The following is a 72,089-nucleotide window of genomic DNA, read 5'->3' on the forward strand; positions in this document are numbered from 1 at the left end:
AGCCCCAGAAATGCCACTTCGGGTATACAAAACTCAAGTTCTTCGGCCATGTTGTAAGCGCTGATGGGGTGCGCCCGGATCCCGATAAGACTGCTGCCGTCGCACGATTTCCCGTTCCAGCTAATAAGAAGGCTGTTCAGCGCTTCCTCAGCCTGTGCGCATATTATCGGCGTTTCATTGCGGACTTTTCTCAGATCGCAGAACCTCTGACGCGCCTTACAAGGAAGGACACCTCCTTTGTGTGGAACTCTGAGCAGCAGATGGCCTTCTCTTTGCTTCGTGAGCGCCTTCAAACATCCCCTGTTCTGGCGCACTTCGATGAAGCGGCTGACACTGAGGTGCACACTGACGCCAGTAGTATCAGTCTTGGCGCGGTCCTTGTTCAGCATCAAGACGGGTTTGAGCGAGTAATAGCCTATGCTAGCCGCACTCTCTCTCGTGCCGAAATGAACTATTCCACATCAGAAAAGGAATGCCTGGCGGTCGTATGGGCTACTATGAAGTTTCGCCCCTATCTCTACGGCCGGCCATTTAAAGTCGTCACCAACCATCATTGTTTGTGCTGGCTGGCAAATCTGCGAGACCCATCTGGACGACTTGCACGCTGGAGTTTACGGCTTCAGGAGTTTGACATAACCATTGTTTACAAGTCCGGCCGCAAACACGAAGACGCCGACACGCTGTCACGAGCACCCGTTGACACTGGCGATACTACAGCCGATGACGGTAGCGGTTTTCTAGGAGCCCTCAGCGCATCTGAGCTCAGGGATCGACAAAGAGGTGATCCACACATCCTTCCACTCGTCGATTATCTGGAAGGGCGTGATACGACCCTGCCTCGACACCTATCTCGGCACCTTGGTTCCTTCTGCATACGGCAAGGCGTCTTGTATAAAAGAAACTCCCAGGGCCAAGACAGAACTTACCTTCTGGTAGTGCCATGCGAGCTCCGTGAGGATATTCTCCCTGCTTGCCATGATGAACCAACGTCTGGTCATTTGGGTTGCTCACGGACTCTTGCTCGAGTGCGCAACATGTATTACTGCCCAGGACTCTCCGCAGCTGTGAAACGCTATGTACGAAGCTGTCGCGAATGCCAGCGCCGTAAAACACCGCCCCAGTAGCCTGCCGGATTTCTCAAGCCCGTTAAAGTACCCCGCATTCCTTTCAACCAAATTGGAATGGATCTCCTTGGCCCTTTCCCTTTGCCGCAGGCCGGAAACAAATGGATAGTAGTCGCTACTGACTACCTGACTCGATACGCTGAGACAAAGGCAATCCCTCATGCCACAGCTTCCGAAGTAGCAGAGTTTTTCATGCACAACATAGTCTTGCGGCATGGCGCCCCTTCCTACGTCATTACCGACAGAGGGACAGCTTTCACTTCACAGCTGATCGACCGCATATTTGAGCTGAGTTGCACGACCCATCGCAAGACCACAACGGACCATCCACAAAGCAATGGCCTTACAGAAAGATTGAATAAGACGATTGCGGACACGTTGGCAGTGTACGTCGATGTGCAGCACAAGACCTGGGCCGAGGTGCTGCCGTACGTCACATTTGCGTATAATACAGCCTTACAAGAGACAACGCGCTTCACACCATTTCGACTTGTTTACGGACGCGAAGTTCAGAGCATGCTCGATTCCATGCTCCCGTGCCCAGATGATGACCAGCTATCCTCAGATGCCCAGAAATATGCCATTCGCGCTGAGGAAGCCCGCCAGCTCGCCCGTGTGCACATTGGGCAGCAGCAGACCACTGACGTGCACCGTTACAACCTGCGGCACCGCCAGGTTGACTACAAGCCTGGAGACCAAGTCAGGGTATGGACACCAGTTCGCCGTCCAGGCTTGTCAGAGAAACTCCTTTTCCGCTACTTCGGGCCGTACAAAGTGTTGCGCCGTGTGAGTGACCTCAGTTATGAAGTTATCCCAGACGGTGCCACACAATCAAAACGTCGAAAGCACAGCTCGGACATTGTGCACATTGTGCGACTGAAACCGTACTACCACCGATAGCGTGTGGCCACCCGCTGTGACCACTCTCTTGCTTTTCACACCATTTTTACCGGCCCTTCTCATTTTTTTTTCGGAAGGAGGGGGCAATGCCACCTAGCGTTGAGAGGTGGCGCGTGACTGAGGTGTGAAAGGAGGACGAAGTTGAAGAGGATGACAAAGTGTCGCTTGCACGTTTGCGTCTGTGCTGCTGTGTTGTTGTGTCTGGGCTACCCCCTGCTATCATTGGTATCCTTAGTCACCGTGTACGTGACAATATACTGTACTGAAGGGTGAGTATGTATTATGTAATCGAGGTTCACCGTACTGAAGAGACATAGAAGTAGTGCTCCTTGTCAGTAAGCATATAACTGGTAACGTATATAAAATTATACTAATGGTGAGAGTTTGGCAAGAATGTTAATTAAGCTCAGTATGCGGTATACGCTGAAGGTTGCACAGACATACGTGTCTACATGTAGCCGTGGTGAAAAGGCAGTCGAAAGCGCACACTGTACTAATCTGTGACATCAGTACGAAGGTAAGCAAAAAAGCAGGCTGGAGACTAGGCAGAAGGTAACTATCGCTTTGGCTCTAGGAATTGCAGGTGGAAGTTTAATAGCTTCCACGTGCGCAATAATTTCACAATAATTCCACAGATGGCAATATTTAGGGAATCGTTAATACCTTCTTCACCAAACGCAAGAAAAATAACTGCATATAAAAGACACCTAACAGGGATACTAGAAAATAAATTCGTATCCTAAGTTTTCTAACTCAGACGCTGCGCAAGGATGTGGAGATTATCGTAAAGAGGCGATGCAATTATCAATAGATGGTAAGGTATTGAATTGCACACATTTGAAGAGGGAACGAAACAGATTAATAAGGAGGACATTCATCAAGAAAAATACTGTGAGAAGAAGCGTAGAGTTCAGGATATCGTTACAAAGTAGACATTAAGCTTTAACCGAACTAGACGACCTTTGCCTAGAAGTGACGAAGCACCTTATGAGATGTCATTACTGAGTGTGCAGTAGATGTAGGTGGTAGGATGGAAAGGATAACAGCCGAGACAGACAAAAGGGTTGATAAGAAATGCCATTGTATTAAAGCCTAATAGACGGGATAGAACTGTCAGAGAAATCGAAGGTAATCAATAGGTGTAAAGTGTACGATAAAGGAAGTATAACATTAAGATAATTCAGCATGCTCTAAAGTATAGAGGTAGCCTTAAAGCGTTGAAGAGGACATAGGCTTAGACAGAAATCAGATGCATGCGCTCAGGGACAAGGCTGGAAATTTCGTCGCAAACATGTACAAGATAGGTAAATCACCCAAAGACCTTTATACTGGCCTGTAAAGTAACCAAAGTGATCGGGACAATAATTAGTTTGGTCAGCAGTGAAGAGCAATCAGACGTTTTACGAGTAACGAAGAATGAGGTTAGGAAAGCTTTAGAAGCTATGAAAAGAATAAAGCAGCTAGGGGTGATCTTATAACTGCAGGATAGTTGACCGATGGGGGGATATTGTGCCAGAAATACTGGTCAATCTATACTCAATGCCTGGTGACATCGACGGTACCGAAAGCATGGAAGAACGCGAACATTATCTCAGTTCGTAAGGAAGCAGAGGCCAAGGTCTTGCAAAATTACAGACCAATCAGCTTAATATTCGTTACGTACAAGTTGTTTACTAAGCAAATCGGCAAATGAAATAGAGTGACCATTGACTTAAATCAGCGAAATGATCAAGCAGGATTCCGATAAGGGTGCTCTACTATCGATCATATCAATATAACATCCAGGTGATAGACAAACGGTCGCAATATAACCAACCCCTATTCACAGCGTTCGTTGATTGTAAAAATGCACTTGGTTCAGTCGAAAAATGGGCAATCAGGCAGGAAATGCGAAATCAGAGGGTATATGATCAGTATTAGAAAGAATTGTAATATATGTATAGTGGATGTGCCGCCACCATAGTGATACATAAAGAAAAAAATTGCAAAAATAAAGATTTAAAAGATTTTATGCAAGGAGATAGAATCTTACCATTACTCTTCACAGCTTGCTTAGAGGAAGTATTCAGAGACTTGGAATGGAAATAGTGAGTGTTAAAGCCGCATTCACTCTACCACTCGCGGATGTCGGCCGATTCCTGCCGCAGGGGGAGACCCGAACAAGTCGCTAGTGAGCCGTTTGAGTAAATCGCTCACTAACCGGACTCCTCCGCCGCGAGTCTAAGTAGCAAAACTCCTCAGACTATCTGCGGCGCTTCCATCTCCTTCCTATGGCGGAACAATTTGAGTGCATCCTCCCACGTTCAAAACTTGCTGCGCAAACAGTTGTTGGGCACATATGTCAAGAATCACTGTAAGAATCAAGCACAATCGCTGGCGTTTGTACTGCTGTTCTTAACAGGCTCCACGCTCGCGCATGAGGCGATTTCTTGACCTGCTACTTCACGAGACCGCGAACAAGGGCGCGCCCACCACCTCCGCTTATGTCTTTGTCGAACTTGAGTGCTTTTTACCTTCCGAAACAGTGCTGCAAATGGTAATTGTCATAGGATGGTCTTCTTCCCTGAAGTGATTGCCCACAATCACATCTGAGAAAGCCGGGTCTTATCTACCCACAGCACGTTAGCTGGAAAAAGGAGCCGAAAAGGTTTAAAGTCGGCTCTTAGCTTAAATCTCGTTCGAAAAGAGGGTTGTCGTGAAGCGAGTCGCAGACCTGTGTCAACACTCAATGTAGATTGGCGCTTGTTTCAAGTCGACAGAGCTCTGTCGCATTACCTATTCGCCAGTGGGACGGCGCCTGAACAGTTGATGCAGAATACCTCAATAATCTGCGATTCTCATCTGACATTGACTCAGTAAGGAAAACAGAGGATGGATTGCATTGAATGATTTAGAACCTGAATGATTTAGGAAGAGGAGAACTGTAGGCTAAACAATATTGTGCTGAAAGCCTAGATATGTTCAAAAGCCTCGGTAAGGAACAGCAGTTTGCAATAGGTAGCGAACCGCTGAAAATGGTTGGAAAATATCTTTACTTAGCACAGGTAGTAACCGTAGATCTGGTACATGAAAGGAAATTAGCTAGGAGAGTAAGCTTTTGATGAAGCGTATTTTACAAGTAATCGCAGATTGGGACAAGAAGCTTACCGGTATCGCTCAAGAGGAAAGTATATAACAGTTGCACCTTACCTGTACTCACCTATGAGGCTCAAACGAGGAGGCTAACGTGAAGGGATGTACTTAAGATGAAGGCAATTGAGAGCAATGCAACGACAAATACAGGTGTAACTTATAGGATAGGAAGTGGGCAGAAGGGGTCAGGGGAACGACTCGAGTTAGTGATATTCTAGTTACAATCCACAAGAATACATGGGCATGGGCAGGGCGTATAGTACCAAGGCAGGTTGCCTATGGTCGCTAAACATAAGAGCTTGAACGAAGGGAAGAAGAACGTAGCAGGGATGGGAGAATGTTGGGTATGGCGGGTGAGGTTGAGACGGTCGCATGGATCATGTGGATGCAGTTCGCACTGGGCCGGGTTAGTTGGAGGAGTATGGGAGAGGCTGAAGTCAGTATATTCCGGCTGATGATGATGCCCTCGTTTCCGAAACAGTATAAATAATAGCGAAATTAAAATTCCAGGTCTCACAGAAGCGATGTCCTGTTGCAATGAACTGAAGTAAACAAAAACCCGTACAGAGTAGAAAACACTAAGGTTTCTTTGGTAGCAACGCTGTATTAACATGGGCTTCTCACTTTCAAAATTGTAAGACGAAGACCCTTCAGGCCTCATGTGTGGCGTGATTAGAAATTCTGAGCTTATACGGCCCCAGAGAAAGTCACTCGCACTGGCACTGTCTCTACCTGGCATCTAACCGCTATCTCCCTGATCTCCAGCCACGCGCAAACCACTACTCCAGGCCGGTCTAGTAGGAAACATCGTAATTCTTGTGTAGCGTAAATTATAGTGGCGATGAGAGTGATGGTGCAGTAGCGGTAAATATGATGATCGTAGCGTTGACAAAGATAATGCTGTTAGGGATAATTGCAATCATGATACTAGCGATGATAGTGATGACGCCATTTATAAAAACAGGCCTGTGAATGGCTTCACCATTTCCTGTTTTAAGCATGTATAAGCGCGGTCCTGTAATTTTGCGTCTTTATTTAATGTATGTGCGTGCGATGTGTTAAGTTTTTTCCGACACTGCGAATTAACGAATATAAGTGAATGTTGTATAATGTCTACAAACGTTTTCACAAATAACTGCACAATAGTTTACAATTCTGTAATAAAAGAACATTAGTAATACACCCCGAAATGTTAATAGCTGTTTCCAATCGTTTCCTACCCCCTAGTATTAAACGTTTAGAATGCTGTGCTAGGAGAAACCAAGCCGCTGCCTCCCAGTGCTCGCTATTACCGATTTTTAAAGCAGTCTTTCTTGGAACGTGCGTGCCATCTGCAGAAAGAGTGAAGATAAATTGTGATCAGAAAACGTCCATCGCGCTGCCACCTGAGGAAAAGATCTGCCAGCTCCACCGAAGAATCGAAACGCATTCCCTCCGATCAGCAGCCGAGGGCGCAAATTCCTTCTCCACTACGAGCTCGTAAGGAAGATATAGTAATATCCTTCTTTACCCAACAGCCTGCAGTCTCAATGGCAACACAGTGTGAACCATGCGCCGAGTCCTCCGTTTCGTGAGCCATAGCGGAGAGAGTTTGTACAAGTGGGCCTCGGCTCCGCTAGTGAGCTGCAGTTGCTTCGCTCGCCTCGCCCACATCACCTTCCGTTCGTCATGCTGCCGCGTCTCAGTAGTACCTGCGTGCGGGCTAGTTCGTTAGACGACTCTGAAGGCCTCTGGCGCTGCATAGTTACACACACACACACACACACACACACACACACACACACACACACACACACACACACACACACACACACACACACACACACACACACACACACACACACACACACACACACACACACACACACACACACACACACACACACACACACACACACACACACACACACACACACACACACACACACACACACACACACACACACACACACACACACACACACACACACACACACACACACACACACACACACACATCTGTTTGTGTGTAACTATGCAGCGCCATAGTTCTTCAGAGCTGCGTCTCTCCCGCGCCCTAGCTCCCCTCGTCAACGCCCCGTCCACGGAAAATACTCCTGGACAGCACCCTTTGGTTTTTGTGCTAGCGCGGCGCCGAGTCGGAGTCCTCCGGGCTGTGATCATTGCTCGCCAGCTCAACTTGCTTCAGGACCTCATGACCTCCCTGGACGCAGTAGCTATCGGACGCAAGATGTGTGGCAAGCGAACTCCTGTGGCCAAAAAATAAAAGGGTTCTTGCCGCAAAGAGCATTCCTCGGAAATGTTAGTAACAGCGACAGACTAATGGTACTTAACAGACTTTACTGGTAGTCATCTGTGTTTCCGAAGTGTGCTCTCCGGCCAGACAACCTTTCGTTGTACTCTTGTGGAGATGAACCACAGACACTAGTTGTCGGGTCTCCAAAAATATATTTGGCAGGACCCGCTGAGCCAGGCGGGAACGGGACAGCGAACTGCCGGTATTCAATCCTGCTACCACGAGGAACGAACTACGCGTGCTTGGCAGGAGTGCTGAGGCTGTCGTCTTCTTTTTCGCCGAGGCCACGATGGCATTCCACAGGCCCCCCCCCCCCCCTCTAGCGATGAAGCCATGAGCGAAGGGGAATGGCTAAAAGCGGACACTGGGAGTGTGGATTGTATGCAGCGAGAACTGGCACAATCGCTAGGGGTTGCAGTGGCATAGTTTGCGATGTCGTCTGAGTCACGGTAGGCGGGTTTAAGGCGATGAACGGAGATCGTGTCCTCCCAGCTCTTGATACTTAGTAGAAAGTACTGAGGAGCACGCCGGAGCACCTAGTACAGGCCATCGTATGGTGGCCGTAAGGGTGGACGTACAGCAGCATGGCAAATGAAGACGTGTGTGCACCGCTGCAGGTCGGGGGGGGGGGGGAGTGGATGCGACGGGAATACTGGCGCTGATGTGGTGGAATGAGATTGCCCATAGCGCTACGTAGTCGGCAGGTGTAATCTTGACGTCAGCAGGCGTGGGTGGTGAGGGCTCGAAGAATTCGCCAGGGACACGGAGAGTGATTCCAACGCTACTTCTGCTGACAGGTAGAAGAGTCACTGCGAAGTGCGGTCCGGAGACCAAGCAGGACGACAGGTAGGCGCTCAATCCATGGTGCAGTGAAAGCGGACGGCATAAGTGACGCTTTCAACTACCGGTGAAAACGTTCAATGATACCATTCGAAATAGGTTGCTAAGAGGTCGTCTTAATGTGGCTGACGCCGAGAAGCCGAAATAGGCTAGCAAATAATGCTGAGTCAAACTGATGACCACGAACAGTCATAATGGTGGAACATCTGAGACATCTGCTGAGGAGACATCATACCAACAAGGCTAATTTTGAGATAGCCGAAACGAGGCAATAATGATTTCAGTGTACCCTACTAACACCAACAACAAAGATCTAGATAGCCCTACTGTCTGTTGCACCATTACCCAAACCAAGCCACGCTGATTACCTGTGGTACGAACGTTCTACCTACTTAAGGTCAGTGTGCGCGTACAAAGAACGGGAATGGATAAAAACACCTTACCATTAGCGTTCGTCGAATCCGGTTTCAACAAAATAGAGTTGTCAGCATTTGAATATCCGTCGGCTGTGAAGATCAGTGTCTCTTGCCTATTTCGTACAAAGCAAATAATGACATCAACAATTGTTAGAATATTGATATTACCAGACAATATTATATTTCTACTATTCTATGCATTCTTTTCTTATGATAATATAAGGTTGCTATCAGCGCAAGGTAGGTGTATACGTATATTGTACAAACGCCAAGCTCCCGGTCGCAGGATAACATAAAATCAGCCAACCTTTTTTCATTCATTTAATCATTTATTCATTGTTCACCTCATGCCCCACTGATGCCCTAAAGCAATAAACATTGTTAAAAAATTATGGGGACACATAAGCTCCGCTCACGCCTGGACGCAACAATATTAGGACCTCTCGTTTGCAGCTCTCCATGAAGATCTTGTCAGCGGACGGGAACACTCTCATTTGCATAATCAGTCATCCCTTATTTTGTTTCTTTACCTTACCTCACACAAGCTCTTAATCTAATATCAGAAGCAGCCACAAAATGTGATGTACACAAGGAGGTTATATAGAACTTGTAGTATTATATAACCTCTTTAGATGTACCACACGCGCTGATACAAAGTGCAATTTCAACCAAGCCCAACGGACATGACTGCTTGGCGTAAAGTAGTGTTTGCCAGTCGAAATGCAATGGTTTCTGGGCCTTTCATTCTCATCTGAAAAGTGCGACACCGGTTAGCAGCTTCTTCCAAATTGATCATTTCATGGCCGCGTGACTTCACTCACAAATCACCGCAATCAGCGGCCAGCTATATCATCTGATAGCTATCACCTTCCAGAGGCTTTCACTTGATTCACCACTCAAAGCGCTAAAAAAATCAGGATGTGGCTGAACGTGGTTTGATCCATTGTCGCGTCAATATTCTGCCGGAAAAGTTTCCGCAGCCTTACAGTGGTCAGCCTATTACCGTGAAATATTATTGTCAAATATACACAAACGCGGTGGAGCACAACTACAGCAGAGTGTTAATTATACAAAGCTGTGTATGAACAGACACCAACCATCTAACCTCGGCATGAAAGTGAACATTGAATTTCTGACAGCAAGTATGATCCAAACAATATTTTCTGCGCGTATACACGCCTCAGACCATTCCACGCTGCAAGCAGGAATGATCGGCAAACATTCAAAGAACTGTGTCATGTGTACCTGTGATCATAAATATTTCTGAATTATGCGAGTTCGCTGGACTCACCGCGGGTTAACCGGCTGCAGTAATTTGACATCCCTGAGGTCTCTAAGCCTCTCCGCAAGCATAACGACGCAGACTATCACGAGACCCTAGTGCCACCTACCGAACAAGGAGGACGAAGATGACTTCTTGGACCCGGCAAGGGCTAGTAGCTTGCACAACAACAGAACTTAGACCCTGAATTGCAAAATATATTCCACTATTTTAAAAACAATACCGCTACCCTTCTGCTGTGTTCAGACGTCAGTTCTCGCCCTTCGCCTTGCACAATGACGTCCTAGTGAACTTCGCATTGGACAGGACAACATACCATCCTGTTATGTCTAAGAAACTCGGAAAGAACTTTTCGGAGGCATTCCACGATGAGCCCACAGCAGGGCATCTCAGGATGACACGCAGGCTGCACTGAATCGAAGTGATATATTATTGGCAACGCTTTCCTGCCAAAATTGCTCATTACGTTGAGATGTAACACGAGTGTCAAAGACACAACACGCCCCGCTTCAGACTAGCCGGTGTACTGAACAGCATACCACCCGACTATACGTTTTAAACAATTAGTCTGGATTGCCTCGGCCTCTTCGCAACATCGTCAGCGGGTATAAAGTGGAATATAGACGCCCCTGGCCGCTAGACACCCTGCACTGTAGGAAAATGCTTACCTAATGGTACCACAGCAGAAGTGGCCAAACGTTTGGTTCAACGCAAGTAATTATTACGGAGCGATCTTTCACCTCGTAGGTCATGAAAGCTATATTTAAGTTCAGCCAGAACAAGCCATTGGAATACGACTGCCTATCATTCGCAGACTATTTCATATCACGTCGGAACAGAACTATCCGCAGGCATATTTGCCAAATACAGCGTCATACAATTTTAGGGCAACACAACAGCGCGTGGCCACTCTCTTCGAGACCTTTATTTCTTCCGTGGGTGGCACATTGCTTAATTTGTAAACAGCTAGAAACGATAGACGATGTATTTCTTCACTGTTGGGAAGGGGTTTATTTTTGGGACGTACTTCAAAGAATCATAAAGAAACATTTACCTATTATACCTTACGGAATACGGTACTTACCTACGCAAAATGAGGAGGGTGTTCCATATGATTCAATCATGTTAATGGGCCTCCACAGTATATGGCGTTCACGCATCAGGATGTCACTGTGATCCTGATGCGCGTCCTGCACGAATTTTTTTTCGCGAGGCTCTCCATTGGTTTATCGAAATTGTGAAGTTTGTCAATGATAATTCTGAGTGGTTGCCAAAGGTAGAACCTTTGATGGATCTAACGGAATTTTAGAAAGACAAAGCCAGCCCCTGGCAGGCTTATTATATCAATGTCTTGTGTGTGTTTGTGTTGTCTTGCAAAAGTCAGGCAATAAAAAAAAAACTCTATTGCGCTTCACCCGATTGCGCACCGGAGCAAAATGACGGCCCATGTGAAGCCCAAACCCATTACATTGTCGCGTGGCTGTGCCGGGCGCATTTGTGCCTTGAAGAAAGCGACGACATTCTAGAGTGCTGACCCTAAGAGTCGACGGCTCTTCACAGAACGCAAGACATGGGACGCAATCCTGCCCTACGAAACCGTCTACTTCACCACTGCCTTCCGGAGACAAGCAGATCGGTCCAGGTCTATTTGCTTTCCACCACAACAACCATTGCATTCGGCGCACTGCTGTGGCATGTTCCGGATGATAACATCGACCTCTCCAATAACAATCAATCTGCAGAGGAAGCCTGGCGACTCGTATCGTCTTAAATTAAAGTGCAACATTTGCACTGTAGCCTGATTTTACAGCTTACGACAACGCGCTGTAGATTACACATCGGGAGACCGTATTAATTTGGACTTCCATTGCCATGGCTGACTGAGTGAAAAGCTGTTACGCGGTTACTTCGGCCCACACAATGTTCTTCATCGCATCGAGACACTTGACTACGAAGTCAATCCTGACGGTGCGACAACATCCTAGCGGCGCCAAGTGCACCCAAAAATCGTGCATGTGCACGTTAAGCCCTATTACAAGCGTTAAAGGCCCCTTAATGTTTAAATGTTTTATAGTTATGTTTACACAGACTACGTTTCTTTTGGAGCACCGAGACGATGCTTTTTAGAGGCGAAGGATAACCACGAGTAACCTTCATTTGTTGCTGGTGCAGGCGCTGTCATGTGTCCTTGTCACTCCGGTTGTAGTGCGTGGGGTCACCTGATGTTTTACTTTTGTGCTCAATGTCTCCGAAATGAGGACTTATCATTTACGGTGCAGCACAACATGTACCGATATTATATCGAATGATTGTAGTCCCTCGCTTCCGCTTCCACGATATTCCAGGTAGTTCTTTATTTATTATAATATTTTTTCATATACTGGTATCACGCAGACGAGACATTTCAGGACTGGGTACATATACACTTATCGCGATACAAGAACAAGCGTACAAAAAGAGAAAAATAAACGACTAACACGGTTACACGGCCCTACACCAATAATATGGTTGTAATGTGCGCAGAATGAACAGGACAAAATTCGTTCTCAAATGCAATTCAGTAATTCACTGGGGAATTCTGACAAGTTCATTTTATCTTTGGGAATGAAAAATAAAGGTAACACAATAGTACCTTTAGTACACAAGTACACAATAGGCAGAAAATGAAATAAAAGAATTGTGCGAAGGTTCAGTCTGCGGTGGATGTTAGCAAAATGCGTTCGGAAGTTTGGCGGCTGAAAAGCAGATGTGGACATGAGGCATGAGGCGTAATAGAAAAATTTAAGAAAGAAAGTGATAAATTTATGGACTGATATATTAGAAAAATAAAGAAATATAGGGGCATAATAACTGAGCATGGTGACACTGCCGCCACCTTGTACCACAGGCAGGGCTCTCATATTTCATCTAGCAATCCAATAAAATACACATGCGTTTAGTTCTTTGACGTCTGCACTGCCCAAACCTGTCTTTCGATTGAGTCTTTTTCAATTGCCAAAGGTGACTCCCTTCCAGTTAACGGGTCCATATTGCCGCGTGCCTCACGGAACCGAGAAAGAAGAGAACAAAACTAAGTGTAGTGTGTGGAGCGGATCCGTTCAGTGTTCCTTGTCTTGTACTCGTTACAATATTTCGTCTTTTTGGTGCTTGGCTGCAATAGCGTAAGGAACCGACTGCTGCGGCAAGGTCACTTAAAATGGAACCTACGAAGTCTGAAGTCTAAATAGTTCGTCAGCGCCTATATTACTTATATTTTCGGAAGTTCTGGAGCAAGCGAAAAGTATACCTAAAGTAAAGGAGGCTATTGAATAATGCTTTCGTAATTATTTTATTGATGTGCAAGTGCATATCAATCGCTGCTTTAGGTTAAATACATTTTCCACATACTGAAGGCGTTTTGAAGCTACGGAGCTGTAGAGAGCTCACAAAAATGTCTACCCTGCATATCATATTATCGCGCTCGCGTAATTTTCTTAGAGTCTTGCATTGCAGTTAGGCTTCATTTGGCTTCAAAACATTCTGCGCACTACAGAGAAGCCGACATGGGTTAACCGTTAACAAGACAAGTGCTTCCTGATTTCCGTTGTTTGACCTGATGTCCTCGTTCGTTATCTATTTTGCACCAGTAAGTATTTTAATCTCGAGGCACCTCTTGTACTGAATACTGAATACATATAGAAGTTCTCTCTTATGAGAGAAAAAGAAATGAAGGCAGCATGATACGCTTACCTCAGACATTTGTAGCTCGTTGCAATAACTTACCAAGAACTATTTCTCTTGTAGTCGATGAATATTACATACGGTTCCTGGGTACCAACAATCTCAGCTGTTACGCATGTGTATTTTAAATTGAGAAATGGCCCAGAGGATTTGTTCATAAGGACATATTTAGGAGTTAATATGTCATCGGATCTTGGCAGCGGCTGAAAGGAAAAACCATCTGTTCAGCACAGAGCAGCGCTTCTTTTTTTGCATGGGAGGACACTTCTGGCCATCTATGTACGATTGTGTAGAAGAAGGCAAGAAACAAGCCTGCACGTTCTGAATGGCTCTTAATTTCATCCGTGTCTTATGCTTGTAGTATTTTTCAGAAGCAGCTAAGGCCATTAATGATCGAAATGCAAAGTTTAATATGTCAGTTTGGTATTTGGCAGTAGCATGCATAAACTATTATTTAAATTACTGCGCCATTTTTTAGAAGCCTTATCTTTTGGGAGCGAGAGCATAGGGAATATCAGCAAATGTGTTTTGGTCTGTGCGTAAGCTATTCTGTAATTGGATATACATTCATCCTAAATTTGTGATAAGTGATTCTACAAAGTTCTGAGTATTTTGTCATCAAAATGAAACGAAGTTTATGGTCGCTTCTGGTCCACTCAACATGCATATTTCAGTTTTATTTTACAAGAATATTCTGCTGGATTTTGTAAAGGTACTATACTCTATGCGCGAAGCGCGCAGGAGGATTTGCTGGTTGTGCAAGTAATCTCTAGAGTATGGTAAAAAATAACGCAGGGCCTTTTGCAAGTTTCACTTCTTTCAAAAAACACGGAAACGGATGATCTGTTCCCGAGTGCATTTTCTCTGATTAGAAAGCAACAATGAAGAGTGTAAATTCAAAATACAACAACGGAAAAATGTTTTGTTCTTACTTTTTGAGATTTGTGCAGCCTAAAATATTGTTTAATAGTGATTTTTCCTATGCGTAGCTCGCATATTACTGTGTCGCCTTTCGCAAGAATAAAACCATGTGTACGGTGTTTCTGTGCAAACGATATTGTCACGTGGTAGTGACACGACCGATGACACAAATGAAGAGCCTTGGAATCCACTGAAGAATCTTTATTGGGCTCACTTGCGGCCGCAAAAGAACTAAGTGATTCGGCGGCGACAGAAACAGTCGAATTCTGCGGTCGTAGAACAAAGAATTCCCGTCGCACCCGTCAACGCTCAATTTAAAGGCTGCAAGAGAACATCGCGATAAAGGCGCAAACGGTAACTAGCCGCTCGTCAGGTCCATTGAGGAGAAGTACCTGGAATATTATAAATATACACGCAAATAGTCGGAATCTTCGAGAAACATTTCGGCACATTCCACGACAAAGAAGCTGATAAAGCTGTGACTCGTGAGGGCGCCTGCTAGAAAAACAACAAAAAGAGCTTTGGATCTTTCGCGGCATTACCCCCCCCCCCCTTAACACATCACCTCAAAGTTTAAAAATAAACAAAGCAACTTAAACATAAACATTACAAACTTTAAGCACCACGGATTCTTTAAAGCCCATAATATGGCTTGAGGCTTACAACATGTACTATTTCTGGGCGTGCGCGTCGCCGCTGTGAAAAGTCGTACCGTAGGGAATGACTCCACAGTCCAGTTGTCCGATGCGGCGAATGGGTTTGCACGACCCAAAGTATCGACGCAACAACATTACACTTAGTCCTCGACGGCGAATTGGTGCCCGTTACCATACTTGGTCTCCGGACTTGTACTCTGCGTCGCGGCGTCGCAAGTTGCACCGTTGGGCGTCGGCGCGTTGTGGTCTTTAATGCGCAGCCGTTCAAGTCAGCTAGCATTCTCTGCACAATGAAGGTAGGCAGCGACATCCAGGTTCTCTTCGTCTTTTACTTGTGGCAGCATTGAATCAAGCGTGGTAGTTGGATTCCTGCCATACACAAGCTGGAACAGGGTCGCCCTGGTCGTCTCCTGGATAGCCGTGTTATACGCGAAGATCACATACGGCAAGATGGCGTCCAACGTCTTGTGTTTTGTTTGGCGTTGACGTACATGGCGATCATATCTGCTATCGTTTTGTTGAGGCGCTTCCTACCTACGTTGGTCTGGGGATGGTAAGCAGTTGTCCTACGGTGGCTAGCTTCACTGTAGTGCAAGATGGCTTGCGTAGGCTCAGCTGTAAATGCAGTTCCTCTGTCCGTTCACTTCAGGAGGCCTGTGCAGCAGAAGAATTCGTTCGACGAAAAACTTAGCAACTTCTGTTGCGGTGCCATTAGGCAGGAATTTCTCATCAGAGTAGCGGTTCATGTAATCAGTTGCCACGATAATTCATTAGTTTCCCGCAGATAAATTTGGAAACGGTTCGAGGAGGTCCCTCCTAATTTGTTGAAATGGCTTACTTAGGGCTGGTATTGGGCTCACGAAACCAGTAGGTCTCGTCAGGGGTGACTTATGTTGTTGACATTCACGGCACGTTTTCATATGATGAGCAACTTCGGGAGGCAACCGGGCCCAGACGTATTTATCTTGTATCATGTACAACGTGCGCGCAAATCCGAGATGCCCTGCTGTCGGCTAATCATGCATCACCCACAGAATCTCGTGTCTGAGGTTTTTGGGCACAACAAGAAGATGCGCGCTTCTGCTGGCTGCGAAGTTCTTCGCAACGACTTCATTACGTAAGGCGAATGAGAATAAATGACGGCACAGCACAGAAGGAGGACAAGTGACCTTTTTTTCGAGGTAATCAGATAGGTCTTTCAGCTTAGTTTCCGAGGTCTGCGGCTGTGAGAAGCTCCTGTCGCTTACAGGTCCCAAGAAAGCATTTTCGTCTTCTTTCGGCAGCGCATCAACGGGGGCTCGTGACAAGCAGTTTGCATTGGAGTGCTCGATCGCACAAGTCGGCCGGAGGGATCTTTTAAGATGGCAAGCCAGCACAGAGCATGATGATCGCTCACAACCCTGACTGGTCGTCCGTACAAATAGGGTCATTCGTAAAAATTTTGATTTGATCAAATTAATGGGAAGACATTCTTTCTCCGTCGTCAAATAATTGGCTTCAGTTTTCGACAGCGAACGGCTAGCGTAGGCGATTACTTTCTCCTGCCCGGCACTCTGCTGAAGGAGAACAGTGCCTAGGCTCAAACTGCTAGAGTCGGTGTGAATTTCGGTCTCGGCGTTGTCATCAAAGAGGCCTAGGACAGAAAGGCACTCTAGGTGCCGCTTAAGTTCTGCGAAGGCTTCTTCTTACTGCCCTTCGTATTTAAAAGCTACGTTACTCGTTGTAAGCTGCGTCAATGGTTCGGCGATGTGCTAAATGTCCCTGTCATATCGTCGGTACTAAGCCCAGAACCCAAGGAACCTGTGCGCGGCTTTTTTGACAGCAGACGGTGGAAACTGTGCAGTCGAAGCCGTTTTCTCATGGTAAGGGGCGAACACCATGCTTCCTACGATACGACCCATGAACCGCTGTTCCTCATTGACAAAGAGGCATTTCTTTGCTTTTAATGTTAGCCTTGATGACTTCATAGCTTTTCACACTATCCGAAGCCTATTCAGGGGGTCTACAAAGCAAGGGAAGACAACGGCATTACCCAGGTATACCAGACAAAGCTGCCACTTCAAGCCCGCCATCACAGTGTCCATTACTCGTTGAAACATCGGGGGTGCGGAGCAGAGGCTAAATGGCGTCACTTTGAACTAAAAAAGGCCGTCCGGTGTGATGAATCCGGTCTTCTCGTGATATTTTTTGTCGACCTCACTTTACCAGTAGTCGCTCTTCAGTTCCCTTCATTAGAAGTACCCTGCATTGCAGAACCGGTCGAGTGTGTCGTTGATGCGAGGAGGAGGGTAAACATTATTCTTCAGTATGCTGTTTAGGCGGCGGTTATTGACGTAGAAGCGAAGTGACCCGTCTTTCTTCTTCACCAGAACGACTGGTGCCACCCAGGGGCTCTTTGATAACTGGATAACGTCGTCACAAAGAATTTCATCCACTTGCTCGAGAATGGCTTCGCTTTCTCGCGGCGACATGTGAAAAGGGCGTTGGCGCAGAGGTCGGGCGTGTTTGTCCGTTATAATGAGATGCTGGACAAGTGGTGCTTGTCGCACCTTCGATACTGACGAGAAGCACTCACTGTAGCTTCAAAGAAGTCTACCAATGTGGTCTTTTCTGCAGTGGATTAATGTCGGGTTGATGTCAGATATAGGCTGAGGACATTGTCAGGTGCGTCTTCGAGGGGTTGGTCGGGGAGGAGGAATACATCTCGGACGTCCGCTAATTTGTCGAGAAAAGCGATTGTCGTGCCCTTGTTGAGACGCCCGTATTCTGTGAAGTTTGTTACCAGCACCTGAGATTTTCCTCTCCGGAAGTTTGCGATGCATCATTCGATGCCGACTCCTCATTCCAAGAGCAATTGGGTGTTTCCTTCGATGATGTTTCAGCAGCTTCGCTGTCTGCGCTGCCCACGCACACTACTACGCTTGATCGGGGCGGCACGGTCAATTCTCTGCTGAGCACGTTTAGAGCGACGTGTTGTGTTTAAGTCGCCGTAGCTGGTATGAAGTTGTCTGAAGAAAGCTTGATCAGCTTGGATCGTAGGTAGATGATAGCCCTATATTCATTTAGGATGTCCATTCCCAAAATCACGGCACGGGAAAGCTGCTGCAAGACAACAAAGCTGGTAGGGTAAGTGCGTACATTTGCTGTCATTCGGGCGGTGCATCGAACGGACGGCATATTAAGGTTACCACCAACGGCGCGGATTTGCGGGCCATCCCAAGCGGGCGTCACTTTCTTGAGCTGGGCGGCGAGCGCTCCACTGATGACTGAATAGCCAGCGCCGGAGTCTACTCGGGCAGTGACTGTGCGATCGTAAACAGCAACTTCAAGGTCACTTGTTCGCATCCCTGCATTGCACGTGGACTTTGGTGTCCGGTCTCGGCTCCATCTTTTAAAGAGGTCACGGCCGGGGGATACTTTGTCACTTCGCTGGGCGGTGGTGTCGGCTTACACTTTGGTCGCGTTGTCGTCGATGCTGTCGTTGTACGTTGCGGCTGTGTCAACTTTAGACCCTGGGCACGTGATCGTCGAAGACGTCTGTGTAGTATCATCGGCGGCGTCGTTAGTCGTTGTCATCGTTGTCGATGGCGGAGGATCTTCGTGTTTTTGCCATGAAGCAACCTCACCTCCAAACATTGCTACCTTTAGTTTCCCTACGGGAACTATGGGACCTTCCTCGAACGTAACTACGGCCCAGCGAGCATGAGCAAATTCACTTTAATATCCTCCTTGATGTTGGGATCGGCGCGAAGGAGACCCTCTATTCTTGTACGTAAACCAAGATCGACTCATTAGGCATCTGAATCTTTGATTGAAGTACGGACTGGGCTATTTCTCTTCTCAATACACTCGTGGAAGCCCTCAAAATTTTGTCTTGAAAATGTCCCAATCATTCAAATAAAGCTCATGATTCTCAAACTATAATCAGGCAGACCCCTGGAGTGCAAAGTATACTTTCCTTAGCTTTCAGGAACAGGACAGTAGCGACGAGGGCCAGGAAGGTTGCGCTCTTGTGCTTGATGACGTAATGCAGCAGCCAAGCTCATGGCTGCTACTTCTTCCAAGGGAGCAGCCGGAGCCGTCACTTGAGGAACACCCCAGTGCCTGCTTGACTTCTTCACGGATGACGTCCTCGAGCGCCGCCACCTGGAGTTGTTGGGATGGCGGCAGCAACCAGCGTTCTTCTCACACTATCTCCCGGATGAGGTCCCGAAGGCTCTCTCCGCTCGCAGATTCGCTGCTATAAGGGCTTGCGTAGGCCAGCTGGAGTGGTCGCTCGTAGTCGCGCATCCGAGTGTCCATCGTCCTCTCGATGGTCGAGGCTTCCTTTTCAAATCTGCTACGGTTTTTGGGGAATTTATGACCTGCTCTGCAAAAAGAGATTCTTTATCGCCTCGCCTTAAAAGCTTCATTTTCTTACCTTCGATCATGTTAGGGTCAGCACGGCGAACGAGGCGCTTCATTTCCTCTACGTAGACCAGGACAGACTCGTTTTGGAGTTGGTCTTGATTGGAGGAGGGCTTGAGCTCTTTTTTTTTTTCGAACAGAAATAGCAAAGTCCATCAAAAATTCTGCTTTGAATGTCTTTCAATCCTTCAAAGAGGTGTGATTTTCAAACCAAACTTGGGCATGTCCTTGAAGAACAAATTAGAATTGCCTGAGTTTCGCAGCATCATTCAAGCCATTGAATTCTGCCACACGGTCGAAAAGGTTCATCCAGCCTTCTGCATCTTCACTGGGCAGTCCTTGAAAGATGGGGAGCTCCCGGAGCTGCACAAAGACGACTTGTGTTGTTGCCTGGGCCATTTCCAAAGTTGATGCCAACCGGAGTCGAACGGGGTCAGGCAGCCGACCATGTTCGGGTTGTAGGCCTTGGAGTCGGCGGCTGTCTCGGTTATCTGTAGGCTTATCCCCCAGAGTGACAGGCTGAGGTTTTTGCTTGAATGATCAAGGGGAGCACCTCCACCAGATGTCACATGGTGGTGACAAGGTCGATGACACAAATGAAGAGTCGGTGATTGCACTGAAGAAATTCTTCATTGCGCTGACTTGCGCCAGCAAAAGAACTAAGCAAGTCGGCGGCGGCGATAGCAACAAACCTGTTCGTCGATTGTCGAAAGAAGAATACCCGTGGCACTCGTCAACGCTCAATTTAAAGGCTGCTCGGAACAATCTAGATAACGTCGCAAACTGCTACTAGCACACCCTGGAATATTGTGGCAAACAATGCGCGAGGGATCGGAATCTTCGAGACAGATCTCGGCGCGTCTTGCATGACAACGAAACTCACAAAGATGCGTCTCGCGACATCGAGCATTAACAAACAAAGAATACCGAACTGATACACGATCCAGAATCAGAGTGATAAGGCCGCATGCCGGCGGCTTCTAAAAAAAGACAAATATAGATTTGAAGGTTTCGAAGCATTGTTGAAGCTGTGGGTGGACGAATGCCTGGTAAGGTAGTGTTAGTGTGGCGGTACGTGTAGAGTGAAGATTACGTTTTAGGTGTCCGAAAGTACGTTAAGCTTGTGCTGAGATTTTATTTGTTTGCTAAACAGGAAAGATTAGCGGTGAGATGAATTCTAATATCTCTTTATGAAGACGCTCCGAAGAGACTCGTTGATTATTGAATGAATAGGTGAAAGTTTATTTCTTATCTTCCGGCTGAATGTCATTAGTTTGCGTTTGTCCGTGTTAACAGTCATTAGCCAATTACCACACCAGTTTGTTATACGGTCCAGGTCATCCTGTAGAACAAGATGGTCAGTTAGATTAGAAATTTTAGGGGTATAGTACACTAACCAGCAAACAAACATGTACTAGCGGTAATTTCTGTTTGCAGATCGCCAGTGTATATTAACAATAGTGAAGGGCCTAGAACACTGCCATGAGGAACGCCAAGCGATACTTCAGAAACGCTTATTATTCTCGTCATTGTTCTATTAAAACTTTCATTTATTTTTACTTGAGACTTAAATCATAATACCGGTCTTTACTCAGTGTTCTTCAGCAGTTGGGAAATGAAATATCACGGTAAAAAAAAAAAGAAATCTGCTACAAGCAGCATGAAGAGGTTCTTGCCCTTTTTCGTTTAGAAGCACTGCAATTTAACCACATTATATACACAGAAAGTTTGCACATTTGAGCTATGATGGATAGATGTTGAACTTCACAACGACCTAAACAAAATAACTCCTATATGGCAACGTCTAAAATAAAGGCTAACATATTTAAATCATTCACAGCAAAAAAGCCAAACGAGCAAACTCTTGTCAGCATTAAACATTACATTGAAATACCAGTACACAGTTATTAGAAAGTTCAGTATCAATCCCCAACCAGAAGTTGAGAAGAAAGCCAGAGAAATGCTCTTTAAATAGCTTGAGTAATTTGGCTTCCACTTTAGAGAGCAGCATTTACATTAGTGAAAGTCTGCCAGTAGACAGAAAAAGAGGAACTAATATTAGGTGAGTGGCAAGCAAGTGGCAAACAGATGCTAAGCGAAGCTCAGTTTTATCAATGACCAACTTTATAGGAATGATCTACGAACCTCATGCATCGGAAACTGTAATGCTGTTTGACAACAAAAATTTTCTTATCAATTCATTTGTGGGAAGCACCTCTGGAAATGCTACTTCACGATTTCCTGCAGCCATAGTCGAGAATTAGAATTGTTACTTGATGTGAGGAAATAATCGGAAATATTTATTAAAAACATATACTAGAACTACCCCTTTTATTTCAATTTCGCCTTGAGTAATTTCTCTGGTTAATTTTGAAGTTTCCAAAGATTAAATTGACCGGACTCTGGTATTTTCAGACTGGCCATCGGTATTTTCAGACTGGCCATCGGTAGAGATAAATCGATTTAGTGTATATTTTTTTTAGAAACACAAGTGGTTTTAGTGACAAAGTTCTTGTATATTTTGAACGTTTTTGACGCTTCAGGACACCTGCTTTATTTAAGCAGTTTGTAAAGTTGGTCTCCCTTCTTCGTTAAGCACACTACACTTTTGTTGATTTAAGGCTTTCACCTTTTCTTGGTGGCTTAATTTATTTCCAGCGGAGGATGAAAAATATATGTAAATGAATTTCGCCAAAACTTTGCTATACAATTCATCAGGTTTCCTTTGTTCTTGAAAACATCTCTTCAATGAACAACGCATAAGGCTACCTCGAATTCAGGCAATGTGCAGTCATTTATAAGTCGATAAAATTGCGTTTGTGTTTGCTATCGTTGGGAAAAGACAGCCAGACTGAATGACATGAATATTGGCTGACAAATAGTCACTTCCCAATTAGCAAAAAGTGGGCAATGAAGTGGACGCCCCTTCTGCGCCCATGTGGGCAGCCCATACCGTCCCAATGCGGGATTTCCAACTCGTGCCCACGGGCACGGCCGCTCGATGGAAGCGCACTGGGTGCGGCCTGCTGCGTCGCGCCGCCGTCAATGGGCAAGCGCATCCTTGGGGAGTTTACAGTTGCGCCCGCTATTTCTGCTGAGGGCACCACTGTTCGGGGACACGTCGCCGCCGGGGTCGCCGGCTCTTAGCGCGCGATTTGCTTCCTTTCTGGGCGCGTTCGCCTCGCGTCTGCGTGGTAAACGCAAACTTTTTTGTGTGCGCGTGTGCAAGCACGTTAACGTTGAGACGGGATGCGTTTGCTTTTAAAGCGAAAGCCGTTCTAAGTGGTGGTGGTGAACTCTTTTATTGCGCCCAAAAACAGGGGATCAGTCAAACGACCGGTTGCGCTGACTTAGAGGAGGTCGGCGGGGATCCTTTGGGATGCCGCGGCCTCCACCGTGGGCTGGATAAGCCAGCGTTGGTCTGCTGGCTCGGAAGTACACAGGAGAGACTCCCACGTCTCTGGGGTGTTTGTGTTGTCTGTGTTGTAATGTGTACAAGTCCACACCATGTGTATGAGTGTGGCCGGAGTTGAGCAGTGTTGGAGCGAAACTCTGTGTGCAAAAGCTGTGCCTGTAATCTGTGCGTCGCATCTGTGCACTAGTGTGTCAAACGCAAAAGCGGACGTGCAAGGAGGGAGATTAGGAATGAAATTGATTGATGGTGATAGGTAATCAATAAACGTTATAAATAGACATTGAGAGAGGTAATGACTAATGCTAATGACTAATAATTATTAATAATGACTAAAATGATTTGTAATGACCAGTATATCAAACTGCGACATGTAATGACCGCAATTGATTAGAAATAAGTAAAAGTGCTTAGCGATGTGTGGTAATGACTATAATCGCTAGTCATGACTCATCATTACTGTTAATGACCACGAAATGACCAATATGTGAAACGACGATATGTAATGACCACTGCTGCTTCTAAATGAGTACCCTGCTTAGTTATGAGTGATAAGGGCTACAATGACTACACAGGCAGACTTATCATGACTGCGAAACGACCAATATATAAAACGACGACTTGAAATGATGAACAGTGGCAAACGATGAGAGGCAAATGGTAGGAGAAGGGTAGGCTTTCGCTGTCCTCCGCTGAAGAGACATCTAAGAGACCTTCTAATTTTATCTGCTGAGCTCGCTTCAGGCAAAGACAGCAGCGAGGAGCGGAAATGCACTCGCTTCCTCTAAAATGAAAGCGGCGCTGGGGTTAAAAAGTCCAGATGCTGAAGCATAATGCCCTGTCAGCTGCCATTGAATTTTGCTACAAGGAATAGCAGATTGGACTTGTTGGTGATTAATTATAGGTTAACCGTGCAAACAACGTGACGGGAACACAGGATAAGAAGAAGGCAACAACCGCGCTAGTTGTCTCGTCCTCTTTTCCAGTGTTCCCGTCACGTTGTTTAACCCATTTAGTTACCAGGGAGCTGGCCAGTGAACTACGATTTTTAACGATGTGTTGTGAAGCAGATGAACACGATGAGGTAGCACCAGAAGCTTTTCTGCAGGTTATGTTGCGAGGACATATCAGAAAAAGCTACGAAGGGTTTTTTTTTTATATAAACATGCAATTTGTTCTAAATTTTGCCGCGCTAGTGCGAGTGACCTTGCAAGTAAAGGAGCCTGTGCATACAACATTTGTTTATACTCTTGAGACTGTTTGAGTCGATGCGCTAAACTGAAAAGCCACGTTCCACAGAAAACCCGGCGCCCGCTATGTCGGCGGAAAGTCGGAAAAAAACCTCTCTGCTAAGAGGCATGTTCCTTGGTGATATGGCCAGACACCTTTGGCGCAATGAGAACACATGCCATGTTCAATGTGGCAGGAGCTGCCTAACCAGAGAGAGTCAATAAGATGTAAGGGTGAAATGGGAATTATTGAAAGCGGGACCCTTAGATCCCAAGTCAGGCACACTATACTCCTATAGGGCACGTTCGTACGGCTTCGGTAAAGAGGGGCTTTATATAGCTATGTGTAGGGTGCTATTTCATATAATGCAGTGGCTTAAAGGCCCACTGTCCACCCTCCGGTCGAAAATATTTTCTTCCCCGGTGACTGTGAGACTTCGCCTCTAGAACGCAAGGCCGCAATTTTTCTTTTTTTTTTTTTAAAGAGTAACTAATAACGCAGTTACAGCCACCGCAATCACCCTATTCTGTCATGCTTCTCTCCTTCCGTTCCCTCGCAAAGGTTTTTCACTCTCCTGCCCGAGGTCGTCTAGCCTCCGCAAGACAAATTCCCCTTCCTCCTCGGCGTTTGGCGGGAGGTGGGGCGTGACACTCCACGAGCGCGAACAAAAAAAAAAAAAATCAAAACGGCCGAGGGAGCGCGCGCCGCTGGATTCAGGCTGGCCGTGGCGAGGGAAAAGCGCGCAGCGAGCGGTAGACACCCGTCCTTCTCCCGTCAGTCAGCGAGACGGACCAATTGACGTCGTTCGCGGTACGTACGTCATTACTGTGGCCCGTCGGGCCAGCGCAGGAAACGGGGAAGCTGGCTTCCCAAAGGAGAGCATGAGAGAGCTTTGAATTGCATTTTCGATGCTCTGCGGCGCGCGTGTCACTGTAGCATTTTGCACAGACTATCTCCGGTACCTGATCGAAAAACTGGGCTCCTTTGCTTAAAAGGGCCTTCCCTGGACAGTGGCCCTTTAAGGCTGCATTCTAATGAAATGCGACAGAGGCAGCAATTATGGGGTACGGTGAATAAGCGGGTAGCAAAGTGCGGGAATTCTAACGAGGCTCCTCAAAGAGATTTAAGAACCCCAAGTTTTGTTTATCACTACCAGGTTGTTGCTTAATTTATGCGATATTTGGTAATGGTTTTGAGGCGACATGTCAGTCGAGCAGTTATAGGTTAATGAAACCCAAGGACAATGGAGGCTTGATGTACCCCGCAAAGGAAGTAATCAAGCTTTGTCAGTTTACGAGCACCTTCATTAACAGGATGATGAAGTCTGAAGAGGTCCGGCGAAGTAGCAAGCTCTGCAAACTTTTGATTTCATCATTGTTTTGTCACTGAGCACAGTACCTGCAGCTTATCTATAAAAACAATGATCGTGTCCATGCTAACGCGCTATGCAAGATATCGTTAAGTTGCTGCACCCACTGATAGCGAGCTGGGCTGGAAATGTCAACTCAACAGTGGAGCGACGTTTATGGCTACGGCATAAACCTTTCTCAAGAAAGGTTTTCCGTATGTGATTGGTAATTTTCTTCCTTTTTTGTGTGTGGCCATTAAATAAGCGTACTCGGCTCCTCGCTCAATCTCGGCTGCAGTTGCGCTCTGACGCGTGAACATTCTTGTGATCACAGGTAAGAGTTTCAAAACAGGAACACTCGATGTGCGTTCTTCCATTGAAAATTACGAACCAGCAAAATTGTATGGGTTTGCGAGTAGCCAATAAAAATAGTAATAAAAACATTCGGCGCATATACATAGCACATTGAGGCAGACCGGCTCTATCAAGCGCGCTTACTTTGCCCGGTCATGCAAAATGCGGGAAGCCATGACGGATAGCGTTCTGGCGTACAGAGTTCAAGGTCTCCAACTGAGTCGAAGATCCCAGGTTATCATTTAGATTTAACCTAATAAACATCTTCATATTTCCACTGTACCATTTGTCAGAATGAGATAGAAAGGTTGGTTACATGTCGCATTTTCACAAAGGTTGCTCATAGTATCGACAATTTTTTATTGGATAGCGCTGGCCGCTTAGAACAGGTTGACATCAATTTGTGTATAAAAGCTGTATGCAGGAATCAGTAAATGGTATGAAAATGACACACGGAATTCGCGACATAGTTAATTAATTGGTTACGCATTAGGCTACCGTGGCAGCTGAACAGCTTCGAATTGTTTACTGCCGGGTCACATTTTCATGCGACAAACAACTGGATCCGAATGCAACATCACGATAATGCGAGCTCTCCAATCGAGTGGTCTTGAACCACCGTCTCTATAAGTTTTTCGGGGTACACTCCAGTATACATCCTTGCCCAGCAAGCGACTAGTGCTGACATGGTCACACTAGACATGACAGTATATACTAATTCGTGTTGCCAAACTGTGTGAAGCGGAGCTCTTATATCCTTAAAATAAAAGGCTTCTACCACGCCGACGCCTCCCTCAAAGCGCAGCCAGGCGCAGCTCTCCGCGCGCGGCTGTCCCCGAACGGTGGCGCCGCAGCGGTGGCGACTGGAAATAGGCGCCTCCCGCCGGTTTCGGGCGACGTAGCAGGCCGCACCTAGTGCGCTTCCATCGAGCGGCCGTGCCACGGGGGCCCCTCGTGGGGTGCCGCCCAATTTTTCCTCGATCACTTTCTATCGGTACCCGCCTGACAAGCCGAAGCAGGGCTGCCCGCATTCGGCCCAAATAGCAAATGTGGGCGGCATACAAAAATCACTAATGGGCCCTATTGTTGTATTGGCCTCGAGATCGAGCAGAGTCGCCACCTTGCGGCTCAGCGGCGAAACCTAATCAGTGTGGATGCGTTTTCGCGTCGCGTGCCAGCCTGCAGTGATTTACGCGCGCGCATGCGGCGTGTTACAGGAGTGTTTTTGTTTGTTTCACTGTTCCTGTGAGCTTTCCCTTACCTATATGCATCTTGCAAAATAAATATCAGCAGTCTCGAACCCCGCGCTTCATTAAAAAAATATATACTTGTCCGTATCGAGCATGTCATGCTTGGATAAGGACATCATCCATCGCGGTCTTCGGCGCTTGAGATCCTTTGACAGGCAATGTCTCAAACGAAGTGGTACTGTCGTTACCGCCGTGTCAAAGCAAAACAGGTCGTTGCCGTCAATAAAAGTTAACGCAAACGCTCAGAAATCGCATATTCCCGTTTCTGTTTGGAATACCGCAGCTACTGAAACATATGCCACCGCAGACTGCTTCATATAGCAGATTGCAGTTTGAACAGATCACTCTAGGCTCACTATGCCGTCTGTATGCACAACAGAGTTGTGTACTTTTTTTTTTTTTTGCTTTTAAACCTCTGTCGCGGTGTCTCAATGGTAAAGGTGCTCGTCTGCTGATTTCAAGAACGGGGGATTCAATCACAACCGTTTCGAAAGCCGTTCCTCTGTTGTGGAATTTGACTGCACAATAAACAATCCCACGTGTTAAATGTGGTGTTAATAATGAAAAAAAACCACACCAAAACCAGCCTTTGCAATCATCCGTCATAGCCGATGCCGCCTTCATGCGTTAAACCCGGGCCAATATGCATTTCTTTTCTTTTCGTTTGTTGTTGAAGGCTTCTGTGCATCCGTAAAAGTTTTAGTGAACACATTTTGCTTTAGAGAAATGCTCGAATGTTTGGGAAACATATTCCCGGCACCTAATTGTTACCCTAAATATTACATAATACACCTAGATCAATGTACTTTACTGGTAGCCTATAATAATCATTATAATTCCTTTTCGTCCAAATGCTGTCTTCCGACAAAACTCGTCATTTCTGACAAGGGGAGTAAAACAGCTTCATGCGGGCTTAAATATCAGTGTTTAGTTTGGGAATAAATACATTTTTATAGTCGCATGATAAGATGACCTCCATTTCTTTCGGAAGAGTTTTATATCCAGCATCTGTTTTGGAATCAACCCTAATAATTTACTTCGCATAAGGTTTAGTCACTGCTAAATAATTAGTGATAAAGAAATTTTCAGTCTGTAAAATTGCTTCCCAGAACATGACAGTGCCAATGCGCAGTTTATAACGATGTCTTCGCAGCGAGTAATTCGTAGCTTGCACTTTAACGTTACTGAAACTTAATCGCTGATTATTGTAAATTCTGTCAAGTGTGTAAAAGTTTTCTCACATGATGAAAGTTATTTGCATTGCAAAACAAAATAATTACACTACTAATTTACCGTTATATATTAACATCACACACATCAGAAATCCCTTATACTTTCCTCGGTTTCAGGCAATCATTTACGGTTAGTGGCGCATGCATTAATACACTAACGCATTCTATGACAGTGGCCGCAAAAATCATCTGGGCATATTCAATCCACTCAGCGCTGTACACGTGAACAATCAGCTTTCCTGTGCGGTGAGGTTTTCTGTATAGTGTCGGCGTGATCTCATTTTTGGGGAATACTTGTGCGTGGTTTTAGGAAAACGTAGCGCAAAGAAGACAAGGACAAAAAGAGAAGGAAACACACACGAGCGCTTACTCACAACTGATTTTTTATTCGAAAAGCAAACAGAATATATAGGATACAAGATATTATCAAATACATCTAATAAAGTGGTGAGATTGACAAGAAATTGACAAAAATGTGGAGCAAAGGCAAGTCTGCAAAGATACACACGTGAAAAAAACTACTTGACCACTGATTCTAGGTATGTAATCTCTACTTTTGTTAAGTTAATAGAAGCTTCGCTAACACACTTATCCCCTCCTTTCATGATATGGTATGCCTCTATAATTTCTCGTGTGCGTTGATTGCGCGATGTGCCAAGAATGATAGTTTTATCGAAAATGGGGCGGCATTTACACTTCGTGCAATGTTTAGGCAAATTATCTTGTGATGTAGGGGTTAAAGAATTTCTATGTTCGAAGAGCCGGATATTCAGACAACGGCCAGCCTGCCCTATGTAGAATTTTTTACAAGAAAGAGGAATTTTGTAGATTATTTGCGTTCTGCACTGTACAAACCTAGATTTATGGTTGACATAGCAGCGATGCTCACTTTTTAACGCGTCTGCCTTTCTTCTTACCAAGGCACACACACCTGACAATTTCGTGGGGGCTGACATTACTGTGCCTACATCATAGCGATTGGCGACATTCCGCAAGCCATGTGAAAAACGGTGCACGTACGGCAGAACAACTGGTTTCCTTCTATTGCTGCAACACTTAGACTTTTTTGTGTCCTTTCCCTTCACCCAAAGCAGGAGTTTATCGCATCTGCTACTGATTAAAGAAAGCGGTAACCAGAATTGCTCAATCTATTGACTTGATCGAGAAAACTTTCACAAATTTTATGCTCGCAAGATTTAATTAAAGCAGAGCGCAAACAAGACGAGACAATTGCGTTTTTCACCACTTTGGAATGTCCGGAGCGAAAATGTAGTAAAGGCTTAGATGATCTAGGGTGATAACCCCAACACACATGCTTATTCCCAAAATGAAGAGATAAGTCAAGAAATTGTAGAACATCATCATTGGGCAACTCAAAAGTAAAGTTCAAACCATGAGCACTTTCTTTGAAAACCTTTAAAATATTAACAACAGAAAGATTGAACCGATTGGAAGGGAGAAGGACTAAATAATCATCAACGTAACGAAAAATACTCAATGAAAAGCCATCTAGATTCTTTTGAATAGCTTTGTCTATTTGGCTAAGAAAAATGTCTGAAAGAACTGGCGCTACACGCGAACCGATGCAAACGCCAGATTTTTGTAAGTATAAAGAACCCTTCCACCCAACAAAAGTTGACTTAAGGTAAAAAGAAACTAATTCTAAAAAAGATTCTACAGGAATGCCACAATGATTTATGAACCGTGCTTCATCATTAAAGTCAGAAATGCACGCCCTCACTCTTTGCATAAGGGCGTTGTGGGGGATGTCATAATAAAGATTTTCTACGTCTATGCTGAAAGCCCGCAGCCCCTCCGTGTCGGAAATCTGTAGATGCTGGACAATTTTTTTTTTTTTTTATAATGAACCAGGCTTTCTCGATTTAATCTAAATTACTGCAGGTCAGAGCACGAACCTTGTATCTGCGTGGGCTTGACAATAAATTCGCCGGTCTCACTCGCATGAGACACGCGCAAACTGCTTAAACGTCTATAAGAAAAACAAAGCTGTCATTAGGCAGGCCCAAGCATTAGGCGCGTGAGCGCGGTACAGCGCAAAAAACGTGCAGAGTCAATCTAGAAGACTGGTGGTTGCGTGATTAGTTTTCCTAAAATCCGCTCTTTTTCTGCTGCACTGGCTAAATCCTTGGATTTTTTTCTGCAATATTGCAGAAATACTGCAGAAGACACGTTTTCATTGCCAACAAACCCGCCGTGAACTCGGAAGCAGACCTACGCAGCGTGCGTTTCTGCGAGCGCCGCCGGCTGCCGATCCACACTACCGGAGGGACGGTGGCGCTACCTCTAGGTCAATCTCGCGGCGAATAGGCGCAACCGTAGCATGGATCAACGTTTTAATGCTCATGCCGGTTATTCCGTCCAATGCCAGAATAGTACTGGCGCGGTTTTACCATGGCTAGCCCGATATGGGCTGGCCGGCATGTTTCCCTAGTTGATTAAAGTTGGCGTTTTCGGGGCTGCCAAGTCCCTTTAACCATTACGTTGAAACACTCAGCAGGATTTATTAAGGTATTCGATACTCAGCAACATAAGAGAAACTTATTCGCAACACTATAATATCGGTAGCCGACATTCCTCATAAATGTTGGCCTGGAAGTTTATTTCTGCACTCTGTGTTGAATAATGATGTTGTGGTTGTGTGCGACTGAAGGAAAAAGGAAACTAAAATGCACAAGCGTTCTACTGGCTCTGTAGCTGAGCCACCTCCGCTACCTCGTGCGGACAGAAGAAAAAATAGAGAAGAAAGAAAACGAAAAGGGAGATAAAGACGCGTATTTGGGGGGGGGGGGGGGGCAACAGCTGTTGGTTGGAGAAATTTCAAGTTCTACTTAGTTATCAACCCAACCAGACAGGCAAATCTGTCGAAATGTTTAGCTTTCAAAAGCTGTTGTCCACCACCGAAACGGTACAGGGTGTAATAACAGCCTACAAGGAACGATTTGGAGGTAGTTTAGTACGTACTCCTAGAGCGGAACAGTTACTGCTGCATATGTTCTGCCAATATTTCCTAATAAGCATATTTTCCAGAGTAACACATGGTCTTTTCTAATGGCATAAATATGCTTAGAAACGACATGCCAAACCTCTGGGAAAGGCAATTACCGGCGCGTATAATATGACTTACATAAATACCATGTCAACCTTAAAGGTAGGATGGAAAGGTTTTAAGCCCGGCTACGACCAATTTGTGGCCCACTGTTTCCCCATGGGCAGCGACAATAGGGCTTTTCGTATTTTTACCGCAATGAGTTCGAGTATTTGCTGAATTTCCCACAAAGTACCCCAAAAATGCCCGTCTAGGCAGCGTGGAAGCATGCCCGCTTTTCAGCTCGGCCGCAACCCGTGCGGGACGTATTCAAATTTTCACTGGAAAACCCAATTCGGGATAACCCCTCTTTTCTCTGCTTTAGGCCACATTTGCATCGCATCTGCCCTCAAGTGTCCCGCAAAAAAACTAATTTGGACAGACTCGGGTATAACTACATTGAAGACCAGCCAAAGACCATTTAAAGTACCCAGTGTTTTGGTGGAAAGCCCCATTTGGTGTAGCCCAGGAGTTTTCTGCATAAATAAAAAAATTACGTTGGATATTATATCGAGTACTCCTCAGGGAACCCACGTATCTAACGTGCGGGCATACCCGTTTTTAGCTCCGCCATGGGCCATGCGGTACCTATTGGGCTTCTGAAAGCTCCATTTAGATTAGCCCATGCTCTTTTTATACAAAGCTCAAACTTGATTTGCGCCTGTCTTAATATTCTCCAGGAGCGATCCTTGAGGTACAGATGTGGGAATTTGTACTCAGCCCTTGCCATGCCGATATGACGCCCATATGGAAAGAGCAAGGGAAGTCCAATTTGGGCTTGCTCGATTTTACCCAGAACGAGGCCCTTAAAGGTATTATTGTGGTTGTCCAAGCCCAACTTGCCCATATAGCCTCCGGTTACCCCGATTTCGTGTGCTCGCGTACAGATGAATTTGCCAGCTTTTCGTTGGCCCTGCACGTAACTCATAACCAGAGGGCCACCAGGAGGGAAGCGCGGCGCTTTTTTGAGGACCCCTGCCTCGAATCCACGTAAAACAACGAGCTGGTGCCCAAGGTTTTCATTCGCTATAATACCGTCCTTCCCTCCAATGCATATATTGAGAGACTGCTTAGAGTAGCTGCGGACCTCATCACTAAAAATCGCGGGAGGATTAGTGATGATAACATAAAAAACAACTCCTGTTGAAAATTAGCAACCTTTACCGGTATATCACGCAATCCGCAATTTCTTTGTCATCTTTGTACACTTGTGTTATCTGATTAAACTGTTAAAAGAAAATTAACGCAAACCTAATCAATTACTTTTCTGTAATTGTTCAATTACTTTGCAAGGCTGTTACTGACACCTGTGATCAATGACATTTGGATGCAGTAATTGAAATTGTAATTGAGTACTCATTTTTTGTAACGTGTACAAAACTGGATTCAGGGCAGCACACAGCCGTACGGGAAGGGCTTATCTACCTAATTATGCAAGCTTCATTGGATTTGAATATTTTTAAACACGTCATATAAATTAGACACTTTGCTTAGATTTTTTTATAAATATTATTCTAGCTAGCATACTGAGTACACTGTAACGTGTTAATAGTCGCATTTAGCATACCGTCTACCATGTCACCATTTGCGGTAGCGGAGTACCGAGAACCTGCCCGCTGCCAGTGCGCGCGTGCTTGGTTGGTCCGGACGCTTGGCCGCTCGCCTTGAGGACACTAGTGATGTTGAAGCCCGCCAGCTAAGCCGCAATTCCACCACGTCGAGACCAATAAGAACGTATGCAGCCAATGGGAGGGCTCGCGGTACTCCGGCATCCCGAACAGAAGCATGGTACGCAAAATGTGTCCAATAATGCATTAAAGTAACAATCTAACGAAGTTTCAAAAATGGTGTCCGTATGCAACGCTACACATAAATATTAGCTCACGAAATTCACACAGTGTTAATATTACAATAGGGTAACTAGCTAAAACGCTGCAAAGATGATATCGGTTAATAACAGTGTACATTTATTAAATATTTCTGAAATGTGCACCCAACTTTACAATGTTCCTGCTAACGTTGGGTTATGATTTAGGAACGTTCTCTCACAAAGGAAATTACAGTAAGTTGGGAACCTAGCTAACGTTAGTGGGTAAAATTGAATGCTGTTCAGATAATACTGCTTCAGCATTTCGCGCTACGTGGGATCTGCGCTAAAGTCACAAACACACTGGCCTCTTCCTGTAAGCACGCGTTTATAAGATACGGCCGGAATTCGGCCAAATGTTCGTTCAACTGAAACAGAAACAGTTGCGTCAACCGCAGCTACATTAGCGCTTTCTCAATTTGTGAGGCTTGCTCAATCACATCCTGTTAATCTGGGTTGAAACGGTTCAGTTTAAGTTTCGGTCCAGTTGGGTGTAAAAGAATGGCTTGTTCTGCACTCTCATTAATATACGAGAAAGCGTTGAGAGGCTGGTCTGCTTGCAAAGAGGCGGGTGTCAAGTGGTCTATTGTCTGAAGCTTCATACCTTCCAAGTAGACGTACCTGAGTGGCATTATTAGAAGAATCCTCTTCGGCATATATCAGTATTACAGTGCGAAACACGAAAATCGAAGAAAATATACTTGTAAGCGAAAAAAGCCTTTTTTTAAACAAACACATTTCTCTACCATTGAGAACTGTTCCACAACGAGAAAGTTCAAGTGTATATGCACTGCGAATCTGCTAAATTTATCTGCAGCGGCAAAGCAGAAAGAAGCATAACAAATAATATTACTTCCCAAGTGACAGTTAACCTTTCGTGAATGGCAAAAGAGTATCAGCTTCTGTTTTCTTTCCTCAATTTCATTATATTTTGTGTTAACCTCCAAGCACTGCAGAATACAAATCAATGTTGATGTCTAAAATGCCGACGGGTTCTGAACTTTCTTACCCGCATCAGTTTGCCACGAGCAGAACAAATCTAATTTGCATGCTATGCTCAACGTGTTCAAGCTGATCTATTTCTGTTAACTGTTTGAAAACGTCAGCTGCTATATTTACCCGTCAGTCTGGAATCAACTTCTCTTCCTGACATATTTACTCAACAATAAGCACCCTGGTTTTCCACTATCGCAATCACCTCATCATTTACAAACTCTTTCCGACCTCCGTTCCTGGTCCCAAACAAGCAACAAAATATCAAGCAACGCGCGTTCGTAATGCGTGTGAAACATGCCGATGGCCGCCGACACCAACCCATGTAGCAACACAGTAAGAGTTATCAATGTCGCTTTCCGCGGGTTGTTGGAATTTTGTGGCACCATCTATCATGTGTTGTCGGAACTCAGAAACTATACACGACCAAACTTTGGCGAGCGGCTACGTGAGCGTTTAGCCCACCGCCGCCGCGCGAGTCCGGCCTTCAACATAATGCTCGAGATGACGCCGAGAACACAGAACCACCTCAGGATGTTGGCAGCTGTGACTCGATGACAGGGCCCTGGATACGCGCTGTGCCTTCCAAAACCTATGGTGGTGCTTAGAATAGCATTCAAACATTTTGTTTTTCCAAATAGTTGCTTTGCGGAATAGGGGAGGTTGCGCATAGGACAGGAAGGGGGGGGGGGGGGGGGGTAGATTTCTGGATATGTGGTAGTTGCACATCTGTTTTTGGGGAAAACATAGTCACATAACCCTTGTGCTGATTTCTTACCACATTTTACTATTTTGGAACTATTGTATATTACCCCTTGGATTTCACTTTTCATTTCTGTATGTCATCGTCATCATCATCAGCATCCAGGTAAGATGCAACTGTTGTATACTTTCCTCTTGAGCGATACCGGAAAGCTGCTAGTCATACTCTGGGAGTGCTTGCCAAATACGCTCTATCCCAGTCTTATTCTCCTTGTTATTTCCCTTTCATGGTCCGGATCTGCGGTTACTAACTGTCCTAAATAGATATATTCGCCTACTAGTTCCAGTGCTTCGCTACCTAATGTAAACTGCTTGTCCTTCCCTAAGCTATTAAACATTACCTCAGTCATCTGCATATTGATTTTCAAGCCTACCTTTTTACGTTTTCTGTCTAGGTCATCAATCATTCTTTGCAATTCCTCCCCTGAGTTACTTAGCAAGGCAAGGTCAACAGCAAAATGTTGATTACTGAGGTATTCTCCATCTACCCTTATCCCAACTGCTCTCATTCCAAGTCTCTGTATACTTCTTCTAAGCAAGCTATGAATAGTATCTCTGAAATTATTGTTCATTGCTTCTAGGCAAACGTCGTAATCCTCGGTTAGAGCTAAATATCTATTCTTTAGTGAGATCTGGAACTCTACTGCCCTCCCCCTCACCGTGAATTCATTAATGAACGTCTTTCTTACTAATCTGTTTCGTTTTTTTTTTTTCAGATTTAGACTAATTAGAGACCTTACCATCCTGTGTTCATTGCATCGCACCTTCCGAATTACCTCTACGTCCTGCGCAACGGCGGGGTCAGAACACGTTATGAAGTTATGAAGTCAATATCATTTTTTGCATAATGTAATAATTAGTTATTATTTATTATTTAGTTTGCATAATTTTATTAAGCGCGATATTTGTGCACAAATTCGAATTCCCCAGTCGCCTGTTGCACTTTATACGTGGGACCATGCCTATAAGAGAAAGTTAAGCGCGCATACTGCCGCGTAGCGTTTAAAGCTCAATTTGTTGTTATTTTTTGAAGCCATCGACACGCGGCCTTATCAATGTGGTTGTAGACCACCAATCGATATGTAATCATTGTTTTTTCATGCTCCTTATCGCGAGACACGGCTTTATCATTTGCTTTGTGGCGGAAGATGCTTCCAGGGGTAGATCGAAGGTTCCAGCGGCACGCACGTATTTCTACAATGTTTCAGGGTATGCTAGTAACCGTTTGTGGGTTTATCTAGAGGCCTGTTCGAGTCTGCTCTAATATCTACACCAGGTTCCTAAATTTTTTGGGCCGTGCCACAAGTGTGCAGTGCCAGTTTCAACAGTTCAGGTGCAGCATCGGCACCTGCTGCTTCCTAAACGAATAGTAGACTGTAAGCCGGGCCGTCTGCTAGCCTTGGCGTCGACAAGAAACTGCGGTTGGCTGTGTGCGACTCGCGTCAGCCGGCCCCAACCTCCCGATTAACTTGCTGAATTTTCAAATAGGACATGACAAAGAAGCTTTGGCATGAACCAACCGCGATATCTTTGGCTTTTGAGTCATAATAAACTGCTAAAAGGCCCGTGTTATTATTCTACTTGTCAATCAGAACACAATCGAGTTCGCCATGAAAACGGCTCGCACTTTACATCTAAGATGTGAACACAAATATGAGATGTGATGCATGATTATATACTTCAGTCAGATGCATGTGTGTTTCAATCGTCCGCTGCCGTATTTAAGATGCATATGTATGCATTTTCACCACATATGCTTATACTTTGACATGCTATTTGAAAATATTCATGTTCGGGATCACTAGCGATGTTGATTTCATGAATGCGGTACACAACTATATATCAAGCCGACCGAATTCACGTGGCTGCAGCTAGCTATGAATAACTGCCACTCACATCAACTGGCGCCAATATGCCAAGTAATACGACAAATTTTCAGAGCACATCGCTATGAAAGGTTGACATGAACCAGCTTCGATGCATGTGCACCATGCGGCAGGTGGCATGCAGCGCACGCATTTTCCACGTATCCCGATTTAAGTCATCATGCATCATAACGCATGCACGTGCTTACTTCTTAGACATGGTTTGCGTACGCGCCATCGTTTCTTTGGCGAACAGGGTCACCGTTCTCGTTGACAACTGGAATAAATAGGGTCGCTTCACTGTTTCTCACAACGCGAAAGCGATGGCCATGCAAGCTGTCGTCTGCTTTCATGTGGCGGCGGCAGCTGCGCCATTACGACACTGACCTTTGAGGTTGTGCACAGTTTAGCTTACCTTTTCTTCAGCTCGACCTGCACGATGTCTTCACTTTTTGGAGCGGATGGTGTCATGCATAGGACGTCAGTTTGTATTGCTGAAACCAATAGTGAAGTGCAGCAACACATTGGGGGGAGGGAGCCAGTTCCCATAGTGAAGGTGAATAGAACGGACCTTAGATATTTCTTTGTTCTCTATAAAGTAAGCGCTGACGAGTCAACCGGGCACTCCCGGTTCGACGACTAGAGAGCACATTAGTTGCTATCGCCGCCGGCGAGACGTTTAGTTATCTTGCGGGAGCAAGTCAGCCCAATAGAGAGTTTCTTTAGTGCATTCCTGAATCTTCACTTGTTGTCATCGCCTTTGTCACCACTTCGTCACGTCTGGTGGAGGTGCTGAATCCCGACATTGTGACGTACCCCTAAAGATGGCACCCGTCGAACAGAAAGCGCCTTCGGGTTTTGTCGAACCCCGTGAGCACCCTGCTTTCAAGGACGGCCAGACGGAAGACTGGCTCGAACCGTTTGATTGCGTAGCAAAGTTCAACGCCTACTACGACGAAGCCAAGCTGAAGAAAATTTAATTTGTTCGTCAAGATTCTGCCCGATTCTGATCAGAAAATTGATGTACATTTTTGAAGGATTGCGGGATATTTAAGAAAGATTTTGACGAATTTTGCAAATTTCGTCCGAGACAAAGGAGCCCAGGCCCACCTTCAATCCCGAATGACGCTGTCGTCTTATGTTGAAGAGATGAAACATCTCTTCCTCAGCGCCAATCCCAACATGACCGAAGAGAACAAGGTCAACTACCTGATGAATGGTGTAAAAGACCAACTCTTCGCCGGTCTCCTACACCAGCCACCAAAACCCACGACGAAATTCACTCCAGAGGTATCGCGCGCTGCGAAACCATTGGACGCCCGAACCCGCCACTACAACCCCCGCTTCAAGCTTTCCCCACAACCCACTATGTAGTCTTACTTACAGGCGAAGATAACCCGCGGTAACTTATCCACGATTTCGTCAGCGAAGAATTATGACAACTCCTTCCGTCATCCCAACAGTCCCAGATAATCACGCTGTCGGATGTCGTCCGCGAACGAGTCCAGCAGTCACTGGGCGTCCCTCAAACGACGGCTCCAATGACTGTGGCGGCTCTGATGCAATAGCCCACTGCGATGACCTATGCTGCTGCATTAAGCCGTCCTGTGGCCCGACGAGATCTCCCAAGCTCCTATCGAAGCAACCAAGGACGTCCAACATACGCTTCTGTTTCCACTGGGGCAAGGCCATATATACTTCGGCATTTCGCGTACAGGCGAATAGGGCTACGTGGTATTGCTATTGACGCCTCACGACCCCGTCCTGGCAAACGACCACAGAAAATTGTCAACTACATGCGCAGGGGAGAGTCACCAAACCATCGGTATCGCTCCCCATCGCCTCCCAGCGCCCCCTTTGCGTCGCCGGGCCTCCACTACAATGACACTGTTCAAAGAAGGCCCCCCAGACCCCGTAGGTGAAGCTGAAGATAGCAAGCTTTGGAGGTGAGGTTGCCCAACGGCAAAAAATGAAGTTCCTCTGCTGTCGACGACGAGTAGCGATGACACAGCTATTATGCCGACACTCCTTATGAAGATTCCTTCGACGATCATCCGCCGCCTAGACTTCAATGTGAGGCCGTCGCTACGCACAATGGCAACATCGTCACGACCAGTCTCTAAGTTGACTTTGTCACTTTCTTCAGCTGTTTTATGGCGGCTAAGGAGTCTGTATCGACGCGCTCAATAAAAAACAAATATACGCATCCTGACACATTGGACACTAAATGATGCTGAGAACGCTAAGCAGAGAAAAGTTGGCCACCTCCCACACGAAGTAATAAACACAAATGCACCCCCCCACCACACTCCCGTTTCAAGCCCACTCCGCGGTTCCCATCTTGGCGTCCTGTTTAAGAAAAAGCACACGTGTCCTAATTCCCCCGTGTACTTTCCCCCTTCCTCATAACTTAACGAGATTGTAGGAGGTTTCCTTTAGAAGGATAAGTGCTGGGGCGGCCCTTACCCCTTCGGTAATTTGCCGTTGGGAATCTCAAGAAGACATCGGACCCACCACATGCCCGAAGTGTTCCACACCAGCTGCAGAAATGGATGTACGCCACCGGCTGTCAACTTGTGCAGGGACAAGGGCATGAAGGACACATATTCTGCATAAAGTAGGACTAACCGCTACAAGGGAAGGGGATTTTTCCAAATGGCTCACCGACAATGATAGGAGCAGAAGCCTCCTCCGGTTTCTTACGGAAAATAATTTACATGGGTTTTTATATTATGCCTTATGGCAAGCTTGCATAAAATAAAAAAGGCTCTATGTTGCTGTCACCGCACAGCAAAGTGGAAATGGTGAGCTCCGGTTGCGACCTCAGAACACGACGTAAGTAGAGATCGAACACCGAAGCCAACAATGCAACACGAGGACACGAACAAGTTACCTTGAAGTGGCTATCGACGGTCTCACGGTTATTGCCTTATTGGACGCTGGAGCGGACTATTTTGTCATGAGTGGACCCTTCGTCATCCAGCTCAAGAAAGTGACGACCACTTGGGATTGCCAGCTAATCCCCACTGCTAGGCATAACTTTATTACGCTGTCGGGGCGATGCACCGCAAGAGTGACAGTAAATGGACGCACTTACCCTACAAGCTTCGTAGTTTTGCAGCAATGTTCCCGTGACTCGATTTTGGGTATGGACATTTTTGTGAGCATTGGGCCATCATGGACCTTAGCTCAAACCTCATCAAGCTGTCGACGGAAATGTCATACCTTCCGCGAAGACATTGATGCATCACGTCGTTCTAAACATCCTCAACGGAGACGGCCGTGCCTCCCCAATCAAGCGTCTCACCTTCGTGGGCAAATCAGATATAGAAAGCACCGAAGGCGCAGTCGAAGGCAGCACTGAGTTCTTTTAAAAAGAGGGCCCGGCATCGCAAGAGATGTCACCCATATCCGAGGAGGACGAGCTCAGGTGCTCGTCACGTACTTCACAGAAAACTACCAGCACATGAACAAGGGCACAATGATCGCTTTCCTCGACAAGTAAACGGACACATGAGATGTATTCGCCCTCCCTAGCCAACTTGAAGACGATGCGCCTAACCAAGCCAAGTGGCCCACGTTCGACATCAACTCAGCACTACTTGCCGAGAAAAACAAGACCGGATTCGCACTCCTCTTGGAAGCTACAGCGAGTGCTTTTCTAAGGCGTCTAAGGTGCTGCAAATTCCGTTGGCAAAGCAGCGCATCATCATCATCCACGAATGCGCCCGACCGCTTCGTGAAATCCTCTACCGTATATCGCCGTGAACACGCCAGGCCATACACGATCAAGTTGAGGAGCTACTTCCTGATGACGTTATGTAACTATCGAAGAGCCCCGGGGCAGCACCAGTCGCTTAGTAAAGAAGACGGCACAGTTAGCTAATGTGTCGATTACCGCTGCTTGAATAACGTCACAAGAAGGATCTCTACCTGCTCCCACGCATCAACGACACTCTGCAACGACGTCTCTGCAACGCTATTTCTCGTCGACGGGCTTAAAGAGCAGTCTTTTCAAATTGCGTTGGACGAAAAAAACCGCGCGAAGACGCCGTTTATCACAGCAAACGGCCGCCTTGAATTCAAAATAACATTATTTGTCCTCTTGTCAACAACAGCCATGTTTGAAAGAGTAATGGACATTGTCCTTGCTGGCTTCAAGTGGCAGATTTGTTTGATATACTTCGATTATGTTGTTGTCTTCACATCAACCATCGAAGACTAACTGAAAAAGGCTGCGGATAGTGCTGGATGCCATTTAGTCATAGGGACTAACGTTAAAATTTGAAAACTGGCAATTCACCTACGAGGAGCTCTAACTCCTGGACCATATAGAGAGCAAGTATGGCGTTCGCCCAGACCCCCTATAACCAGCAGCGATCGGTCAGTTCTTGCAGCCTTCCGGCAAGAAAGTCGTGAGGAGATTCCTTGGACTGAGTGCTTACTACCGCCGACTTGCGCATTGCCGAACCGTTGCTGCAACTGACAAAAGATAATGTGCCTTTTAAATTGGAAGCGCCGCAGTCGGAAGCTTTTAAGGCACTTAAACGCCGCTTGCAGACCCCTCCTGTCCACGGGCAGTTTGGCGAAAACGCCGAGAGAGAAATACATACCGACGCAAGCAGCGTTCGCCTGGGCGCAATTCTCGTTCAGAGAACTCAAGGACTGGAAAGGATCATCGCGTACGCCTGTCGTTCGCATTCGAAAGCCGATGCGCACTACTCGACAACAGAGAAAGAGTGTATCGCGATCATCTGGGTACCTTGAGTTTCGTCCGTGCTTACGGCCGACCTTTCAAGATGGTAAGCGATCACGACGCAGTCTTCTGGCTGGAAATTTTGAGATACCTCTCCGGCCGCCTTGCCAGATGGACCCTACGTCTTCAAGAAATTGGTCTGACTGTTATGTACAAGCTTACGGTAGTAAGAAAATATGATTCACAAGTATTGTTTTTACTACTGTTTCACTCAGTCCTAAATTGATTTATTATCCCATGGGGCGCCGGTGAACTATTGTGACGATGAATACACTTCGAGTCGAAGCTACTGCATACGAAAATCTGTGCAAATGGACGCGTCTTGTTAACGTATTCACGCATTTCATGTGCACATGGCAAGAAGCCGCGTTCTTCAGAAAATTAGGCGTTTGCGTTGTCGGCGTCATGAAAAGAAAATCTTGTGCGTGCCTCTGCAGTGGTAATTGGCAGATGACACAACTGCGAACAATTTATCCCGGTTGGCTCAACGATGTCACGAGGTCGTCGACTTGGCCGAGTTTTCAACTAGGGCAGTTTCTTTGAAATGAGCGATGACAAGGAAAATAAATGCAGAACCATGGACACTAAGTCGGACCCTCAACTCCCAGTACATGCTAGTGGTTTGATACGACTTGGTTAAAGCGGTGATTTAAAACTATGTCGTGTGATTTCTCACACACTGTGGTAGCTAAAGACAATATTTTATGAGGGCACGTGTTAAATAGGGGACACAAATTAAAGTCTTAGTGCTCAGCGAATTGCATGTGCCGAGTGAGCATTTGCAAAGCATGTCGCTAACGTGAGCCAATAATCTTGTCGGGTCATACCTTTACAACCGGAGCTTGAGCTTTCTCTTACATTTTGCGCGCTGCTCTGAACTCTTATAGTGCGTTATCGAAAATTCAATAATCGCGTTTTTTTTCAGTTCTGAGTGCTCAGTTACGTCTACATAAATTGTGCGTCATTCCGTAGTGCCAAGTTACAGCTATCAACTCGACATTTTGCTTCCAGCGACCATGCTGTGCTTTGCTTCACTGCGATTGCTATGCCAGATGCGTTGAATTGCATTTCATTTATCGGTTGCATATCATGATTCAGTTTTTATAAAAAATCTTAACAATTTATTTCTACTTAAAACCTAAGTCATTTCCAAATGAGAGCGGAAATGTTTGATTATTGATATAAACAGCGCGAACACGAAAACAAGGGACAAGAAACAAGAAAGCCACAGTACATGCGCTGACTCACAACTAAGCCAAAGCCGTTTACTCCAAGGCCCAGAAAAACAAACATGAAGAAAACGAAACAGTCACGTGAAAAACCCCTGGGTTCACCTGCTGCATAAAAATTACTTTAAAAAAGACTGGAAATGAAGCCGGATCATGTGTGCTGGTCTTTTCTGCAGAGATCAGAAAAGCCTTTACTTAGTTATTATTCCGCGCATTCCAAGATTGTAAAATGTGGTATAGCTGTTTCTTGTTTAGGTGCCGCCATTTATAAGTCATGTGTACATGCTACCAGTGACAGTTTTAATCGACAGGTTCAAAGACTAAGAACAGCGGGGTTTCCGGATGATACCATAGTTCTTGCATGCAGCAAGATACTAAAAAGGATGAAGTCGTGCGGTAGACAAGAATCACCTCAGCATTCCCAAAAACAGAAAAATAAAATTGCAGTCCTACCGTATATTCACCAAATGTCTCACCGTTTGAAGCAAGTAGGTAGCAGGTATGGAGTAGATGTTCATTTTTCTGCCCCCAAAAAGCTGGGAAAAATATGCGCCATGGTTGAAGCAAAATCTAGGGAAGATGAAAAGAAACAAAGAAAAATGAAAAGAGGGTGCCAGATAAAGCATGACTTGAGGTTTGTCGGTTGCGCAGAAGGAGTTGTGTATGAAGTGCCTTTTACATACGGGAAGACCTACATAGGTCAAACGGGAAGGTGCTTAAATACCCGCTTACGTGACCACAACACTTCATTGAAGGGCGCCCCATCCTCAAATCTTGCTCTGCATTACAGGAACTGTCCGCTTAACAACCAACTGAATTGTTCTAAAAATTCATGTGTTCCCCTTTTTAATGAAACAAAAATTCTGTACAAACACAAAGATAAACTAACAAGGGAAATCAGTGAAGCCTTTCATATTCATAAAAATCATGACTGCTGTGTAAGCAGCCCTTCTGTATCTGTTCATGACTGTGAACTAATCTATCTTGATTCAAAAGACTGAGGTATCTGTTTGGCGATTGGGGTTGCACATGCGTTATTGGTTGTGAAAAGAGTATATTTTTGCGTATTTCTTTCTAATAAACTGCAGTTGATAGTCAGCGCAGGTGTTGTCTTCTTCCTTGTCTCCGCGCTGTTATTCCTTTAAAACTATGAAAGGTAAGGACGAAGATCCAGAGGTCAAGGCGCTCGACTACTATGCCCAAGTATGCGGAATCGAATATTTTGTTCAGCGTTCTGTGCGGTGTCATACTAGTTCGCTCCCTATTTTACATCCTTTTTCTAGCCCAGATAGAGACGAGTTTGCGACTGCGATTCAAACCGACTACATACGCACATCTGACAACTGGAGGTGCCCATTGAGAATGGAGACATTGTGCCTTCGTTTCCCCAACTACCAACTTCGGCACAAAATATGAAAGCATTCTATAACAAGGCAGTGTGTTGAAGACGCTTCGCGTCTACTCTTAATTCTTTGTCATGTTTACGGTCCGCATGGCACTATACTTTCGTGCCTACAAAAATGTGGATCCTTAATTGTTCATTGCTACCAAACTCAGCCGATACTATTTCCACGTGATTGCGTTGAAAGAATGCTGATGCGAATTAGGTTTATGCAAGTCTCGTTAATAATTATTGTTACAGCCAGAGAGTGCAAGTTATGAAGTCTACCCTCCCTCCCCCTCATTCTTAAGAGCAAAAAAAATGGTTACTTTGGCAAAAGACGGCGCACACATTCTTGGCCACAAACTGCTCGCGTACTACGCGTACCTGTACTACGGGACTAGACCCTTACGCAATCTCACGGTGTTAGGAAGTTGCGATTCCAGTTTGGCTTGTTTGGGGAAAACTAATCTCAAGTCAGACGCTAATCCGGGGATATAATTTTGACAGTTACTTTATTATATTCGTTTACATACTGACCAAAAAATATAAACATGCCGTTCTAGAACGTTACTTTAATGAATCAATAAACCTAGGGAGCTTCCGATTTCGATATGCATCATTGAACGCACTAACAGAAAAGCGCTTGTAGCCACAATTTATTGATTGTAAATACATCGACGCTTTTCGTCAATTCAAAGAGGCTAAAAACAAATTGGACAGTGGCATCAAGAAATCATGAATAAACATTTTGAAATAAATTTTGACACCTAATGGCAACTGCTAGACATGGCATGTATTGTGTGATCTGTCGGGTCATGCAGGGCAAGCAGAGTATTACACCGTCACTTCGAATCGTTTATAAAAATTACAGCAGTATTGCCCTAGCAAACAAACTTAATGACAGGAATTAATGACGGAAATTATTTTTCGGCCGTCTGTTCACACACGCAGTGCAGTACTGACTGGCCATAGGATATATTTTGGCTGAATAAGGGCGGCGCCAATTCAACATTATCATACCCCGGTATGAAAGCGAAAGTAATATTCATGTTAATGTTTCTCTTTGAGACAAAAGAGCTGAGGGTTGACTGAGGAATAATATCACATCGACTGTTGAGTTTACAGAGAAACAGTAAAACTGCATCTGCTTACTTGAAATCAAGAGTCAAAATTCGGGGGACGCTGCCTTCAAACGAATGACAAGACATAGCTAATGACACCCGTCCGCGGCCATCGTTGCGAATCCTCTTTCGCGTGTACGCTTTATTCCACTCGCTCATTCATCAATCTTATCATTTCTGCCTTCGTTATCTAAAAATACTTTCTAGCATGAAGCGTTTACATAAGATAAGATGCGAAAGACCACTCGATGTAGACATACTGTCCCTTCCGATCAAGTGATGCAAATATCCCTGCTAGCGCAGAGGTAACATGCCTACTTTGGAATGCGAGGGCCCTGGAAGCTTGATTTCTCCTATCCTTAGTCTGAATCGAGAATCCCAATTATGCAGGAGCCTTCATATTGACCAAAAATTCCTACGACCAATCGCTTCTGGATCATGTCAGCTGCCAACTAGCAACTCTTACAGAGCCATGCCCCCAATTTTTCGCTGACAATGCCGACGCCCCACGCATTGGGAGACTACTGACAAATGGGTGACCATTGACATTAGGTCGGCAACCAGTCTGGCTGGCCAACGGTCAGTAGCGTGGGCAGCAACGCCCACGACACTTCCCGCCCTAAGGCAGAATAGACTTAGGTTGTTCAAGCTGACAAAAAGAAGGGTTTTGTTGTTTTGCCTGAGAAATTGTAAAACGAGAAAGCACGTGCCGCGGTCAATAATAACTTTGTTCAAGTCAGTAAAAGTATTGTTGATCAAGTTTGTTAGTTGATCAACGTTTGCAAAAAATTTTAATCTGGAAGCGCTTGTCAGCAATATAAATAAGTATAGAGGTAATAGCCTAAATGCTTTCTTTGCAGCCAAGACCCACAAGCCAGAAATACCATTCCGAACTATTGTCAGCAAATGCGGTTTGTGGCAAAAATACATTACCGGAATTTTGCAAATGCATCTAAGATTACTTGTGTTGGACGATCTTTCCCTCACAGAAAAAATATCAGCGGTTCTTGTTGAGTACCTACAGAGTACTGACGATAATGACTTCGGGTTATCGGTAGATGTGCAAGACTTGTTTTACTCCGTTCATAACGATCAGCTTTTGTTGGTTGTAAAGAAATGCATTGAAGCAAACGGCGACGTATCTTTTCAGAATTCTTCAGGATATTCGGTGGATAAGTTTTTTCACTTTATTTCAAATTTATTTTAGCCCTACTTTAATTCTTTTAGATAACCTGACTTATCTGCAGCCTAACGGTGTCTGTATAGGGTCTTGCGTCGCCTCTGTCCTTTGTGACATTTTCTTAAGAACAATTGATAAATCCTTAGATAGTTGTCCGCGTATGGGGCGTTTTTAAATATTTTAGGTATGTTGACTAGCTTTTAGTGCTTTTAAAATAGCAGACGTCCTTCATCTACGTCCCTACAACAGGTGATGTTTTAAACATTTTTGAAAACATGGACTTTGGCTCTCTTTCAGCCATGAACTGCCATACACTAATGTTTTATTTTTCTAGACCTGAAACTAACCTTCCTTACAAGACGCGTTTGCTGTGTCTATTACTCTCGTGCTAAAAGATATTTTGCTTTATAATTCTATGCAGTCCAAGACTGTAAAAAGAGCAATACCTTCGCACTGATCAAAGTCTTCTATCAGGAAATCGTGCCCGCATCATTTGCAAGCCAGCTTCAAAAATCAGACGAACCAGCTTTCAGCGGCTAGGTTCTCCTGCTGTCTTGATTGCAGTATGCGAAACCCTCCTTCAAAAAATCAAGAACGGAACGCGAAGAATGTTCGAGGCCCATCCAGAGCCGCCGTCAACAGCAGATAAAGTTGTTACGTCGACGCAAGAGGCCCATCCCTATCGGAGCTTTTCAACGCCATTCAAGAAGGCAACGCGAGCCGTCAAAAGTGAGAAAACTTCAATGCCTACCGGAAGAGAGCTACGGAGTTAAGTACGCACCGCGGTTGCATCACCTGTGGGTCATGAGTTGTTATCCCACAAGCATTACGCGCGCAAGCTATGTCACTGCTTCATATAAGCCATCGAGGCATTATTGCTATGAAGAAGAGCGCCCGAAGCTTGTGGTGGCCTGGAATCGACAGCAACATTGAAGCAAGCGCTCAGAATTGCCAGATTTGCCAAAACAACCAAAAGGCACCACCAAAGGCCCTGGCCCCAGAATCGGAGAAGGCAAGTGAGCCCTGGTACACTATATATATCGATTTTGCAGGACCGGTCGAAGGAAGCACGTTTCTTGATCTTGTTCACGCCTACACTAAATGCGCCGAGGTCAAAAAGATGACCAAAGTAACGTCAGCTGCAGTCATTGATGTGTTGAGAACACTGTTTCCCACGTTTGGATTGCCAAGAAAAATCGTCTCTAATAACGGCAGCGCCTTCCTGTCAGCGGAGATCAGGCAGGTTTTCAAACAAAACGGTATCGCAGCCGTCACATCGGCTCCCTACCATCTGGCTACAAACGGTCAGGTTAAACGATACGTGGCAGAGCTCAAGCGAGCTCTATTGAAGGAACAAACTGGGTCATTGCACCTAAGCATCGCCCGCTTTCTGTTCAAACAGCACAGAACGGGGCGAAACAAAAGTGGCCTCACCCCAGGGCAGCTTATGTTCGCACGCGAGCGGCGAACTCCTAAGCGCCGTCCTTTCGTAGCCAGCCCCTGAAACCGGGCCGAAAGATGAAAATGTTCCCCGCGTTAAGAGAATGCAAAAGGGCCAACGCGTTCGCGCTCGAAAATTCCACGGACAGCAGGCACGGGTTCCAGCTGTAATAGACAGACGCATTGGGAAGAGATCCTGGCCCGTACACACGGAGGGTGGCATTGCCCGCCTCGACCAGCTTCGTCTTATGAAGGCACCGCTGCAAACGACACCGATCCAAACAAGCAGCCCTTCTGTCCCTGTACAGTGGATTGGAATATCGATGCGGATGACGCATCGCTCCAATACGCAAGGTGTACGCCAAATACAGAGACGGCAAGCCTGCTTCTGATTCTGATGCCACGGTCGTACTACAGCGCACATCCACACGTGCACGCCGGCCTCCTGACTGCTACCTGGCTCCTTTCTAAGGGGGGAGGAAGTGTTGTGTCTTGCGCGTAGACACACAGAGAGGGGAACAGTGAACAGCTCAACCAGTGCGCGATTCCCGCCGCGGTGTTGTGTTCGCAATTGGTTGCGCGTGGGAATGAAGAACCAACAACTCTCCCGACGCTCCATTCCTCCTTTCCCCTAGCCCCAGTCTGCACCGGCCAGCCATTTCTGGAGGGAGAGATGACTTCGGACCACGCCGAATGAGCGGCCGCCAGCGCGCACCGCTCGAGTCGAGTGCTAATAAATAGTTCTTGTATTCGCACACATGTTGTTTCTTCAAGACAACCAAAGACCTAACAAAACGGAAATGCAAATTTATTTTTTGTTGAATTGCTGAAAGGAGAGGGATAGGTGTATTTTAAAAATTTCCGCTTTGTATTAGCTCAATGGCCTCACTCATCTACCGCAGCGGAGGATAGGGGTGCTGCGGCCGCTTTGCGATCAACTCACGCGTGACTGGTGATTGTTTGGGCCCATTTCATAGCGCGGTGCACCTGCACAGTTTTTCAACTGTCTATATTTAAGAAAGTTGGCATCAGGAAAAGACATAGCCCGACACCGTGTCGTCTGCTGCATGTTCTGTGCACGAACACTGTCAACTGCGGTTACGCGAAGTCACGGTAATGACGCAAAAACAGCAGTCATGCCGCTCACCAAAGTTATTGAAAACTGAGCCTTTCGTCGATCAGTGTTAGCGCTTTTAACCTAGGAAATAGCACCATCTGTGGGCGGGATTCAGATGCACGTCGGCGCCCGAATACGAAAGGAGCACGAGCTGACCCGCACAAACAGCGTACGCCATTCTACAGTCTACGCTGAAACACTTCTCAAAAGCTACACATAAAATGGGCAATGTATAAAGTGCCGTCCTACGGTGCTTTAATACGATCTTCGGGTACCGCGCTACTGAGCAGCAGCGTAGTCTATTGCGTGCTGTACGCTACATCGAGGAACCCAATACCCGGCCGAACCGTCTTAGCAGTATCATTATGCTGCTCGTTTACAGGCCCAAGAATAGCCCTAACCGCATTATGAAAGTAGACGATAAGCTTATGAAGTTTACAGCACCGGATGCCACAAGCTCACAGCCATGGCGGCCGCGAGCGCAAAAGACGACGGCGGTCTGGCTGTCTGCTTCTTCCTAATCGTCGCTAGGCCCGAATCGCTTCGCACTGAAACCGCTGCGAACGACACTTTGTAATAGATCAGCGAGGCGTTTAGTAAATGGACAACTCGATCATGAAACTTCTTTACTGCAAAACTTCCGCGCGACGGCTCGCGCGGAAGGCATGGCCGGCGCGGCGATGTTTGCGGCAGTGGGCGCAGTGCTGCCATCGAACGATGGCGGCGGTCACGCCGGAGGTGAATTTCTGTCCATAACCTAAATTGCGCTTCACTACAGTCTGTTTTCTGTTTTGAGAAACATGTTGAGTACCCTTATTGGGAAGCATGTTAGTAAGCGCGAACACAGCATATGGGCGCCGACAAGTAGCAAACGATGCCGTGGTCGGTGTCGCTCTGTGACGTCACCAAGCATTTCAACATGGCGATCACTGTCGGCGGGAGGAGCTTCGCGGTGTCACCTTCAGCTACTTATTTTGAATTAAGGAGTGTATATATAGGTACTGAAATTGCAGAAACAGAATAAAGTCCGGTAGTTTCTCTCAGACTGCTTGTCTGTAATATATTGGGTGACTGTGTGATGGCCCTTTTAAACACTCGCCCAAACAAAAGTAGTGCGGACGGAGAGAAACCCTGTCTGGTTCATTGTAGCAGTGCACTGTAATATGGATATGCAGAAGCCGAAAAATATATAGCCGGAAATGAACAATGTCAGCTGTGCAGTAAATGCGGCATTAGGTCATACAGCAGGCAAAAAAAGCATCGGAAAAGCCACGTAATATTCTGCGTCGTGTGGCGAAACCGTGAGCACCGTGAGGAAGCATGCCTTGGCGAGTCTGGTTCGCTCCTGATTATTTCGGATAGCACGACGGCGCGTGATGGAATGAAAACGTACATACAAAAGAGAGGGAAAGTAGAGTAAGCACGCGAGCTTTTGAACGATATCGCTATATTATTCTAAAGCGGCTCACCGGCCTGCTCCCACTAATTTATGCTTGGCTACCGCTGGATTTGCCACACATAAACTTCAAGCCGTGGCACCCGCTTTTCAATGGAAGTGAAGAGCAAGGCGCCTTTGTACTGTGCAATATCAGTGCACGCTAAAGAAACCCCACGTATACGAAATTTCCAGAGCCCTCTATTACGCCATCTCTCAAATCCTGGGTAGCTTTTTGGGATCTGAAACCCAGCAAACCAAACATATTGTCACGTCTCGGTAGAAGACCAAGGAGAACCTAGCGATAGATGGTTTGAATGGTCGACCAGAACAAGTCTTGTGTTCAAGCTTCTTTCACTTCCAGGCTCGCGCTTGTCGTCATCTTTTGCGTCGTCTTCTATGCGGCATTTGCCCCCCTCCTTAGGAAGCATCGTCCCGATGAGAACAAAAGGAAGTAGGAGGTTAAGGTCAGACTGAGTAGTATGGCTTCATACGCACGACGTGGACGACGTCAGCTTGGTGCTGGCATCGCTTTGATGTCGACACCCCGTCTGGCATCACCTCATAAGTGACGTCGGTTAAACGTCGCTGAACAACATAGGGTCCAAAGTATCGTCGCAATAGTTTTTCGGAGAGTCCACGGCGGCGAATAGGTGTCCAGACCCACACTTTGTCGCCAGGTTCGTACATTACATGCCGGTGTCTCTGATTGTAGCGTTGTGCATCGTGCTCCTGCTGATTTTGAATCCGCACACGAGCTAGTTGGCGAGCTTCCTCTGCACGCTGAGCGAATTCCTCGGCGTCCTGGTCGAGATAATCGGTGTCGGCATTCGGGAGCAACATTGCATCCAGCATAGTTGTTACTGGTCGCCCGTGAAGGAGGCTGAATGGTGTCATGCGAGTGGTGTCTTGGCGGGCCGTATTGTAGGCGAACGTAACGTAGGGAAGTATTTCGTCCCAATTCTTGTGGTTTACGTCGACGTACATGCAAAGCATGTCTGCGAGGGTCTTATTGAGGCGTTCCGTCAACCCATTGGTTTGAGGGTGATAGGCAGTAGTTTTACGATGACTGGTACCACTGAGGCGAAGAACGATTTCCAAAAGTTCGGCCGTAAATGTAGTTCCTCGGTCAGTTATAATAAGTGCCGGAGCGCCATGCCTCAGGACAATGTTCTCAACGAAGAACCTAGCTGCTTCGGCGGCGGTACCCCTTGGCAGAGCCTTGGTCTCCGCGTAGCGGGTCAGATAATCAGTGGCGACAATTATCCATTTATTCCCGGCTGTAGACGTCGGAAATGGTCCCAGGAGGTCCATGCCAATTTGCTTAAAAGGTGTCGCTGGCACTTGAAGAGGGTGGAGTAGGCCAGCTGGTTTTACAGGGGGTGATTTACGGCGCTGGCAGTCAATGCACGTACGTACATAGCGTTTCACTGTCGCCGGCAGTTTTGGCCAGTAGTATCCGTGCTGTACTCTAGCCAACGTGCGGGTGTAGCCTAGGTGACCGGCGGTTGGCTCGTCGTGGCACGCTTGCAAAACTTCAGTGCGGAGAACCGATGGGACGACGAGCAGAAGACTGTTTCCCCCAGGACGGAAGTTCTTCTTGTAAAGGACGTTGTTGCGAATAAAAAATGAAGAGATTACTCGGGCGAAAATCTTCGGCACAACCGTAGTTCGCTTCTCCAAGAAATCAATAAGAGGGAGCAATTCCTGATCCTCCCGCTGCTGTTGGGAAAGCGTTGCGTCATCTATGACACCTAAAAACGCAGTGTCTTCATCGGTCATAGTGGAAGGTTCGACCGGCGCTCGCGAAAGGCAATCTGCATCTGTGTGCTTCTTTCCAGATTTGTAAATAACTGCCATGTCAAATTCTTGTAATCGAAGGCTCCAACGCGCGAGTCTCCCTGAAGGGTCCTTTAAGTTCGTCAGCCAACAGAGAGAGTGATGGTCGCTGACGACTTGAAAGGGGCGAGCGTACAAATAAGGGCGGAATTTCATAACCGCCCATACCACTGCAAGACATTCTTTTTCGGTTGCCGAGTAGTTCGCTTCTGCTTTAGATAGGGTCCTGCTGGCGTAAGCAATTACCTTTTCCACACCATCCTGGCGCTGCACTAACACAGCACCTAAGCCCACGTTGCTGGCATCCGTATGAAGCAGTGTAGGGGCGTCGTCATCAAAGTGCGCCAGGACAGGTGGTGTCTGTAGACGCCTCCTCAGCTCATTGAAAGCTTGTTGCTGTTCTTCACCCCAGCGAAAGACAGCGTTGTCACGAGTCAGTGAAGTTAATGGCCAGGCTATTCGTGAGAAGCCAGCAATAAACCGACGGTAATAGGCGCAAAGACCCAAGAAGCGCCGCAATGTCTTTTTGTCTGTAGGTGTTGGGAACTTGGCGACTGCGGAGAGCTTTTCAGGATCCGGCCGAACACCTTCTTGGCTGACGACGTGGCCTAAGAACTGCAGCTCCTCGTAACCGAAGTGGCACTTCTCGGGTTTTAATGTGAGGCCCGCAGATTGTATGGCCTGAAACACAGCTAGCAAACGGAGTAGATGCTCTTCAAATGTAGCCGAAAACACTATCACGTCGTCAAGATACACCAAGCATGTTTGCCACTTAAGTCCCGAAAGCACAGTGTCCATCAGTCTCTGAAATGTTGCTGGCGCCGAGCATAAACCGAACGGGAGGACTTTAAACTCATACAATCCGTCGGGAGTGATGAATGCTGTCTTCTCCCGATCCCTCTCATCCACTTCGATTTGCCAATATCCACTTTTCAAGTCCATCGACGAGAAGTAACGTGCATTTCGTAGGCGATCCAAGGAGTCGTCGATGCGAGGGAGAGGGTACACGTCTTTTTTGGTCACTTGGTTGAGCTTGCGATAGTCTATGCAAAATCGTAAGCTGCCGTCTTTCTTTTTAACAAGTACCACGGGGGAAGCCCAGGGACTCTGTGACGGCTGGATAACGTCGTCTCTAAGCATTTCGGCCACCTGGCGCTGAATGGCTTCACGTTCTTTCGGAGCCACACGGTAAGGATTTTGTCGAATCGGGCGAATCGAGTCATCCGTGATAATTCGATGTTTTGTCAAAGGCGTTTGGCCGATCCGCGATTCTGAAGCAAAACAGTCTCGAAATTGATCTATGAGATCCAAAAGGCGGTCCCGCTCTGAAGAAGACAGATTTGGGCTCACATCAACGATGGTTACGGGTGTCTTGCACACTGATCCTCTCTGTTGCAGTAAGCAACAGTGCTGCGCATTTGGGAGGCTGTCGAAAAAGGCCACAGTTGTGCCTTTCGGAATTTGCTGGCGCTCGTCGCTGAAGTTTGTCAGCAGCAGTTCGGTATGCCCATTGGTCAAGTTGACCAGCCCTCGAGCTATAGAAACACCTCGGCTGAGTACCAGGGTAACTGCCCGTTCGGCGACGCCATCGCCTGTATGCGCCACGTCGCATTTCACTTCAACAAGAGAACATGATCTCGGAGGTAATGTCACCGTCTCATTGGCGACGCGTAAGGGCAATAGTGGTACTTGCGCATAACCAAGGTCTTCATGGTTATTGGTGAAGGCAACGATGCTGTCCCGGATGCTGATTACAGCCCCATGAAGACGCAGAAAGTCCATGCCCAAGATGAGGTCTTTGCAGCAGTCAGGGAGAATAACGAAGCTGCCAACAAACACCGCGTTTCCTATTCCTATCCGGGCAGTGCATTTCCCTGTCGGTGCCAGTAGCTGACCCCCAGCACTTCTTATTACTGGCCCAGTCCATTCAGTTTTTACTTTGCGCAGGGTGTCGGCCAGTTTCTGGCTAATAATTGAAAAATCTGCCCCGGTATCCACCAGAGCATGTACCGCCAGCCCATCAATGGAAACGGCGAGGTCAGCGCTAACAAAATTATCTGGGTTGATCGTCCCTTTCGGCATTTGCGGCGGAAGCGCGGCAAGGTCGGCGCTGTTAGCTTCGTCGTCATGGCTGATCATCTGGTACGGCATTTTCGGCGGTAGTGCGGAAATGTCAATGTTAGCGGCGGCGTCAGAAGCCCGGGTTGTCGGCTGTTGCGGCGGTGGTGAGGGTTTCGACACTTTTAGACTGGTTGCAACCTCCCCTCGCGAGGTTGCAGCTCTTAGTTTCCCCGGTGAGGGCTAGGAGACCGCCGTCCGCTAACGCCAGTAGTGTTGCGACGCGTCGGCGAATAACGCTGTGGCGATGGGGAGGAGCGGCGGCGGAAGCCCGGGGATTCGGTTTCCCTGCTGACCGGAGGGTCGTCGTCGATTTGGGCAGAATCAGTGTCGAAGCGGCGGCGAGCAGAAGCAAGCGGAAAGGACTGCCCCTCTTCGCGGTGGCGGCAGTACCGATACACATGGCCAGGTTGTCCGCAGTAGAAACAAAGTGGTCGGCTGTCATAACTGCGCCACCTGTCAGTTCGGCGCAGTTGAGAGCGCCTGGGAGGCGCCCACTGAGGCCCCTGGAGGAACCGAATCTCCTGACGGTTCGGTGAGCTCGGTGGGGCGTGCTCTGGAGGTGGGCGACGAAGGACCGCAGCATAGCTCTCGGGCTGCGGCTCGAGGTAAGCTGCAGGAATGTTGGCCGTGCAGCTGATCGGTTTTGGAGCGTGGTATGGTTCGGAAAGGGGTGCCGCGTTGTGGACTGGATGAGACTCGTTGCATGGTGTAGACGGTGATAGGGCATATCGAATTTCATTCCTCACTGTTTCCATGAGGGCCCCTGACGACTGAGCCTTCGTAGTCGTAATTCGCTGCAGCTCCTCAAGGACAATGCCTCTAATGATGTCTCGAAGAGTGGTCGTATCTGTTGCAGTCAGCGCCGCCGCAGTCGTCGGGGCACAGTTGACCGGTCGGTTGTACTGGCGGCACCGGTCTTGGAGGGCTCGTTCGATAGCCGTAGCGTCCTTAACGAACTCACTCACGGTTTTAGGGGGGTTGCGGACCAAGCCGGCAAACACCTGTTCTTTGACGCCATGCATGAGATGCCGTAGCTTCTTTGGTTCACTCATATCAGGGTCGGCACGGCGAAAAAGGCGAGCCATGTCTTCCGCAAACATAGCCACGCTCTCATTTGGCTTCTGGATGCGCACTTCAAGCAGGCGCAGCGCATTGTCCCGTCGGTCAGTTCTCGCGAAAGTGTCGACCAGCTGGCAGCGGAAGTCATCCCATGTGGATAAGCTGGCCTCATGGTTTTCAAACCACGTTCTAGCATTATCCTGAAGGGCAAAATAAACATTACAAAGCTTCTGGTCTGCGCTCCACTGGTTGATCTTTGACACTCGCTCAAACTGGTCGAGCCAGTCTTCCACATCTTCAAACGCTTCCCCGCGAAAGCACTCTGGCACCTTGCTGTTCTGTAGAGTCACCGGTGTAGGATTGGTATGTGCCATGGCTTGAGAGGTCTTAGGAACTTGGGCGTTTGAGGAGTCGTTCGGCAGATGAGTGTACTCCGGCGCTAGGCCTAGAAGGCGGCGGCTAGCACGATGGACAGGCGTGTCGATGTTTGGGATCCGCTGTGGACTGCCGGAAGGAGTCCTATGCATACCCCAGCGCGCTCCACCAGTGTCACGTCTCGGTAGAAGACCAAGGAGAACCTAGCGATAGATGGTTTGAATGGTCGACCAGAACAAGTCTTGTGTTCAAGCTTCTTTCACTTCCAGGCTCGCGCTTGTCGTCATCTTTTGCGTCGTCTTCTATGCGGCAATATTGTTACGAGTGGAAACCACACACCAGTGGGCAACACAACTCCGGAATCGATGAACAGTACGTGCTTAACGGCTGAACTGAACCTTTAACGTCGTCTTCGTTCACCCAACCAGACACTTCGTTCTTCAATTGCTGAATGCAAGCATATGGGACACCAGATTATATTACCCTCACCGCAGAAGCAGGGTCCCGGTGCGTTCTAAGTAAACGAAGCAGGGCGTGAATATTATGGCTTGAGTCGTGTCACATTCACAATGTCGGAAGCTCGTAGTGCAGACAACTTCGTGGTCAGAGGTTCGATTTCGTATCTGACGTCGGTGACGCGTCGCAAGATGCAGTAAGGGCCTGTGGACCGTGGTAGAAGTTTTTCGCATAAGCCCACCTGGCGGAATGGGAGCCAGAGCAGACCGAGAGAGCCTGGAGCGTAGTGCACATCGTGGTGGCGACTGTTATAACGGGATTGCTGGGAGCCTGCCAAGGCTCCCAGCAAAACACCATCATTAGGGTATTATTTACACACCAAATTCGGTACGCAACTATCCCTCGATGGGTGCCCATTGTAGGAAGTACATATAGCGGAACTAGCGTATACATGCCCAAGCAGCACGACAATTGGGCCCAGTGTTGGTACTACATCGTAACGACTCGTCGTAAATTGGCCCGGACATTGATAACACAGGACCAACACTGGGCCCAAGATTTGAGCGGCCGGGGTGTACAGCGGTCCCCGAATGGGCAGTTTTACGGAATTTCTGTTCAGAGAACAGTGTGCTGTAGTGCGGGGGCATAATTTCCCTAGGATTGACCTCCTGCCTGGTTACCTTTACTAGATGCATGTATATGTCTCCCGGAATTTCGATGTGTGCACAAAGTTAGAGCTTGAGGCTGGTGTGGCTGTAAATGACAGGTTGCGGGGCGTGACCTGTGTAAATCGGGCGTGAAGTACTTCTATGCACTAAACCACAAAAATCCATGTTGGGAGAGTTGCTCGGGGGACGCCGTGGCGGGGCTGGCCGCGGCCACCATGTATTGTCGCAGAGGTGACGTCACCTCATCTTCATTTATGATTTTAGATGCTCCCCCTCGCCCTCTTTTGCCCTAATATATTTTTAATCAAATCACACTTATCAGTCACTTTTTGATCCCTCTCAAACGTTTATTACCACTCTTTCACTCTGCCCTTGCAATATACGTTGTCTTACGATTGCGTCACGTCACGTCGGTTTGGACATCGACATTGGTTCGCTCTGCTATTTCTACGCCTGATTGCCGTTTTTGGCTATAATTATTTAAGTAATAATTCCACTACGACCTGATAATTTCCTTGGCGAGATTCTTTGTTTTTTTTAGCATAAACTGTTCTTTTTTATCTAGATGTCTTCTCTTTGCCGCAATCATGATACCAAACAATGGGGAAGCGCAAATTCGGACGTAGCCACTTGATACTAATTACTTAAAACAGCAAAATAATATTCACAAAAAGTTCATAACAAAACTTTATACCTAGTGCATTACTTTTGAAGAAATATGAAATGTCAGAAGAGCTTCGTCATGTATAAAATCACCCTGTTGTTTCAGGAGCCGAAGAAAACAAGAATAACGTCATCACAGCTAAGTACACCAGATGAGGTGCGGGCAATTCTGGGCAAAAATTTCGCGATGACGTAGTTCATGTTTTTAGGAAGCCTGACGACATTCTGTCGCTGCTGAGGAAAAAGAGCTTATTAATGTATGATGATGTCATTTCTCACATTTTAAATTGTCTCGTAAGTAATGTATCACTTTTAACCTTTAGCTTTGAACTCCCTGGCAGTATAATTACTTGCTATGGGTTAGTCAGGCATTGAACCTAGGAAGTGGCAGCTCAGAAAATATGGGGACACAATTAAGATGAGACACAAGGATGATATATGTTCTGAGCTGAAAATTGAATTTTTATTAAAATGCAGGCCGCAAATGATCCAAGAAAAAATTACCACATACCCAGCTATCAATTACAACCATGACAACTCTTCCAGCGCAAGGAAAAAACACATTGCCTTCGTTACTGAATACTTCAACAAGATTGGAGTATCAACTCTAAGGCTTCTCCCTCCAACGTCAGAGCAACACATTAGAAGAAGGCCAATCAAATAAACTACGTCATACAAAAAGCAGAGCCAGACAATTGTAGCAAAAGTTGAGTAATAGAGAATAAAACTCCCAACAAATCTAAACAGCAAGAAACAAAAAGCACTAAATTAAACTACCAAGCACCGCCCAGAACATAAAATGCACAGTAAAAACATCAGTATCAAACGATTCTTAAGAAAAGAATAAAAATAAAATATTTTAATGCTGTTCTCCAAAAACGTAATTGTTTCTTTAATACAGAAACTGGCGACATACTAGCGCACCTTTCACCACCTCTTGAAACAAACCATGCTTAGATCACTCCTTTCTCAGACTCATCTTTTGCGCACGCCCTCATCCTGAATCATGAATCAAAGACGTATGCTGAAAATTGCATTGTGGACTACAAGAAAGATCGTATTCACATTTTTAGCAGTGGACTGCGAAATTGATGTCTCCATTATTGATGATACACATACAGTGCTTCTATGTCTCTGGGCTACACATCGGCCTGTCTGTTCGGTAAAGAATTGGAACGTAACAAAGGAATCTCGTACACTGTACCGTTGTACAGTGTACAGTTGTACAGCAGTCTGCACACCTTGTCTCTTTGTGCATTCCTGACACCTTCACGTTGAAAACGTTATCATCATCATCCTCATTCGGACTATACTCACTGCAGGGCGAAGGACCCTTCCATTTTGCTCCAATTAACCCGGTCCTGTGCTGCCCGCATCCAGGTTACCCCTGTGAACGTCTTAGCCTCATTAAGCCACTTAATTTTCTGCCGCCGCACGCTGTGTTTTTCTTCCCTTGGAAACCAACTGATTATTTTTACCTACCATCGGTTATCCTCTCTTCACACTTAATGTCGTTTATATACCCATTTATTCTTAATGTTCACTTCTCGAGGCATTTCTCTGACCCACTCTGAACGCTTCCGATCTCTTAATGTTACATATCTACCATTTTTCATTCCATAACTTCCTTGCGTTGTCTTCATTATCCTCAACTTATGTAAAACCCTTTTCCTTATCCTCCACGTTCCAGCCCCAGCGGAGTACTAGTAAGATGCAACTGCTACAATCTTTCATCTTTAGTTATACTGGTAAGCTGCTAGTCATAATGTGTTAGTACATTTCAAGTGCGCATCATCCCAATATTATTCTCCTAGCTGTTTCCCTTTCGTGGTCCAGATTTACGCTTAGCACCTGTCCTAAGAAGACGGTATAGTTTACGATCCCAGACTCTTCTCTACGTATTTTAAAGCAATATTCCTTTCCCAGGTTGTTCAACATCACCGTAGTCTTCGGCATATTATTCTTTAGGCGTACCTTTCTACTCCTGTCTGGGTCAATAATTACTTGTTGAAATTTGTCCCTTTATTTACTTAGCAAGGCAACGTCATCAGCGAATTAAAGACTGAGATATTCTTCATAAAAGCTTAAACTGCTGCCATTCTGTCTCTGAATATTCTTCTAAGCGAACTGTAAATGCCACTAGAGAGATCGTGCCTCCTTGCCTAAGAGTTTTCCTAATTTCAATTTTATTTTTTTTCGTTATGCAGAGCTATAGTTCCTGTGCAGCCACTAGATATATCCTAGTACTTTCACAAATTGCTCACCCCGGAAAGAGACTGCAGCCATGAAATTAGGAGACGTCTGCTTCTGGAAAAGAGGGCCATGGTTTAGCTTGACCGCCTAGTAAAGAGCAGAGACATAAGTCAGCTAACCAAGATCCGTATAACTCTTGCTATGGTCTTTCGAGTTGTGATGTATGGATACGAGAGTTGGACTGTGATGAAGGCTACCCGCTGAAGAATTGACGCGTTTGAATTGCGGTGCTGGCGGAGACTCTTGAGAGTTTCTTAGACTGCCAGAAGATCAAATTAGTCGATATTGTCGACCATAAACCCTGACTGCTCATTGGAGGGTGAAATTATAATTTTAAAACTCAGGTCATCTCATGAGAAGAGAGGAGTCGCTGGAGAAAGACTTGGTGTTGGGAAAGGTTGAGGGTCACCGGAGAAGGGGTAGGCAGCGAACGCGATGGTTAGATGGCATCCTCGAGGTGCTGCAGATGAAGTTATGTGATGTTAGGAAGATAGTGAGAAACTGGAAAGCGTGGCGTGACATAGTCCATAGGGTCACGAAGAATCGGACACGACTGAACGACTGAACTGAACTGAACTGAAGCCCTGAGTTCGCAATGCATGCATGGCGTTAAGGGTTCGACTGAATCATACGCTTCCTGGTTATCAACGAAGCTACTATACGAAATGTTTATATTCCGAGCACTTTTCTATCCCTTGGTTGAAGATATAAATATGCTCGACGGCAGAGAACCCTTTCCGAAAACATGCCCCATGCTTTGCTTCATTCAAGTCTAAGGTTGTCCTCATCCTATTAGCGATTACCTTAGTAAATAACTTGTTCTTAACGGAGAGTAAAGCTAACTGGTCTGTTTCTTTGTTCGTACCCGAAATGATTTAAGTGACTTGCCAAACACTCGTGTTTCATTACCACCCATCAACCTTCAGGTCATTCATCGAATGATTCATGTATTCGACAACCACTCCCTCATGTAATACCCCTTAAATGAGGCTTTTGAGGTTTGAATGAAGAAACATATAAATTGTTTAAGTTCTAAACTTCCCGTTTCTTGCAAATTCAGAAAATACTTGAATTCTTCCAGAATTCCTGTACCTTCTATGCAATAAGGCATTGCGTCTGTAGGGTGGGTCAGTTTTTCAAACACGATATCGCCCTAATCTTTCAACAAATCGGTAGTGACCTAAGTTTCCCCTGCTGCTTTCCCTGTTTTCATACTTCTAAAAACTTGTTAACCTCGTCCTTCTTTACTGGCCGAAGGTCAAAATGAGTTCACTACTGCCAATCTCCTTATTGCGCTATTTTGGCTCCTGTATAGGTCAGTATAGAACTCCTCGGCCACCTTCATTATATTGTCATTAATAGTAGTGACATTTCCCGCTTTGTCGCTCATTGCATACATCTAATTTTGTGCTATGCCTAATTTCTTCTTTACCGCTTTCAGGCTACGACCATTCTTTAGAGCAGGCTCAATTTTCTGTTTTACTTTCTCATGTCGGCCAATTTAGGCTTATTGGTTAGCTTTGATATCTCTACATGTTTTATCCTGTCCGATGGGTTGGAGGCTTTCATCATTTGATTTTACCAAATCAATTTTTTCGTATTCGTAGATAGCTTGCCGATATCCACTCTATCGTATCGCCTATTTCTATCATCCATTCAGTAATAATATCTCAAATTATTGTTGATTCCTTCTAGGCTAACGTCGATTTCATCAGTTAGCTCTGAGTATCTATTCCGTAATGACATACCTAATTCGACTTTTCCCCTTACCGCTAATTCGCTGATGGACTCTTTCCTTATTATCTGTTCCGTCCCCTCTTTATATCCAGGTCGATCTTCGACCCTACCATTGTATGGTCCCTGCATGAAACCTTTCCTCGTTCCTCTACATTCTGCTTACAATTCCAGGCTTAGAACTGCGTATTAAGTCGACTTCATTCTTACTCTCCCCGTCAGGACGTTTTCATATCCACATCTGTTCTTCCCCTCGCTGAAGAAGGTATTCATGATTCGTAAGTTATTGCGTTGAGTGCACTGACCTAAAATCCTAGAGAGCATAGTGAATCACTAAACTGCGGTGAGGCAAAAGCCTCTATCGCGCGGTGGTCCGAAGCTCTCCACTACGGGCACCTCTTAATCTTCGTTTTCACCCCCATCTTCCTTCTTTTCCTCACCGCAAAATTAAGGCATCCGCGCAGAAATGTGACAGATACTGCGCATGTTCTCTCCTGTAAACCAATTTGTAACGCCGTTGATGCCTGATGTACTGCGTTTGCTTCTGTATAGTGTGTAGTGCTGCGTTCTAGGGAGCAGCAAATGAAAGGCGCCGCACGGACATCGGGATTGGTATGACGCGATAGCATAAGCTACCAGCCAACATATAAAGCCCCGCTTTAACCGAGCCGTATGAATGCCTGCAGGTGGCCGAAGGATAACGTGCGTGAAAGTATCTTGGCAGGCTGAATCTAATATATCTCCCATATGAAAGGAAAGTGTTAGTTGGCAGCTCTGCCAAACGTAATGTCAGGATGCCCTAGGTCCAGTTAGGGTTCGACCATGTCATCTGGCAGCTATCGCCTCCCACGTAACGGAAGCGTTACGGATGAAGGGATGGAAACAATTGCGGACGCAAGCATAAACCATTTAACGCTACGCCATAAACCTCTTTCAGGCATTCCTTGATCCAGTAAATAGTTACCTATAGCATGGTCTCCATATTACGTTTTGCCTACCTTGTCATCAAAGTCGCCCATCAGTACAATATACTGTGCTTTTACTTTCTCTATGACCATCTTCGTAGTATCATTCGACTGTCTAGTCACCATGAATACATTTAGGCGAATATGCCTGTACAAAGTCAAACTTATACCGCATATTAAGCTTAATTCGAATGCATGTCACTCTCTCATTAATGTATAGAACTCATCTATGTTGGTGTTTGCTTATTGACAAGGATCCCACTCCTAGTTCCGGTTTCTCCGGTAAGCATTAGCAGCACAGTACATGCCCGCCCTGCAGTACAGGATATGCCTCATTTGGCCTCCAGTAATATCGACTTCATGCCCTCTAGATTGTCTAATAGTACTGCTAAACTAGCCGCACTAGCTGGGGTTCAAGCGTGACACGTATCCAGGGTCAATGGCGGTCTGTCCTGAGGCTTATATTTTTAAGCACCCTCCGCTTTGCCACACGTCTAGAAGCCACCGTCAGTAGCTCCGTAGGCGATTAGGGATAAAGGTCAAGAGTGTATTACAGTATACAAAAGGGTATTGTGGCTAACTACTGCACCAGAGTGGTCAAATCCTCTTCAGGTGACAGATTGTGTTTGCAAAGTGTTTGCCGGCTTCAGGTTGCAAGCCAAACATATTTATGCAAATAAATCAACACGCGTATAGTTTTAACCCTGTAGAGAATTGCGTGGCACCGGGATTTGAACCCTGGTCTTCTACACGCGAGGGGCAGGCTATACCTCTAAGCCACCGCAAGGCAAGATACTAGATGCTAAATACTGGACAGCTTCCAAGCAGAAGAAAACAGCACGTTCCCTTCGTAGCGCTTTACAGATTTAAGTTGTGTGCCAGCTTATTGTTGTACACACTAAAAACGATCAATCCGAAACCGGCATAAATGTTTAGTCAGGTATATCGTCCCTGAATGAGACTCGAATTTGGAGGGTAGATCTAGCTAATATTTCCACCAATATATATGAAACATGTGCGGGTAGCACGAGGGGTAGGTTGATTATCACACTAAAAAGCAAACGAAAATACGCAGCAGTTGCGTCTTGTAGATGGAGCTGATATGCTTCATAGTTTCTTTAAAAATATGCGGAGCCCTTAGATCACCAAACATCCACGGTGATTTGCCGCTAATATTGGGCGTCTTGACCTAGTCCAATCCCATTGCGGTTATATTTTTACGTGGCAGGAGCATTCACAGCAAGCCACAGAAGAAAACAGCACGAGCCTTGGGCGCACATGATACCAGACATTTACTGCCTTTATCAAACGTTTACAGCCCAGGGGGTCAACTTCTGAGCAATACTATGTGGCTCGTAATGCATTTCCAGGGTTCCAACTTGCTGAAGGGAAGACCATTTTTCGTCCTACCCTCTCCGATGGCTAAGACTTTCACGATTATAACCGAAGTCCTATTATACGGCCCTAAAGCAAAATCTTTGAGCTGTAAACTTTTGATACGGGCTGTACATGGTGAGTATAACAGTAAGAATGCGACCGTACGACACCAAGGCCGTTAGGTTGTGAGTGGTAAGAGGTGGTCAACCTGTGTTTAGTCATGCGCGAATAATGTCGCCCGCAACTGTTCAAAGGAAGATGTGGCCATAATCAGTGAACATTTGGCGGGAAGCTCCTTGATGAGCAATGAGGTCGTTAAGAAGGAAGTCAGCGACGTGACAGGCAGTATTCGTGGGGAGTGCGCACGTTATCGCGTACTTACTTCATCCCATCTAGTGGCAGAACTGGTCTCGGGAGCGGGTCCGAGGAGGTCCAAGCAAACAGGGTAGAATAGCTTCGGAGGGATGTCGATGGGCTGAACAAAACCGGCTGGAGGATATGCAGCCCAATGTAGCTTAAGAGAACTTCTTGTTTGGCTAGTTGGTGTCTATTCATTATAAGTTAAAGGCGCGAAGACAACAAGCACGCACACAAGGAAAGAAGAACGGGACAGAGCGCCACTCACAACTGATTTATTGTGCAGTAAAAAGTACATATATATCACAGCCGCCACATGCGCAAGGAACACATTAAGCATCATGTCATATAATAAAAGCTGTGTTCAAGAAACGCTTTTTCTGCATTGTACAGATTGATCGACGTGCCACTGACACACAAGTTACCTTTCTTTTCGATATAAAATGCTTCAATTAGCTCTCTGCCCATCGTATTGCCACTCCTTGCAAGAATCCGCACATCAGAAAAACATGGTTCACAAGTGCCTGAGGGGCAGGATCTGATATGTTTCGGAATATTAGGGCCATCTTTATTTTGCTCTACGTTACGTTCATGTTCCCGGATTCGTTCATTAACACATCGCCCGGTTTGTCCGATGTAGGAGAACCGCAAGAAAGGGGAACTTCACACAAAACCCCTTCGGCACATTTTATGAATTGTCGCCCATGCCTCGTCCCACAGCCTCTTTCCTTTTCTTTTTCCTTCCTTTTCGCTATCCGAGGGCAAAGGCTTCCGAGCTTCAGAGAAGCAGAAAAGACGAGTGGCATCTTATGCCTACTCGCAACTTTTTTCAAGTTGTGGGCCAACATATGGCACGGCCACCGGTCTCGCCTCTTCTCGAGGGACCCCCCCCCCCCCCCTTACTCTCTTTCCCTTCTTCAACTTCTCTAGGAGGCTCTCGGCGACCTGTGCCACGACCGAACCAGGCAACCCGGCTGAAGCCAGCCTAGCCAATTAGTTTTCAAAACTCCGATGCATCTTGTGCACGCACGACTTCCTTAGGGCAGAGTCAAGGCAAGGCGAAGCAATACCCCTTTTTAGTAGTTTTGAATGCGAGGAGTCAAATGGCAGAAGCCCCTTTTTTGCGCGTGGAACATAAGATCAACACACCTGATCCTTACAGAACTCAATATTTAGATCTAAAAAACTATAAAAGATTATTGTCAGGCAGTTGACAGGTAAAATCGAAGCCTTTTCCATGTTGTCTAAAAAGGGATAAAACACTGTCTACAGTATCAGCGAAGTTAATGCTGCCGTCCTTAGTTAAAATAATAAAAAAAAATCATCAACGTATCTAAAAGTTTTAAAAACTTCGTCAGCTGGTACAACATGCTGAAGTACTTGGTCCATTTGTGAAAGAAAAATGTTATATAAAACCGGAGCGACACAAGGACCAGTGCAAATACCGGCATTCTGCAGAAAGAACCGCTGGTCAAAAGAAATAAAAGTAGATTGTAAGTAAAACCTTACAATACTTAAAAGATGATCAATGGAAATACCGGCGGAGTTCTGAAAGGAAACAGGTTCATTTCTTTTAATGCAGTCCCGAACAGAAGTAAAAAGGGCATCATGGGGCATAGAATAGAATAAATCAACAACATCCACAAAAAAGACACGCCCAATCTCATCCTCAGTTTCCAAGAATTCACATACATCTTCTGATCTTTCTGTAAAAAAAAAAAAACGGGTCACCTACATCTAGCTTAGTCAAATGCTTCAACAAGTACAGACTAACCTGCTTCTGCCACGACCCCTTTTCTGTCACAATTGCTCGGAAAGGTAAACCTAGCTTGTGCATTTTCACCGAGAAGAACACTTTCAGCAAATTATTTTTGGTTTTCCTAATTTCTTTGGCAGAGTTTGACAAGCCCAGGCGCTCGCGCATTGATATTCCACGGTTTGTAACTTTAGTAGATTTAACAGGAATGGGTGAAAAATTCTTTTTAGTTGCTTCGTCTGCTTTTATCGAAAAATAATCATCCAACGTAACGACGTAACCTCCTCTTTATCTGCTTGAAGGAGAGTTAAAGAATTCTTGCAAAAGGATGACGCAATGACTCCACTGAACATTTCCATGCGTTGAGTAGGTTTTGGGTAACCAGATATTAGAAGGCAGTCAACTCCCTCCAGAAGGCATTTTTCTTGCTGCTCTGAACAGGCTTTTCTAGCTATACGACGGTTAGCGGCAACCAGATCATGCGGGGGCACGTTTGGCTCAGTGCCAAACGTGGGTCCTTTTTGAAGAACGGAAGTCCCTTCCTCAGGCAAAACAATGTCCCCCAAAACCACTACTTCGCTCCCACCTTTCTTCTTCTTGTCCTTTCTCGTTTCTTTCAGGAGACTGCTCAGTATGCACAACCAGAGTTGTTCGGTCATTTGGAAGGCCAACCTCCTGACAGACCCCGCATATTCTTTCCAGCAAGCCAAGGGGGATGTTGCGCAAACAAGCAGTGCGTAGAAGGTCGTTAAGGAGGCGAATTTGACGCCACAGCTCAGATCTCAAAATCTTGCTTATTCGTTTTACATGCCCCCAGGAAGGTAGCACCGGCCGGAAAAGAGCACTTTCTTCGAAGGGAACTAATTCATTCTTGATATAGAACGCGATACTCCTTGCGCGACAGGTGCTCACCCCGACGAGTGAAATCCACTGGTCAATGAAACATGGAGACATCACACAAATAGAAGGGCCCACTGCATTAGAAATGTAGCTTAAGAGAGCTTTTTGTTGGGCTAGTTGGTGTCTCTTCATTATAAGTTAAAGGCGCCAAAACAACAAGCACACACACAAGAAAAGAAGAACGGAACAGAGCGCCACTCACAACTGATTTATTGTGCAGGAAAAAGTACACATACGATAGCAATACGATGGCCAGAGAGCTAATTGAAGCAATTTATGTCGGAAAGAAAGGTAATTTGTGTGTCATTGACACGTTGATCAATCTGTACAATGCAGAGAAAACGTTTCTTGAACACAGCTTATCTTATATGACATGATGCTGAATGTGTTCCTTGCGCATGTGCAGGCAGTGTACTTTTTCCTGCACAATACATCAGTTGTGAGTGGCGCTCTGTCCCGTTCTTCTTTTCTTGTGTGTGTGATTGTTGCTTTGGCGCCTTTAAATTATAATGAATATGCATCCTCCTTGCAAAGTTGACCCTCGACGCAGGCAGCAACGTAACGGAGCACTTCGTGGTAGAGGCCAGGCCAGGAGAACCGACGACGGTTGTGGTTGTACGTGCAACGCCCAGATGGCCAGCAGTCGACAAATCATGAAATTCATGCAGAACTGCTGTTTGTAATTGCTCGGGGATGTCTAGGAGAAGGTCAAGATCAGATGCCTGAAGATTCCGATGTTATAAAATGCCGTCAACGAGAGCAAAGCGGTTCAATGAAGGGTCTTTTGCTCTGTACGTTAGGCGATTAATGATGGAGATGAGCTCTGCATCCTGACGCTGTTCTTCGCCATTAGTTCTAAACGGGCTGAGAAAGAACAGGTAAATGGTGCACGCGCTCTAGAGTGTACCAGTCTGGGCAAAAGGGTAAAGAGAGAGGCAATCAGAATCTTTGTGCAACCAGCCGGACTCGTAGGTCACGGAGTAGTCGTATTCTTGGAGTCGTAGCACCAAACGCCTGAGACGACCAATAGGATCCATCAGTCAAAGTTAATAAAAACGTAATGCCGTTTCGGAAGTCCTACAGCTTTCTTGTTCACAAAGTGTAAGCTAAACAAAAAGCATGCATTTATAGCGTCTTGAACGTGCACCGTAGTGACCTTGCGTAATGAGATGGCAGATTCACTTGCGTCTGATTTAGTGTACCGTGAGTGGTCTGAATCATCAAAGACTCTAGATACAAGCATCCAGAAGCGACCCGTTTTCTGGCAAACACACGTACCCCGTCCCAGTTGATGACATTTCCAGTTTCTTGCACGTGTTCCGCCCGCGCGTTACCACAAGTATCCTTTTTCCACATCATTTTTGAGCTGCTGGATCCGTCTGCACCGATTTCCGGATTCTCCGATATAACTGCGGTCGCAATTTGAGCACGGAACCTAGTACACGACACCAGGGTATCTGTTAAAGGGAAGTATGTCTTTCACATCTACGAACTCGTGTCTAATCTTGCTCGTTGGAACGCGGGCAACTTGCCCACCGTACATTCGAAATACCCGACCAAGCGCTTCACTCATCTGTGGGATGTAAGGGATGCTTGCGCGTTTTGGCTTAGAGGCGTCGGAAACATCAGAAGGTGGCGGTCGTTGTAGGAGTTTCTTTGCTCGCTTTGCCGCAAAGCTTCTTAAATAACCATTGCTCATCAAATCCCTTTCAACAGTCATTAGCTCTTCCTTCAGGGACTACTCATTAGAGCACTGTTTGTTGCTCTTTCGATTAAGAAGCAGACAACAGATCATTTGTGTGCCATCGGTTAAACAGAATAACAGTCCAGAAAACGGCCTGAGTACGTAGGCTTTATGTACACGGTGATGTACAGGCTGGTTGGTTTTCGCGGCACACGAGTGTCGAGAAACGAGATACAGCCATTCAGCTCGTCTGCTACAGTGAAACTGGTTGAGACTTTTATGCTGTTGAGGTGATTCAAGAATTGCTGGACGTGTTTCTTTAAGATGCAGCAACAATCGTCCACGTACTTGAGTAATAATTTAGGGCGTGGCTCCAATGTTTTCAGGGCTTTCGTCTCGATGGCTTTCATGGTAATATATACGCCGTTGCTGAAATTGCTGCTCCCATCCGGAAACTGGTGCAAACGAGAATCCGGAAATTGGAGCGAACGAATCCAGCAGTAGAAAAATGACGTGGCTAAAGAACAGTGCTGTGGACGCTCTGGCCGAACACATGCAAGAGACTGGACACGCCATTAACTGACACGGGGCACGTGGGCTTTCCAGAAAACGGATCGTTTCTAGACGCTTCTATCGCTTCTAGTATGAGGATTAAGACCACTCACGGCGCACTAAATCAGACGCAAGGAAATCTTCCATCCGATTACGCACGCTCATTAAGATGCATTTTGAAGAAGCTATAAACGCATGAATTTTTCTGGTTTCGCTATTGTTAACAGGGAAGCCGTAGTGAAAGTTTGACCCGGGCAGTGATCCTATATTACTTTTCTTTATGCTACCCCCTGACCAGACGATGTTTTGTCGAACTCTTGACTGCAAAATCCATCAGACAAGAAAGCTAGCACAGTGTGAAGATCTGTGGCAACTGTGAATGGCCTACTATATTGGCAGGGTCGGAATTTTCCGGCAGCACACGCAAGGGCCAAGCAATCTCATTCATTAATGGAGCAACTCTTCTCTGAAGGGAACAGACGGCGGCTGGTATAGGCAACTACACTATGAGTCCCGGATTGGCGCTGGAAAAGGATCGACCCGGTGCCATAGCCACTAGCATCAGTACGGGCTTTTGTAGGAGCTGACACATTAAAGTGTTCTAACCGGTGTAGTGGGGAGCTTCTTTATAAGCTAGAAGAGGACCCCCGAAACATACATCGTTTTTAAGATCTGTCAGCGGCTGAGCAATGTCGGCAAAACCTTGAATGAACCTGCAAATGTAGGCACAAAAACCAAAAGAAATTTCTGACGTCGTTGCTGGAACAAGGCAGGCTCGGATCTTTGCTGAATCGGGAGGAACAGCGTGACATCGCCTCCATGGTCTAGTATATGGAGCTTACGACGGGCGAATCCGTATTTTTAAGAGTTGAGATGTAGCCCGGCATGGTGGAAAAGTGAAAGAACTTCAGAGAGTTCAGGGAGGTCTGCCTTGTGGGATGAAAACATGGGTGAAAACATGACATTGTCTAAATAGCGCAGACAAGTGGACTTTTCAAACCCTTGCAGCAAGAAGTCCATCATGTGTTCGAGTGTGGCTGGGGCGGAACATAAGCCTAAAGGCACACGCTTAAACTAATATAGCCTATCAGGAGTGAAAACGCAGTCTTCTCCCCGTATTGATACTCCTCTGCAATTTGCCAAGAGCCAGATCGTAGGTCAGCAAAGAATAATTTGGCTTCTTAAGACAAACCAAGCCATCTTAGATTCGAGGAAGCCTATTGGCATCTTTTAAGTGATCGTATTTATTTCACGGTAATCCACGCAGAATCACCACGAGTCATCTTCTTGCTCAGGACGACCGGCGAAGCCCAGGGTTGTTTGCCACTTCTGCATGGATTACCTGTCGATCTCCATGGGACAGCCGGTATGGTCGGTGGTGGAAGGAAGAGCGTCGCCGGTGTCGATGTGGTGCATGACAGTAAGAGCTTGGCCGTGGCGCACACTCCGTCACCGCCAACCGATTCCGCCGTCCGTGACACGCATCCGAGATTGAGCCGGCGTGAGAACTTCATGTAAACGATGACGGTTTGCACTTACACAAAGATTTGCGCTCCACACTATACAAAAGCGACTGAAGGTGTTTGGATGCACGGCAGTCCCATCAATGCAAATGTCCAGTTGGTCAAACCGGGAGGCCTGTAACGATTTGTGGGCCTGGTTGCAGATGCAGCGTCATCTCCGGGAGCGAATCAGCTATTTCTCCAACCCAAATTGACCGTATAAAGCAGGAATCGAGGATCGAAGGGGTGAGGGTGATTGAAAACGACGACATCGGGGAGATAGGAAGGCGGAGACTAACACTGTCGGTAACTGGCGGAATCTTTGTCCGAATCTGACTCCTCAGGCTGGGTTCGGAGCGGAAAACAGCAGGGAGTTTCTGCATGGTAGTAATAGGAAAGCTCGGTGCGATGAGTCGGAGGCCATCTGTTGCGGCAGTGCCAGGCAATGTGGCCGACACGAGAGCAATTGAAGCATATTGGCCGGTTATCAGACATCCGCTCCTGCGCCGGATTTCGATAGCGACTAAAATACGGGGCCCTGGGACTGAAACCATTCATGCTGGGTTACCGAATGCTGGGGTTTGGGATAACACAGACAGCAGTTGAAATGTGCAAGTTTGCAAGTTCCTCACATGCGACAGCCTGAATAAGCGAGACGTCAAGCATATTGTGGTGTGAGTCGGGTGGTCAGTTGGAGCAGGTGCGTGGGCCTCCAGTTCGCGGCGAATGATCCGGGGGACAATGCCGGCGATGCAAGGGGATGAAGCAGGAGAGTTGCTAGCTAGTAATTAGTGCCTGCTGCGTAACACGCAATGCTGCGGCAATGTGGAGAAGTTACTGAAACTGTTAAAATATACGCCGACCCTTTCCTTGCTCAATGGGACTGCACTCCTTGATGAGGGCATCCACATCATCACAATACTTGCAGATGGTAAATGGAAAGCATCGTCCGCATTCTCTTTTAACATGCGGCCCAACTTTTTCGATTCCGACATGGCTGTCAAAACTGCTGGCATAAGCCAATCCCGTCTTGTCATTCTCAATAGAAATCGA

General features: G+C 46.2%; 1 long non-coding RNA gene across 1 annotated transcript; it reads right to left on the reverse strand.

Annotated features, from left to right (window-relative positions):
* Positions 1-8,734: 8,734 nt before the first annotated feature.
* On the reverse strand, positions 8,735-34,246 carry LOC146209242 (uncharacterized). The gene is made up of 3 exons (XR_014703421.1): positions 34,115-34,246; positions 13,753-13,913; positions 8,735-8,821 (listed from the first exon to the last, which is right to left on the reverse strand). It is a non-coding gene; the product is annotated as an uncharacterized LOC146209242 (long non-coding RNA).
* Between the last annotated feature and the right edge of the window lie 37,843 nt (positions 34,247-72,089).

The sequence above is a fragment of the Amblyomma maculatum genome, chromosome 1, assembly GCF_055883805.1.
Source record: "Amblyomma maculatum isolate TAMU_Amacu chromosome 1, ASM5588380v1, whole genome shotgun sequence".
NCBI lineage: Eukaryota > Metazoa > Arthropoda > Arachnida > Ixodida > Ixodidae > Amblyomma > Amblyomma maculatum.